Here is a 72,089-nt window from a genome sequence, read left to right on the forward strand (position 1 = left end):
ACTCAGCCATAAAAAGAAACAAAATTGAGTTATTTTTAGTGGGGTGGGTGGACCTAGAGTCTGTCATACAGAATGAAGTAAGTCAGAAAGAGAAAAACAAATACCATATGCTAACACATATATATGGAATCTAAAAAAAAAAAAATGGTCATGAAGAACCTAGGGGCAAGATGGGAAGAAAGACTCAGACCTACTAGAGAATGGACTTGAGGATACAGGTAGGGGGAAGGGTAAGCTGGGAGAAAGTGAGAGAGTGGCATGGACATATATACACTACCAAACGTAAAATAGATAGCTAGTGGGAAGCAGCGGCATAGCACAGGGAGATCAGCTCGGTGCTTTGTGTCCACCTAGATGGGTGGGGTAGGGAGGGTGGGAGGGAGACACAAAAGGGAGGAGATATGGGGATATATGTATATGTATAGCTGATTCACTTTGTTATAAAGTGGAAGCTAACACACCATTGTAAAGCAATTATACTCCAAAAAAGATGTTAAAAAAAAAAAATAGGCCATACCATTCTTATTCCTAATCCTTGGATGTGATCTGTTTTTTTTTTTTCTTCTGGAAGCTTTAAGACTTGCTCTCTCCTTGGTGTTTTGTGATTTTAAAATAATGTGCTTTTATATATGTTGTCCCCCCCCCCCACCATTCAGCAAGCTAGATGTTAGTTCTTTGATAACTTCCTTTTCTTTATTGTCTTGGTTCATTCTTGCTTGGGCATCTATTATATATAACCACCTTGAGCTGGTTAATATTCACCCAAGCATAAACCTCTACACTTCTTTTCTCTCCCTTTTCTCCATCTCATTGTCTTCTAGGTATACACTGAAAAGGAACTCCTCAAATTTATCCTCCACCACTCTATTAAATTTAATTTTTTTCTGCTATCACATTTAAAAGACACATCTCTAAAAACTCTTCTGTAAATTTCTTTATTTTTTCACATTTGTTAGCATGATCTTTTTATTTCATTGATACAATGCCTTCTATCTCTGATGACTCTCTCTCTCTCTCTCTCTCTCTCTCTCTCTCTCTCTCTCTCTATATATATATATATATATGTAGTTTTCTTCTCCCTCATCCTTTGTCTTTGTTTCTTTTAAGTTCCTTTCTCTGCATGTTTTGTTCTTTTTCACATTAGGGGTTTTTCTGAACGTGATGCATGTCTGTTTACTTATATTTAAGAGTAAAAAGAGCACACATACACAAACTTTAAAAGTTACCTTTTTTTGTAAAAATGCTTAAGATTTACTCTCTTAGCAAATTTCAAGTATACAATACAGTATTATTAGCTATAGTCACCATGCTGTACATTAGATCCTTAAATCTTACTTATTGTTAAATATTTGTTGAATTAAAAAAAGTAGATAGAAGAATTTTCTTCCAAGCATGCAAAAACAAGAGAATGATTGGCTGTCTGTGCATGTGTGTGTACATGCACGTATGAGAGTGCATACATATATGTGTATGTATACATGTGTGTGTGTGTGTGTGTGTGTGTGTGTGTGTTTGGGTAATAAAAGCCAAACCTAAAGTTTGAGAAGAATATTATTCAGCTGAATTGCCAAAACCAGAGATTGATGTTAATCTGCACTCTCGAGTCCCTTGGTTATTCTAATTTCCTCTAATGCTGAATCCCACTGAATTTCCAAGCCAGTCGTGACCATGGCATGAAGTAACTAGCTCACTCCTCAGAGGAGTCTAGAATTTGTCTTGCTGCCATAGAACCAGCAACACACATACTAACTGTGCTGACATTTCCTACTCCCTTCCTATCTCGCCTCTCTAGCTGAACTGTCTTGGTTTGCACAACTGAGTGTCTGCCTCTATTTCCATGCCATACATTTCATCCTCCTGAGAGTGAAATTCTGTAAACCTTAACTAGGTTGGCAAAGTTAAGGTTTTTTAGCATTCCTTTGCTTCGTCTATTAAAATACCAACTGCACAATATGAATTATGGAGCATTGCTCTGAACTGTGTTTATTGATAACAGTAATCTGTGTGTTGTATACTGGAGTCTCTACTGAGAACATTACTCCACATGAATTGATTATAAGAAAAGGGGCAGGAAAATGTTCTGAATTATGGCCATTCCTCCCATGTGTCCACTGCCCTCTGATCTCTGGAGTGGGATCTCCTGACCTCCCTAAAGTTCCTCTTTACGCATTACCTTAACACCAGCTCCATGCATCCACATAACAGCAACCTAAAACCTGTGACAGGAAACAGTGAACACCCACAGGTGTTTCTGGACCTCACTCCAGATCCTCTTTGCTTTTTCCTGACTTACTCCTACTTTGGTGAAGTTATTCAGATGGTTTCATATCCAGACTTCAACTATCCCTTCCATCACTCTAGTTTGTATGAAAGTAATTGGCTTTCTTCTCTTTAGAAGACCTCGGATTATCTACGAACATTAGCTGTTTTAGGACCCATTTGCAGTCATGATCTCACTCTACTTGCAGATCAGCTGGTGAGTAACCACTATAAGGTCTGCTGGCTGGTGGCATTTATTCGACATCTCAGGGCGTACGGTACTCCGGAAGGCATCCACTGTCCTTCACAGAAGTAACACCGTAGACCGGAAGGTTTATCAGGCCCCTCTTATTCCAGAGGTTCAGTGTTCTTCCAGAATTTGCAAGGTTTCGAAGCTGTCATGATATAAGCCCACTAGCCACTTGTGTTTACCTTTGACTAATGCAGAAAGCATGATGAGTAAGCATGAGGTTAATCAGTGAAGTTAAGTAGCTAATCATAGTCAAGAGGGCCACTAATATCACATTCCTTTCTACATAATCTGAGGAAGGATTCACATATTTGTAATGACCTTCTACTTCTGTCAAGCTCCAGGTGTGTCAGTCATTAACTGGGTGAATGTTTTAGGTGCTATTTAAACCAACAGCTATTTTATAGAAAACTCACCCCCTTCCAGGAGTTTCAGTCAAAAAGAGTAGAGATAGAGGGTTCTTCCAAGATCTCTTCTTGCCACTGCTACTCTGAGAACAGGAAGTAAGGGATAAGTGGCCAGATGGCTTACCTTACTTCTTGTATATTTGAGAGTCATTCAAGGGAATATAGTTTTCTAATGACCCTCATGTAAGTCTGCTGGATAACAGAGTCCTAATGTTGGAACTCTTTTCATCTACTGACATTTATAATAAAAAAATTTTAAGTGTAACTTTGCCATAATTTTTCATTTTGATTAAGATATTTACAGGAAATAAACCGTTTATTTTCTCTGACTAATGAAACTGAAAGCTAAGAACGTTGGTGGGAGGAGTCTCAATACTGTTTCCTAACTTCTCTCTCTCCCCGGGGAAAGCACCGTATGAGGAAGCCAGCACTAAGTCAAGTTTTTGTATAGCCAGTGCCCTTTTTCCTTGTTGTCTTTCAAAATACTTCTTTTTCCTCTGCCCTTCAGGAGATTATAAAATTCTGAAGTTCACTCTCTGAGAGCTTTACTGATTTATCGTCCTACTTAAGCAAAATAAGCAGTGATTCTTGCATATCTGAAGAAAACCTCAACATCTAGACTACTGTGGAGGACATTTTCACTGAGGTAAGACTGGTAGGGATTTCTTTAGAGAGCTGTGGGTACCTGGTTGGTAGCCTCAAGGTGAGAAGGGGAGCTTTAGTCATGAAGAATTTGGGGGGAAATGTTTTATATCAACTATACTCAGAAAAGTGAAAACAGCAGTAGCTTGATTCTAATCCTTTACTGCCTAGGCAAATAATAGACATTTTATTCCACTACAACTGAAGCCTGAACAAAGGGAGATGCATTTTGACTATAGAAGATATTATAATGTATTCCCCAGGCAACTAGCGGCATGAGCTATATTTAGAGCAAAGGTTTGGTTTCCTTCCCTGGAAGATGCACAGGAAACTTGGTGGCTGTGGTGGGGGCCTCGGTGAAAGTCAAGATAGGGGCATGATAAAAGTATCATAAAATAATATTGAGTAAAAAAATACATCTGGATATAAAAGTGTATTGTATGGCATTGTCCTAATTTTAGAAAACACACACACACAGAGAAGAGCAGACAAGTTTCAATTCCGCAAGTACAGTTATATAAAACATGGCTTCTTTACCTCTCTTAAGACAGTTTACTTTTCCTTTTAGACTCCATTTTACACCAGCTGCCAGTGTTGTTATTTCAGTTTCTTTTAGGATTCCTTTCTGCCTTCCTGAAAATTAATACTTTTTTTTTTTCTGGTGGCAAGGCATAGGAGAGAGGCAATTACAAATAGATTTCTATTGTCTACTTTTAGAATTGTTTAAAGACTTTCTGCATGGCCTGATACAGTAATATTTTATATGTGCTTGACTAGAATATAAGATTTTTAATATTCATTTCAGAATCTTATGTATGTTAGATAAATGCTGTTAATTACACTTATTATATTTACTTTTAATAGGCAAATACACAATTAAAACTGTTGTATTTCCCTAGGAGGTGGACGTTTTATCATTGTGTTGTGCTCTGATGATACTTTTTATCTTCAGATCTATTTAAAACCACAGTAATATAGATAAACTGGTTTTCTTTTACTTACTCTTTGCATGATAAATATTTTACTTTTCCACCTTTAAGTGATCTTTTGTTAACAATACATTGGCAGATTTCTTAAATCCAAGTTGACCAATTTGTCACTTAAGCTTAACCGGTTAGAACCTTTATGCTGATAATTAACATATATTGTCTTGTATCTGCTTTCTTCTTTTCAATTTATGATACTTCTATATTCTCCTTTTTTGATTTGTTTTTTACTTATACCCCCATCTGACTTACCATTTAAGACAAATACATTAGTGAACTGTCATATTCTTTGTCCTCCCTCTCTCCCTCCACCATGTTGATATACTTCCTGCTTCTCTTCTCTTCAGTCAGGGCTTTATTTATTTTTAAGGCATAGACACACCTAATCAAGTTAAGTTTTCACCCTTACTTACCTTTCAGCTTACAGTTTTTCTTGACTTTATATATTAATTTTTACTGACTATTATTTCCAATAAATGTTTCCATGTGGGTCTTTGTCTGCCAAAACTACCAATGCCTCGAATGCAATAGTGTTTGAGGCCCTCATATTTAAGTATCATTTAGACTAGATTAAAAATTCTACTCTAAAAATTATTTTCCCCTCAAGATAGATGGGGAGTACCTCTTCTCTTACCCCTGGGACTAGATATGTTGTGAAATTCACAATCTAGAAACTTCAGAGAGGCTATTTAATGAATCTAAATGATTATCTGGGGAAAGGGAGCTAAGGTCTGCATTTTATATTTTTTTCTTCCAGTTTTATTGAGACATAATTGACATATGGCGCTGTATGAATTTAAGGTGTGCAGCATAGTGTTTGATTTATATCCATTGTGAAACGATAAGCATAATAAGTTTAGGCAACATCCATCATCTCATATAGATACAAAATTAAAGAAGTACAAAAAAATTTTCTTTTTCTTATGAAGAGAACTCTTAGGATATACTCTCATAATAACTTTCATATATAACATGCAGCAGTGGTAATTATATTTATCATGTTGTACATTACATCCCTAGTACCTATTTATGTTATAAAAGGAAGTTCTCACCTTTTTCCTGACTTCATCCAATTCCCTTTCTCCTCACAGTTTACCACAAATCTAATTTCTTTTCTATGAGTTTGTTGTTTGTTTGTTTGTTTGTTTTTGCAGTATAACTGACCTACAACATTGTGGTAGTTCCTGTTATGCAACATAGTGATTATTTCTTTCTTTTTTTTTTTTTTTTTTACATCTTTATTGGAGTATAATTGCTTTACAATGGTGTGTTAGTTTCTGCTGTATAACAAAGTGAATCAGCTATACATATACATATGTTCCCATATCTCTTCCCTCTTGCGTCTCCCTCCCTCCCACCCTCCCTATCCCACCCCTCTATGTGGTCACAAACCAGTGAGCTGATCTCCCTGTGCTATGAGGCTGCTTCCCACTAGCTATCTATTTTACGTTTGGTAGTGTATATATGTCCATGCCAGTCTCTCACTTTGTCACAGCTTACCCTTCCCCCTCCCCATATCCTCATGTCCATTCTCTAGTAGGTCTGTGTCTTTATTCCCGTTTTACCCCTAGGTTCTTCATGACCTTTCTTTTTTTATTATTTGTAGATTTTTGATGATGGCCATTCATTTCTCTAATGATTAATGATGTTGAGCATTCTTTCATGTGTTTGTTGGCAATCTGTATATCTTCTTTGGAGAAAAGTCTTCTCCCCATTTTTGGATTAGGTTGTTTGTTTTTTTGATATTGAGCTGCATGCTTGTAACTTTTGGAGATTAATCCTTTGTCAGTTGCTTCATTTGCAAATATCTTCTCCCATTCTGAGGGTTGTCTTTTCTTCTTGTTTATGGTTTCCTTTGCTGTGCAAAATTTTAAGTTTCATTAGGTCCCATTTGTTTATTTTTGTTTTTATATCCATTTCTCTAGGAGGTGTGTCAAAAGGATCTTGCTGTGATCTATGTCATAGAGTGTTCTGCCTATGTTTTCCTCTAAGAGTTTTGTAGTGTCTGGCCTTACATTTAGGTCTTTAATCCATTTTGAGTTTATTTTTGTGTATGGTGTTAGGTAGTGTTCTAATTTCATTCTTTTACATGTAGCTGTCCACTTTTCCCACCACTACTTATTGAGGAAACTCTCTTTTCTCCATTGTATATTCTTGCACCTTTATCAAAAATAAGGTGACCATATGTGTATGGGTTTATCTCTGGGCTTTCTATCTAGTTCCATTTACCTATATTTCTGTTTTAATTCCAGTACCATAGTGTCTTTTTTTTTTTTTTTTTTTTTGCGGTACGCGGGCCTCTCACTGTTGTGGCCTCTCCCGTTGTGGAGCACAGGCTCTGGACGCGCCGGCTCAGCGGCCATGGCTCACGGGCCCAGCCGCTCCGCGACATGTGGGATCTTCCCGTACTGGGGCACGAGCCCGTGTCCCCTGCATCGGCAGGCGGACTGTCAACCACTGCACCACCAGGGAAGCCCCATAGTGTCTTGATTACTGTAGCTTTGTAGTATAGTCTGAAATCAGGGATCATGGTACCTCCAGCTTTGTTCTTCTTTCTCAAAATTGTTTTGGCTGTTTGAAGTCTTTTGTGTTTCCATACAAATTTTAGATTTTTTTGTTCTAGTTCTGTGAAAACTGCCATTGGTAGTTTGATAGGGATTGCATTGTATCTGTAGAGTGCTTTGGGTAGTTTAGTCATTTTAATAATATTAATTCGTTCAATCCATGAACATTATATCTTTCCATTTTTTTGTGTTGTCTTCAATTTCTTTCATCAGTGTCTTATAGTTTTCCAAATACAGTTCTTCTACCTCCTTAGTAGATTTATTCTTAAGCATTTTATTCTTTTTGATGTGATTGTAAATGGGATTTTTTTCTTAATTTCTGTTTTTGATAGTTCATTGCTAGTGTATAGAAATGCAACAGATTTCTATATATTAACTTCATATCCTGCAACTTAAGTGAATTCATTGGTGAGTTTCAGTAGGTTTTTTGTGGTGTCTTTAGGATTTTCTATGTATAATATAATTTCATCTGCAAACAGTAACAGTTTTAATTTTTCCTTTACAATTTGGATTCCTTTTATTTTTCTTTGTTTCTAGTTTGGTTGCTGTGACTAGGACTTCTAATACTATGTTAAATAAAAGTGGTGAGAGTGGCCACTCTTATTCAACATAGTTTTGGAAGTTTTAGCCACAGCAATCAGAGAAGAAAAGGAAATAAAAGGAATCCAAATAGGAAAAGAAGAAGTAAAGCTGTCACTGTTTGCAGATGACATGATCCTATACACAGAGAACCCTAAAGATGCTACCAGAAAACTACTAGAGCTAATCAATGAATTTGGTAAAGTGGCAGGATACAAAATTAATGCACAGAAATCTCTGGCATTCCTATACACTAATGATGAAAAATCTGAAAGTGAAATCAAGAAAACACTCCCATTTACCATTGCAACAAAAAGAATAAAATATCTAGGAATAAACCTACCTAAGGAGACAAAAGACCTGTATGCAGAAAATTATAAGACACTGATGAAAGAAATTAAAGATGATACAAATAGATGGAGAGATATACCATGTTCTTGGATTGGAAGAATCAACATTGTGAAAATGACTCTACTACCCAAAGCAATCTATAGATTCAATGCAATCCCTATCAAACTACCACTGGCATTTTTCACAGAACTAGAACAAAAAATTTTGCAATTTGTATGGAAACACAAAAGACCCCAAATAGCCAAAGCAATCTTGAGAACGAAAGAAGGAACTGGAGGAATCAGGCTCCCTGACTTCAGACTATACTACAAAGCTACAGTTATCAAGACGGTATGGTACTGGCACAAAAACAGAAAGATAGATCAATGGAACAGGATAGAAAGACCAGAGATAAACCCATGCACATATGGACACCTTATCTTTGATAAAGGTGGCAGGAATATACAGTGGAGAAAGGACAGCCTCTTCAATAAGTGGTGCTGGGAAAACTGGACAGCTACATGTAAAAGTATGAGATTAGATCACTCCCTAACACCATACAGAAAAATAAGCTCAAAATTGGTTAAAGACCTAAATGTAAGGCCAGAAACTATCAAACTCTTAGAGGAAAACATAGGCAGAACACTCTATGACATAAATCACAGCAAGATCCTTTCTGACCCACCTCCTAGAGTAATGGAAATAAAAACAAAAATAAACAAATGGGACCTAATGAAACTTCAAAGCTTTTGCACAGCAAAGGAAACCATAAACAAGACCAAAAGACAACCCTCAGAATTGGAGAAAATATTTGCAAATGAAGCAACCGACAAAGGATTAATCTCCAAAATTTACAAGCAGCTCATGCAGCTCAATAACAAGAAAACAAACAACCCAATTCAAAAATGGGCAGAAGACCTAAATAGACTTTTCTCCAAAGAAGATATACAGACTGCCAACAAACACATGAAAGAATGCTCAACATCATTAATCATTAGAGAATTGCAAATCAAAACTACAATGAGATATCATCTCACACCAGTCAGAATGGCCATCATCAAAAAATCTAGAAACAATAAATGCTGGAGAGGGTGTGGAGAAAAGGGAACACTCTTGCACTGCTGGTGGGAATGTGAATTGGTTCAGCCACTATGGAGAACAGTATGGAGGTTCCTTAAAAAACTACAAATAGAACTACCATATGACCCAGCAATCCCACTACTGGGCATATACCCTGAGAAAACCAAAATTCAAAAAGAGTCATGTACCAAAATGTTCATTGCAGCTCTATTTACAATAGCCCGGAGATGGAAACAACCTAAGTGCCCATCATCGGATGAATGGATAAGGAAGATGTGGCACATATATACAATGGAATATTACTCAGCCATAAAAAGAAACGAAATTGAGCTATTTGTAATGAGGTGGATAGACCTAGAGTCTGTCATACAGAGTGAAGTAAGTCAGAAAGAAAAAGACAAATACCGTATGCTAACACATATATATGGAATTTAAGAAAAAAATGTCATGAAGAACCTAGGGGTAAAGCAGGAATAAAGACGCAAACCTCCTAGAGAACGGACTTGAGGTTATGGGGAGGGGGAAGGGTTAGCTGTGACAGGGCGAGAGAGAGTCATGGGCATATACACACTAACAAACGTAGTAAGGTAGATAGCTAGTGGGAAGCAGCCGCATGGCACAGGGATATTGGCTCGGTGCTTTGTGACAGCCTGGAGGGGTGGGATAGGGAGGGTGGGAGGGAGGGAGATGCAAGAGGGAAGACATATGGGAACATATGTTTATGTATGACTGATTCACTTTGTTATAAAGCAGAAACTAACACACCATTGTAAAGCAATTATACCCCAATAAAGATGTAAAAAAAAAAAAAAGTGGTGAGAGTGGGCTTCCTTGTCTTGTTCATGTATATATGATTATTTTAACTTGCTGACCTCTTAAGTTTAAACACATTTTAACAACACTGCATTTCCTCCCCCCTTTCCACATTTATAATTTTGACATCATATTCACATCTTTTTGTTTCCCTTAACAACTTATTGCAGATGTAGATGATTTTACAACTTTTGTCTTTTAACCTTCCTACTAGCTTTATACATGGCTAATATATGACCTTTACTGTATATTTGCATTTACGAATGAGATTTTTTTCCTTTTATGTTTCATGTTTCTTTTCTTTTTACTTGGAAAAGTCCCTTTAACATTTCTTTTAAAGCCAGTTTGCTGGTGCTGAACTCTTTTAGCTTTTGCTTGCCTGTAAAACTTTTAATCTCTCCATAAAATCTGAATGAAAGACTTGCTGGCAAGAGTATTCTTGGTTGCAGATTATTCTTTTTCATCACTTTAACCATATCATGCCACTCCCTTCTGGTCTGCAGAGTTTCTGCCGAAAAGTCAGCTGATAGCCTTATGGGAATTCCCTTGTATGAAACTTGTTGCTTTTCCCTTGCTGATTTTAATATTTTCTCCTTATCTTTAATTTTTGCCATCTTAATTACAGTGTGTCTTGGTGTGGTCCTCTTTGGGTTGATCCTGTTTGGGACTCTCTAGGCTTCCTGTCTGTTTCCTTACACAGGTTAAGGAAGTTTTCAGCTATTAATGTCTTCAAATATGTTCTCTGCCCCTTTTTCTCTCTCTTCTCCTTCTGGGACCCTCCTATGATATGATGAATGATAACATGTTTGATGTTGTCCCAGAGTTCTCTTAAACTGTCCTCATTTCTTTCTTTCTTTTTTTTAATTTTTGTTCAGCTTCAGTGATTTCCATTATTCTGTCTTCCAGCTCACTGATCTGTTCTACTGTATCATTAGCTCTACTGTTGTTTCTTTCTGGTTTATTTTTCATTTCAGTTACTTTATTCTTCATCTGTGTTTGATTCTTCTTTATATTTTCTAATTTTTTGTTAAAAACGTCTAACTTTCCACTCTGTTCATCCAATCTGCTCCCGAGTTCTTTGAGCATCTTTATGGTCACCTCTGTGAACTACTTACTGGGTAGGTTGCCTATGTCCACTTCACTTAGTTGTTCTTCTGAGGTTTTATCTTGTTCCTTCATTTGGAACATATTCCTCTATAGCTTCATTTTACCTAATTTCTTCTTTTATTTCTGTGTATTTGGTACGTTGGTTATGTTTCCTGACCTTGGAGAAGTAGTCTTTTGTAGAAGATGTCCTATTTGTCCCAGCAGTGCACTCCCTTCTGGTCACCAGAGCTATATGCTCTAGGGCTGCAGTCCCCAACTTTTTGGCACCAGAGACCAGTTTCATGGAAGACAATTATTCCACAGACTGAGGTGGGGGGAATGGTTTTGGGATGATTCAAGCGCATTACATTTATTATGCTCTTTATTTCTATTATTATTACAATGTGATATATAATGAAATAATTATACAACTCACCGTAATGCAGAATCAATGGGAGCCCTCAGCGGTTTTCCTGCGACTAGATGGTCCCATCTGGGGATGATGGGAGACAGTTACAGCTGAAGTGTGTTGCTCATGCCCAGTCTACTCTGTAATCTTGTTTTGGTTGCTGACACTGCAGAAAACCCTGCTTCACAAAGATAGGATGTTGGAAATGGAAGCAGGCTTTCCAGTGCTTTTGTGGCAATTTAAGGATATTCCACCTTGACTTTAATCCAGACTGCATGGAGATTTGAAGTTGTCTCAAACATACTTTTAAGGCCACTGTCATTTGCAGTCTCAAGCAGTCGATCGTCTTCTAGCATGAACAAAATCGATTCACCTGGCTTACTCACAAATGAGTTGTAGATCCATTCCTTCCCAGTTTGGGGGTCTTTTGTGGTTGGGAAGTAATGCTCAAACTCTCTAGAAAGCTGAGATAGGTGATCATGCACCAGCTGGGAGAAAGAAGGCCCTGGCTCAGTCTCTCAAAATCTCTGCTAATGTTTGAAACATATCAAATATCCCAATGTTCACTCGTCACCCCCCTAATTCCAGTTTGGCTTTGAATGAAGTCACTTTATCTGCTGACTTGAACACAGTTGTAGCTCTCCCCTGAAGTGACAGATCGAGTTTGTTGAGCAGGTTGAAAACATCACACAAGTAAGCAAGTTTGAGACCCATTTTGTGTCACTGAAATTTGCCGCCAATGGTGACTGTTTTTCTAAAAGAAATCTCTGAGGCAGCTCTCATAACTCAAAAACTCTCACCAGTGATCTACTTTTAGAAAGCCATCTCACTTCTGTGTATAAGAGAAGATGTGTGTACTCTGTGTCCATCTCCTCACAGAGCTACGTGAACAAATGTGGGTTAAGGGCATGTACTTTAATGTGGCTGATAATTTTAATCGCATCCTGCAAAACGTTGTTACGTTCAGGTGACATTTTTCGGCTAACCAGCATTTCTCTATGGATGACACAGTGCGTAGACTCACATTCAGAAGCGACCCAGTTGACCTGAGTAGTGAAACCAGAAAGCTGTCCAGTCATGGCAGCCACTCTGTCTGTGCATATACCGACACAAAATGACCAGTTCAGTTTTCCTGATATGTAATCATTCAAAGACTTGAATAGTTCTGCAGCTGTGGTGTTGGTTGGCAACAAAAGTGCACATAACATATCCTCATGCAAATCCTCCTGAAAAATATATCACACAGAAACAAGCATTGTTGCTTTGTTGTCAACATCGGTAGACTCATCAACCTGGATTGTATACCACGGTGACTCGTTAATTCTCTCTAACAATTGTGCCTCAATATCCTCTGCTATTTCATCAATTCATCTAGTTATGGTGCAGCCGAAAGAGGAACACGTGCCACCTTTGAACTGCAGCCTCTCCTAAAAGTTCACAACAAATGTCCTTAGCAGCAGGCAGGATCAACTGTTCACCAATAGTAAAGGGCTTCTTAGCTTTAGCAATGCAATTAGCCATTAAGAATGATGCTCTCAGTGCAGACACATGTGATGAAGTGGTGGCCTTCGATAATTGCTTCTGTTCTTTATGTTCACGTTTTTTTGTTTTGAAAAAATCCAAAGGCTTGTCTTTTCATGCAGGGTGCTTTGTCTCCATGTGGTGAAACAGTTTTGAAGGTTTCGTGGCTTCGTTGGATAGCTGGTCACCGCATATTATGCAAAGTGGGCTTGGAGAATGTGAATCACCTGTTCCAATGAACCCGTAATTTAAGTAGGACTCTTGGTATTTTCTTTTAAATGCAGCTTTCATTTTGTTGGCAGTCTTAAGAGTCTTCTGCTGTCTCATCATTGGGTCTTTCCCCATTTTCAAAGAAGCTCTCCAGTGACTTTTGTTTTTTACTCATTTTGGCTAGGGTTAGCTTGCGGGCTTGCCAAAACTGTGACTGAGACAAGTGCGCAATGCGGGAAAGAGGCATGGACAGAAGTAGTAAATAAAATAATGGGCCAGCCATGTGCAGACTAAAATAAGTGTCGGATTCTGGCTTAAGCTCTGCCACCAGATGCAGCTGTACAATTGAAGTACATCAACTCACTTGCCACTATAAAGCCTACCACCAGATGCAGCTTGTCACTTGCCACTCACTGATAGGGTTTTGATATGAGTCTGCAAGCAATTGATTTATTATGGTCTCTGTGCAGTCAAACCTCTCTGCTAATGATAATCTATATTTGCAGCTACTCCCCAGTGCTAGCAACACTGCCTCAGCTCCACCTCAGATCATTAGGCATTAGATTCTCATAAGGAGTGCACAACCTAAATCCTTCACATGCGCAGTCACAGTAGGGTTCGCACTCCTATGAGACTCTAGCGCGGTCACTGATCTGACAGGAGGTGGAGCTCAGGCAGTAATGCGAGCAATGGGGAGCAGTTATAAATACAGATGAAGCTTTGCTTGCTTGCCCGCTGCTCATCTCCTGCTGTGAAGCCCTGTTCCTAATAGGCCATGGACTGGTACCTGTCTGTAGCCCAGGGTTCGGGGGCCCCTGCTCTAGGGGTTCACCCTATGAGGGCTATGCAAGTCTTCTTTTGTGGTCGGCTGACTATCGTGTATAGTCTGGTAGGTGTGGCTGACCCCAGTTGGTTGCCAGGCCCTGCCTTGTGCTAAGGACAATGGTTGGTGAGTCTGGGTCACAAGGTGACCGGCTGTGCAACCTTGGGGGTCCCAGGGACAGTGCTGGCCCATTGGTGGGCAGGCCAGCAGGCTACAGGTTCTGGCGTGTCCCAAAACTGGTGCTGGCCACTAGTGAGTGGGGTTTGGTCATGGGGCAGCTGGCTGAGGGGTCCAGTGTGTCTCAGAACTGGTGTTGGCCTGTTGGTGGTTGGGTCTGGGGCCCAGTGGCCCCAGGGCTGGAGTCAGCTTGCTAAAGGACAGGACCAGGGACCAGGGCTTACTGGGACTAGTGCCGGCTCACTGGTGGGTCGGCCACTGGCTACAGGACCCTGGAGGTCCTGAAGCTGGTATAAGCCTGTTGGTCATTGGGGCCAAAGCCTAGGGCCACTGGCTAAGGGGTCCATGGTGTCCCAGAATTGGTTTCGACCTACTGGCAGGCAGGTCAATGGCCCAGGAGATTCTTGGGCTGGTGGTGGATTGGCTGGTTTCTGATAAGGCAGTCTGCAGCACTGTGGTGGTCCTGGGCCAGTGTGGGCTCATCACTCTATGGGCCTGATCTCACTGAGGATGCTCCTGATCTCTCAAGAAGGAATAATTCACAACCCTGGGAATTTGAACATTCCAATTATAGAAGAGGTACACAAACACATGTTTCCTAACTAAAAGAATTCATGACTTGAAACAGAAAACTGGAATGCACACCATACATTGAGTGCCATCAAGGAGGTGCACAGGGCGGTGCTAAAGAGGCCCAGAGAGTGACACTCCCTCCCAAGTCAGGCCCCTGGCAGCTTTCAGAAGACAAAGCCTCAGTTGAGTCTTGAATGCTCTAAGGAGGTATTCAGAGGAAGAGAGATGGGAATGGCTTTCTAGGCCTTGGGAAAGGAATTAACAAAGTCATGAAATATGAAAAGGTAAGGTGTGGTGTGTATTTGTAGAGCAAAAATTACAATAAATAAATAATAAAAATTACAGAGGTAAAGAAAGGCAGATTATTCAAGGCATTTTAAGCCAGGCTATGGAGCAAGAACTTTTTCAAAGAGAAAATGGGAAACTGTTGAAGGATGTCAAGTGAGCTAGAACTGTGGCTTTATAGAGAGATATCTGGCTCTATGAAAAGAACTGATTAGAGAAATTAAGCCTGGAAGGAGAAAAATCAAGCAGCCATCGAAATAATTCCAGCCAATAAATGCTGTGATCCTGTCTAAGAGAGAAGGGAGAAGTCCAACAAAGGGACACTGATATGGGCACATAGGACACAGAGAACATGGTCCACGCCCCAGGGAGAGATGATGCTAATAAGAACTGACTAGGGAAGTGCCAAGTGGATGGACTAGGGTTGGTACCCAGCGTGGAGCTGTAGTGCTATGGCAGAAGGATATTTGTATAAGGTGAGAGGTTGCAGCCCGTTTTGTTCCTAGGCCACTTCAGACATGGTGGAAAGAGTCATGAACCAACAAGGCAGACATTCAAGAAGTAGGCTGCAGCTCCAATAAAGGATGGGAGGAGGAATCAGGGACTTTGACACTGCATAGTCCATACTTGACACACTGCAACCATTGCTTATTTCTGGACCTCCTTCCACCATACCCACCCTTAAACCAACTCAAGATCATCATTAAAATGGGAGAATTTCTTAAAAGTTTCTCATACAGCAGTTTTCAACCCATTTTCTGCAGTAACACATCTGGTAATAGTCTCTTTTTGTCACACACACCCACGGATAATACTTTGACATATGCCATTAACTCACATAGATATAACCAGTCTTTTAAATTGTCTGTATAAAGGTGTAACACTGTATGTTATTTTTCTCTTGCAGGCACATCCCTAACTTGAGAGATGGGGAGTGAATTCAAAAGAATTGTTCTGCTGAAAGGATTTCAGCACATCAGTGATTATCAGTTTAGCATGATTAAGAGTTTACTGGCCAAGGATTTAAGACTGACTAGTAAAATGCAAAATGACTATGACAGAATTAAGATTGCTGACTTGATGGAAGTAAAGTACCCTGGGGCTGCCTGTGTTGAAAAATTAATAGACTTGATCAAAGATATAGAAGAAATTAAAGACCTTGCTAAAACTCTTCGAAAGGAGAGGTTAAAAGGTACTTGGAAGAACCTTTTTCACACTCTCTCTGTACTGACCTCAACCTTAAATAGAACCCTGATTTGGTCAAAGTTTAGACCTCTGTTTCCCAACTTAGGACTCAGTAGCCATGACAATGGTAGTACTTCAGATGCCAACAAATTGACAACTTAGAGGATGCCTTTCCTACAAAGAGATCTGATATGTTTTAGAGGGTGTATTTTGGGGGTGTGGGCAAAGGAAATATTAGAAGGAGCTGATGAGAAAGGCTGAGGCTTCCATACATTAGAAAGGTTAGACAATGATGAAACAAAATTAGAACATGTAGATTCTTGAAATATTTAAATCAGTTGATATGCATGCTCTATTATCATATTTACTCTATCATTTTTATACTTTCTAGAAAAACTCTGAGGCAGTACTTAAATAAAAACCTACCTCTGAGAGATGTGAAGAACTTGCCTCTTATAAAACCACTGGATTAGGAAAACATATTTTAAAAAGTCAAAGTCTAGTATCACCACTTTGTCCCATCACAAATTAGATTATATTCATTTTCTCTGGTTTCAGTAATTCAAATAGATCTTCTGTAGAAATTGACCCACCACTAGCATCATGAAAACTTTAGATTCTTAAAAGGAAAATATAGAATAAGTGGATTGTAAAAGTGTTCGACTGAGCTAGATAGGAGTCCAGAGGACAGGAAGAATATGCTTGTGGTACAGGGGACAAGAAAGGAAACCACTGAGGAAGTCTGAGCCAGTACCTATACCTATGCTGCTACTGCTGGCCACCTATGGCCAAGCTAGGCTAATGCAGTAGAGGCAGATACAAGCTTACCCAGACCCACAAGCAGGAAGTGACAGGAAATAGTATTGAAGGTGCTTCAGGTATCTTAGACCATCTCCTCTGGATTTATCATGTTCTTTTTTACCACATCAGTTATTAGGAGAAGCAGAGCAAAAGAAGCAACTCCAGTGAAAAAAAGCAAGCTGAATAAACCCAGTCCTGACCAATCTACATCCACCACTGATAAAGCTTTGGGACCTGAATCAATCAAGGATACACCTGTGAAGGTAGGATGGCTAAGGTCCCACAAAAGGAGATTTTACTGTGGCTTTTCTACTTGTTACCTTCTTATGAACACTTAGTTCTTTATTCATTTCTCAACATGCAAATAAACGAATCAGAGAAAAAGGGATCCAGGGCCAGAGTGAAAATTAATCTTAGAGCCAGTGAATTAATAGGTACTGATCACCCATTATGTTTCTGAACTACTGTGCACTTTAAATTGTGTAATATAATTCCCTATGGTGGAAATATGAAATCATTACCCCTCTTTTAGATGTATATTAAAATAGCAAGCAGATTAGGAAAACAGCTTGCCAAAGCCTACTCAAAGAGACTAAATTCAAACTTAGATCTTCTAAATCCAAGTCCACTGCTCCTCTCATCAACACAGAAGTGAGTACAGGAATGACATGTATAAAATTTTCCTTACTATTTGTATGAAGCCAACATACATGTGCACTGCTTACCTTCTGGGCATCTCTTCAGACGATGGACTATATGTAGTTCCCTGGAGTTCCCAAGGACATAAATTTTAGTATAATTAGAATCTAATAATAAAAATTTGATTTTCTCAGTAGTAAAGATGTGTTTCTTTTATTATTGAAAAGTATTAACCGGGGGAAAAAACCCTACTTTCAGGGAAAGAAAACCACAAAAACTAATGAATCTAAGAGGATGAATCTAAAGAAGGATCAGAGTCAGCTTCCAGGATTGTTAGTAACCAGTACAGAGTCAACTGAGAGCCTTCCCCAGACTCCTCAAATGCTTCCACCAAACCCATCCAGCAGCTCTTCAACCAAGGTACCGTTTTCCTGTTCCTAATATGTTCACCACCCTACATCATATTATAAGGATCCTCATGACCTTGAAAGAGTTTCTCAGTAATCCCTTACTATATAAAATTTCCTTATATAATAAAATCACCCATTAATTTATCAAATGCAGATATTGAGACCTCAATGTATTCTAAGTCCTGTGGCTTTTGGCAAGGTATGCATTTATGAAATAATTCCTGACCTCAAGAATGTGACTGTCTTATGTTTGGTCCTGAAATAAGGAATGGTAGTGGCCAGACAATTAGACATGACTATAAGGGTATGTTTCTCCCCTACATTTCAGTCTCCTTTCACCCCTTTCCCCTTAACCACGGGCCTAGACTAGTTCTCAGCATTATATGCTCTTTCCCATGTCAGGTGTTTGCACATAGGCTCTTTCCTTGATTGGGAATTCATTATCCCTATCTCTTCTCTGGCTCAAATGCTTTCAACCTTCAGGTACCAACCCGAATTCCTTCCCCAGGCACGTCCTCACTGAAACAACCCCTTTCAAGAAAGGATCAGATACTCTCATTGTTTGGACACTTTACTATTCCTTTATAGTACTTATCACAACTGTGATAACTACATTTTTCTTTCCTTCTAGACAAGGAGCTCAGATTATAGGTAACCTGTCCCAGAGGAAGACAAGACAGGGGTGGGAAAGTGATTTCACACCTGTAGACATTGACTCCTATTCCAACCTGCTTTTTGTTTTGCCCTGTGGTTATATGCAACCCAGGACTATGGAGCCTGTATTTGAGATGAATGGGCGCTAAAAGATGGCCCCAAGGCAACATGAAGGGTAGGCAAGAGCAGGATTTAAACCACTATTCTCTAACATAGTTTCTCACCTATGAACCAAGCTGCCCTCTGACTCAGGCTGCATACCCACCACCCCCCCCCCCCACACACACACACATGCCCCTTGAAGACAGACCTCCCATATAAAGGGACTCTCTATTTGGGGTGTAGTTTCCTTGTTGTCATTTTTATTAGTTCCAAGAGTCCATATTTCGTCCAGTAATCTTTCCCAAAATATCAGTAGGTTTCTAGGAGCCTGAAGAGCAGATATCAGAAACCCACTTGTGTATTTTCTTGATCAGAAAGTCATAGTTAATAAACATCCTTAAATGCAGCCAATTCTGGACTGAGATTTGCTTCCCTTATAACCAGGGAAGTTTACCTTCCTGCTTTGGCCAGTTTTCATCAGATGTAGGACCTGGATTCCATCCCAAACCAATGAAATTTCATCTGAGCTTTTAATATTTGGAGAGTGAAATTTGTAATCCTAGTTGAGATAGGAGAAGGATAGGTAATACAGGTATCTGTATATGTGCTATTATTTCAGAAAAAAATTGAAAACTTAAGACTCTACATTAAAAAAGAGAAAAAAAAAGAGAGAAAAGAAATGATGTTGTGTTCTACGTGATTTTGAATATCATTATCAAAAACTAAGGAAAAAATCTTTTTTTCTCGAGAAAAAAAATGACATAGCCACCAAAATTAACGACTTAAAAAGGAAGACCGTATCTCAGAAACAGAGTCAACTTCCAGGAACTTCAGCAACCAGCAAATGCCCAACTGGGAGCAGTTGTCCAGTGAAATCTATACCTCCACCAACACCATCCAGCAGTTTCTCAGTCAAGGTACCTGCTCCCTATTCCCATTCCTTGTACCTCCTACAACATAAGTACAAGAATTATCATAATCTCATTTCCCACAATTTACCATTTATTTATTTAATATAATCACTCATTCATTTTTCCGTGTATGTTTTGTGATCCCACTCTATTCTAACTCCTTGGCTATTTACAAAGCATGTATTTATGAAATAATCTCTAATTTTGAGAGGGTTACACTCTTGTGTTGAATAGAAAGAGGAGGGGAAGGTGACCAGACAAGTCAAGATGAATGTGTGTTCACCCTTACATTCCACTTTCCCTGGCCCTACTCCCCTTTGTTCACCCACCACATGATAGGGTTTATTTTCAAAGTTCTGTGCTCCTTCCCATGTCAGATGTTTTGACATGGACTGCTTTCTTTGTTTGGAATCACTTGTCCTGATTCACCACTGGTTCAGGTGTCTACACCTTTCAGGTGCAAACCTGAATCTCTTCCTCATACAAGTCCTCACTGATACCCCCCTCCCAGAATACATTAGGTATTCCTCTTTTTTTCTTTTTTTTAATAAATTTATTTATTTATCTACATTTTATTTTTGGCTGCGTTGGGTCTTTGTTGTGGTGAGTAGGGACTACTCTTCATTGTGGTGTGTGGGCTTCTCATTGCGGTGGCTTCTCTTGTTGCAGAGCATGGGCTCTAGGCATGCAGACTTCAGTAGTTGTGACTCGCGGGCTCAGTAGTTGTGTTTCGCTGGCTCTAGAGCACAGGCTCAGTAGTTGTGGTGCATGGACTTAGTTGCTCCGTGGCATGTGAGATCTTCCCGGACCAGGGCTCGAACCCTTGTCCCCTGCATTGGCAGGCAGATTCTTAACGGCTGTGCCACCAGGGAAGTCCTAGGTATTCCTTTTGTTTGCTTTCAAAGATCTGTTTCCTTTTCCTTTTTAGCACTTATCGCAACTGTAATAAATGTACATTTTTCTTTGTTACTATACTATAACATCAGTTATAAGGTGCAGGTCAACTGAAGAAAAATGCACAACCTAAAAGTTGAGAGTTATGTTTTATTCAGCAGACAATATGAGGACTTAAGCGGGGGACACAGAATCTCAGATAGCTCTGAGATACTGCTCTGAAGAAGCAAGTGGGGAGCCAGGATGTATAGGAGGTTTTACAACAAAGACCAGGTAGTTGGAACATCAAAAGATTACTGTTAATAAAGACAGCCAGATATCTCAAGTTAAGGAATTTAGCACTTTTCTATGTATAGGAAGATGCAAGAGTCTGAACTCACTGAAATCATTCCTTTGCTATGAACCTCAGCTATCTGGGGCCAGTCTCCTGTGCTTTCTCATGCTGAGTTTCCTCAAGGTGCGCCGTCAGGGTTGGCTGCAGCAGTTGACTGCTAGATGGCGGGCATCCTGTTTCTATCTTGAGTTCCCTCAGGGCTTACCGTCGGGGCAGCTGTAATGTGATGGCTTGATGGCTGCAGCATCCTCAGTTTATGGATGTGGCAGGCCATAGTTTTCATTCACAGTGCTCTTTCCCAGCAAAGACCAGATGAGAATGGAAAAGTGAGTACACACACGTGTGTATCAGCTCCTATCCTAGCCTGCCTTTGTTCTGCCCTGATTTGACCCCTGTGCTTATCATCACACTGGGGTACAATGCCTATTTCTGTGGTAAATAAGCAAGTGACTGAGGCATAGGCAAAAGGAGTATTTAAATCACTATTCTCTAAAATAGTTTGTCACCCAAGTTCCAAGCTGCTGAGGCTGAAGCCCCCTACGCAAATCCATGTATACCAGTTGAAGACAGATTTCTTCTGACAAGATTTTTCAAGTTTTGTTATTGTTTTTATTACTGTTACCTCCAATGATTAATAATTCCTCACATAGTCTCTCTTTGTTTTATTTATGGGATGGAGCTAGTAATCTGTGCCTGTTTGCCTCTAGGTCCAGCTGGCCTTGGTCTAGTCATTGAAACCCCAGGCTCACTGTCTCTCTGCTACGACAATGACTTATGTGGACATCTCTAGACAACCCTATTTTTCTTCTTTATTTTTTTTAACATCTTTATTGGAGTATAATTGCTTTACAATGTGTGTTAGTTTCTGCTGTGTAACAAAGTGAGTCAGCTATACGTATACATATATCCCCATATCCGCCCCCCCTTGCAAGACAACCCTATTTTTCTATGCATACAGGCTTAGAATTGACACTTTCTAAGGTCCTATCTGCCTAAACTTGTGACATAGTCATTTCTACTTTCATAAGAATCATTCTGCTGTCCCTAAAACTCCTTGGAGCACAGGAATCCCAGGGAGGCTCATCTGTCCTTTTGGCCTCATACACCTAAACACACCATTCAGTCATTTCTTCTTTGGGGTCCAGCCACCTCTGTAGGAGACCTGGCACAAAGACGATCTGACCCATTCTGTCTTTGATTCATCAGTGGAAAGAGCAGGAAAGCCTTGCTCTTCTTCATCATGGGGTCTCCCAACTGTTTTCTTTGTAATATAGGCTCTGTTTGGGATTCAAAGACAGAAGCAGACCAATATTTTCTTTTATTCCTGCTGCTATGTCTCCCCAGTAGCAAACAGCACACATTGGCATGCTTCAAGAACAGGGTAGAGTGGTGAAGGAAATAAGCCAAGGGAAAAAATTCAATTACTATTTTTAAGTATTATCCAGCCATATAGTATGTTTTAGGGACCTAAATCCTACTGTTATGATGGGAGTTTTTGGTTTAACCGAATGTAAAAATGATCAAGATGCTCTTGTCAATGAGATTGAATTACTAAATGTAGCAGAAGTGACTAGAGAAGCTTCTTTAATAAAGTGCTTCCCATACCACCTCTATATTGGGTTTCCATCAAGAAAGCCAACATTAAGCATGAAACATCTGTGGATCAGAGCAAAAATAGAAAGCCCTGTGTCTACTGTAAAATAATAATGTAGTGATATTTCTAGGTAATGAGCATTTAATGATGCTAGACTCTAAAACCTGTGTTCTTTGTGTACGCTATCTCATTTGTTCTTTATAACGTCACACGAGGATGCTATTGTTAATCCCATTTTACATATGAGAAAACTGAAGTTCTTAGAGGTTAGAAATCTTCTCCAAGTTCATGCAGAAAGTGAATGTTAGAGCCAGGATTCAAATGTAGCCTAACTGAATTCTAAAACTTGAGCATTTAATTGCATATATTGTAGTATAGATGCTACAATATCTGAAATTTATTTGTAAAAATTTATGTCGGATAGCGTTATATCTCAGATTTGTTTCCATTGCCCAGACTCTTAAGCCTTCTAATGAGGAATGAAGTGACAAGGAAGGTCAGAGGGTGTTCTAATCAAGTAGCTGCATGCCAGAGACAGGCATTTTAAGCAGCTCCCTCAACTACAATTTTACCAACAACTGATACTTTATGGATTGGTTAAATGAATGCTAGAAGTGGTAAGAACTGTGGCAATTCTATACTGCAGAACGTTAGAAATGGTCTTTCATCAGTGAAACCAAAGGTAGTCAAAATAATTGATTTTACAGACACTTCCTGCCCTGGCTTAAACAATTATAAAAATCCATGTACTGAGAATGCCCTGGGTGAAACCGTGAATGGGTCTGTTTATTGCTGAGAACTACGAAAGATTTGGTTGCTTGATAGAGACTAGGTAGATAGCAGAATCCTGCCTCTGGAATTATGAATTTGAAACAGTGTCTCTGGTATGCTGATAAACAAAGCATTCAAATGAATGCAGACCTGGGTTTCCTGGATTTGAAGAGTAGATGATAGAACCGATTTGCTTATTTGGTAAATATATAAGGTAATGAAGACTTAGTTAATAAAATGTCCATAAGTACAGCCAACATTGTTCAGAGATGTGCTTCCATTATAACCTGGTAGAGTTTTCTACTAATAAATTACTCCAAGTGTTGTCTTGGTGAAGTTGATACAGGCCAGTTTGCAGCAGAGGTAGAGCCAGAATTCCAAAACAGATCGATGAAATTTTGATCACCTGAGTTTTTAACATTTTCAGAGAGAAGTTTGAAATCCTGGTTGGACTCCAAGCTGGGGAGGTGTTGAGGGTATCTGAAGATGTACTATTATTCCAGAGCAAATTGGCAGAGTGAAGATCCTGTGGTGTGTGTGTGTGAGAGAGAGACAGAGAGAGAGAGAGACAGAGAGAAAGAGAGAGAGAGAGAGAGAGAGAGAGAAATGTTATGGTTCATCTGATATTGAAAACCATTAACCAGGAAGAAGAAAATACATATTTTTGGATTCAAAGAATAGAAGACACAACCAATAAAATGCTTGACTCCAAGAAAAAGAAACTATGCCCGGAGCAGAGTCAGCTTCCACAATGTGCAAACTTCAGCATGATCCCAAATGAGGGCTGCCTTCAGACTCCTCAGATGCTGCCACCAACCTCATCCAGCAGTTCCTCAACCAAGGTATCAGATTCCTGTTTTCAGTACTTTCCCTCCCTACAACATAATGACAGCGTTCTCTAGAACCATAAAGGAACTTCACACTAATCCCCTACAACATACAATTCTTTATTAATTAGATCACACGTATTGTTATTGAGTGTGTATTTTGAGATCCTACCTACATTCAAATTCGGACTCTTATTATGCTGCCCTTTGTATTAGGATATTCTATGACCTAATGTGCACATAAATCATTCCTCTTCAGTCATGGGTATAACTAGTAATTTGTTTGTTTAATTTTATTTCTGTGTTTCTCTCAATACATCATGAGTGAGAGAGCTTAGGGTGCAATAAGGTGGAGAAATACAGAAACAAACAAAGCACTATCACCAATTCTTTCTCTTTTTTTTAATTATGGAAGTAATATCATCTAAGAAATTTAGGAAATGCAGATACATAGACAAAAATAATTAATTTTAACTATCTGAAATCTCCCTTCTATCAAATGCCATATTTTGGTAAACAGTCTTTCTGATTTTACCTTTTGTTATATATATACAAAGAATATCAATTTATCCCAGGTTGATCACATTACACATATTTTTCTATAATTCAGGTTTTTACTTTCACCTGCTATATCTTGAAGTGCTACTTAATTCAAGAAGTATAGATTTAAATTATTATTTTAATGTAAGAGAATAACTGCATCTTTAAATTTTTATAAATTTAAAAATAATCCTTTACTATTTGACTTTAGGCTATTTTCAGTATTCCCTATACACACAATGAACATAATAAGAACATGTGTCCATCAGGTCTTCTTTCATGACCCTGAGTATAGATACATAATTTCTTCCTTAGGTCCTGTGCACTTCTTGTCAAGGTGCTGCTGTTGTTACTACTATGAGATTTGTTTTTCCTGATTAACTTGGCCTGGGAATGAGCATCGGATGTAGGGAGAATTGGCCACAGTGATGAGAAATCAGAGTTAAGCCTCATGACCCCCAGGCTGTGGCCTGTATAACGGTACAAGTCAGACCACATGGAGCACTGCTGGTCTGTGGAGGCAGCTGGCCTGTCTCCATGAACTGGTCCCTAGAACTCCCATGGCCCCCCCTTGCCTTCACACTTCTTACAGATCAGTAACCTCCCCTCCAATTCAAACTGCTCTCCTGAAACTCAGAAATGGTGCAGGCACTGGGTAGACAGGGGGGCATAGAAAAGTCCCCTGACACCTGACTTCTCCTTTGGCATTCTTCTCCTAAGGGTTCTGCCATTATTCTAACAGGGGTGTGTAGAGGAGGAAAAGCAATTTCCCCTCTACCGTTCTGAGTTCTTGGTTGAGACCCCTGTATTAAAGCAAAGATTGTCAAGAAAAAGCTAGCAGAAGTTTATTAACAGGTATACCTCATCTATACATAGACGAGACCCAAGAAGAATGAGTAACTCCCTGAGGTGGCCTAAGCCCCCAGCTTAAATACCATCTTTAGTGAAGACAGAAGAAAGAAAAGTGTGGGGAGGCCCGTTTTGTGGAGGTTACCAGGAAAAGCAGGAAAAACAAGGGTGATGTTTGTTATGCAAATTTAAGTCAGTTTCTCCTCTGGTGATAGTATTCTCTTGAGATTTAGAGTCCTCCTTCTCTTCCTAGTACACAGGGGGAGGCACCCTTAGAAATGGAGATTTAATTTATAAATACACATTTCCCTTGCAAAAGGGCAACTTTCTTTCTGGTTTTAGAGCTTCCTCTATGTATGTTGTTTTTCAAAATAATCAGCTTAAGATAATCCTATGCCAAAGAAACATATTTTGGGGTGGCTGATTCTGCTACTCTTCAAAACATCCTTTATCCAGGACATTTCCAAATTCAGAAAGTTCATGGGATTTTTTTCCAGTGACTGTCTACTAACCCTTTTTCAATATAACACTGCTTTCCTGAAAAGAGACTTTCTAATTTGGGTCTTTAAATTGCCACATCTACTGGGATGAGATCAATGGATTCTGACTGGAGCCATTCCCTACTCTCAGTGCTATCAAGGGCAATTTATGTTCATCCAAATTTGTATCTTATCTTGCACACTGAAATGAGTTGATGGGATAATTTAAGTTGATTTTTTCATCCTCATCTCTACTAGAAATCACTACACAGCAGCATTGCTATTGCCCACTGCCTCTGTACTCTACATAGCTCTTCCTGGGAGAAATAGTTCTTCCCTTGAGTTAATACCTTTTAAAGAAAAGTATTCTTCCTACCACACTCATAAAACAATGAAAAAGAAGAAAATTCACTGTTTAAATCATCTCCATACATTCCATTAGATTATATATACCACGTCAGTGATCTTTGTCTAGGTTTTTTTTTTTCCAACTCCACCTAATTATGTTCTTAATATGTTAATTATGTTCTTAATTATGTTCTTTGTTGAGGTCAACATTTAGCCGTAGATGATTCTCATTAGAGAGTGAATCCTGTTCTTAATTGTGCCTGTTTTTGGTGTATACTTCTATGTAGAAACCAAAATTGAAGGCTGTACCTAAAGAAGCTTCCAGAGAGGAGGGCTTCCAGAGGGGGCCCAAAGAAGTGATGGTGCTGAAAGCAACGGAACCATTTACATATGATGTCAGAGAAGGCGAGAGGAAGATGTTTCATGCCACAGTGGCTACTGAGAGCCAGTTCTTCCAAGTGAAGGTTTATCATGTTGACCTGAAGGAGAAGTTCATCCCAAAGAAAATCATTGCCATATCAGATTATTTTGGCCGCAGTGGGTTCCTGGAGGTGTTCAATGCCTCATCTGTGTCTGATGTTAACCCTGACCGAAAGATGGAGATCTCTAAAAGCCTGATTCAAAAGGCAAATGCAACTCCTAAAATCAGTCATCTTTACTCGCAAGCTCTAGGAACATTTGTGAATGGGGTGTTTCTGGTGCATGAGGTAAGCCCACACCATTGTTCTGCAATATTTCTTCTGCAACCCTGGAACGTAAAAGTCTTAGCTGCCGAATGAATTTGGTTAACTTCATAAACACAGGAACTCAAAGCCCCCCTGACCAGGGATACCTGGGTGCCGTCTTCCCACTTCAGAATATAACATAGACAATCTCTTAACATTCTTCTTCCCAAGGTAACAGTATGCAAGTCCTCCAGAAATCATGGGATTTTAACAGCTGTGCTAATCCATTCATAGCCACCCTGAGCCAGTAAAGGGCAGAGTTTATATCTGTATATATATATAGATACATACAAATCTATATCCATCTATATATGTTTATATATATAGATATATAGAGAGAGGTGGGGGGGGCGAAGAGAGAGAGCTCTCCTTCTGGTTTTGTTTCTTTGAGTTCTGCCTCCTGTTTCAGTGACAGCTTAACTTAATTGTGAATAAAGAATTGCCCTTCCAAGCTAGGATTTCAACTATGACAACCAGAGTCAGAAATCAATAGACTACTTTGCCCTAGAATCAGCTCTTATCCACAGTTAGCTAAGATTCTGATCATCTGACCTCTAAAGTTCTCTCACTTCTTCACATTCATTCATCAAAAAATTGTTGAGCAAAAAACCTTGGCATTAACAAATAAGAGAAATATGGATGTTGAAAACGCTAGAAAAATCAAGTTGTTTCATTCCACAATATATTAATATGGGCAATAAAATGCAGAATTTTGCTGAATTCTTAGAATTAGGGTAGGTATTTCAGTCCCAACACATCATAGAAATACTAAGGTTAGCTGACCTAACCGTTATGTGAAGTATTGTTTCATAATCCATTATATATGTCTTCTAGGGTGGCTGTTTACCTATCCCCCTGTTGTTTTCCATACACTCTGTTTAAGTGACTGTGCACACATGTGCATTTGTAGAATTCATGAGTAAAGTAAGTGATATAGAAATTAGAACAATGGAAGTAGATGATCTAGATTCAAGATTGGGCAGATTAGGGAAGAATGAATAAATAGAGAAGATAGAGGAAAGAATTACATATTGAAATAATAATCTGCTTAAGGAGGACTTGCAACCATCTTTTTGAGACTCATAATAAGACATGAATGGCCTTTGTTCTCAGGGAGATCCAAAGAAACCTGTGAAGCTTATCAGACCACACTATATCAAATTTTCTTAAGAAATCTCAGCTATTCTGAGATGGGAGCAGGAAAAATTAGGAAAGTAATCCAGTTTTCTAGAAGAACCCAGCACACAAAGACTTAAAGGAAGGAAAGACAGAAAGATAATTTAAATGGGGGGATAAACTGAACAAGATATCTTACACTATTTGGTACCTGTAATTCTGGACCTCCAGCTCATATTAACTGGTCTGAGACAACAGTTTCCACTAACACCCTATATTTTTCAAAGTTGTGGAAATTCCTGATCCAGTTCTCAGAAGATGGATGCTAATTTTCTTTTGCAGAAATTGGTACGTAATGAATGCATATATTATGAAATACAAGATAATACAGGAGTGATGGAAGTCCTGGTTTATGGAGAACGACTGACCAGAATCAGCTGTGAGAAAGGCGATAGACTTACACTCATCTGCTTTGAATTGGCAGTAAGTGGGTATAAGAGGCAGCTGAGATCCATAATTCACAGTTTCATCAAGGTGAGATTTTCTGGGGGGTCATTATTGTTCCAAAGTAGAAGTCTTTAAGAAAACTAGACTGCTGTTACTACGGAGAGTCCAGCAGGTGGAACGAGAACCAATTTTTGCCATTTAGTGGGTGTAAAGTTTCTTTTCATTATTCTTTTTTTTAATGATATTTTTAAATTTATTTTTTTTGTATTGAAGTATAGTTTACAATGTTTTCTTAGTTTCAAGTGTACAGCAAATGGGATCAGTTACACACACACACACACACACACACACACACACACACACACACATATATATATTCATTTTCAGATTCTTTTCCCTTATAGGTTATTACAAGATACTGAGTATAGTTCTCTGTGCTATACAGTAGGTCCTCAGTTACCTATTTTATAGATAATAATGTGCATATGTTAATCCAAAACTCCTAATTTACTCCCGCTTCTCCCACTGCTATCCTCTTTGGTAACCATAAGTTTGCTTTCTATGTCTGTCAATCTATTCCTGTTTTGTAAATAAGTTCATTTGTATCATTTTTTTAGATTCCACATATAAATAACATATGATAATTGTCTTTCTCTGACTACTTCACTTAGTATGATAATCTCTAGGTCCGTCCATGTTGCTTCTAATGACATTATTTCATTCTTTTTATGGCTGAGTAGTATTCCATTGTATATATGTACCACATCTTCTTTATCCATTCATTTGTCGATGGACATTTAGGTTGGTTCCATGTACTGGTTATTGTAGTGCTGCAGTGAACATTGTGGTACATGTCTCTTTTTGAATTATGGTTTTCTCAGGGCATATGCCCAGTAGTGGGATTGCTGGGTCATGTGGTAACTCTATTTTTAGCTTTTTAAGGAACCTCCATACTGTTCTCCATAGTGGCTGCACCAATTTACATTCCCAACAACAGTGTAAGGAAGGTTTCTTTTTCTCCACACCCTCTCCAGCATTTGTTACTTGTAACTATTTTTTTCTTTACATTATCTCATTTAATCCACATAGTATCTTTTTCTTAATATAATTTTATTGGAGTATAATTGCTTTACAATACTGTGTTAGTTTCTATTGTATACCATAGTGAATCAGTCATATGCATATATGTCCTTCCCTCTTGAGCCTCCCTCCCATCCACCCTATCCCACCCCTCTAGGTCATCATCCTCTTTTCCATAGTGGTTGTAACAATTTACATTCTCACCAACAGTGCAGCAGGTTTCCTTTTCCCCACACCCTTTCCAGCATTTATTGTTTCTAGATTTTTTGATAACGGCCATTCTGACCGGCGTGAGGTGCTACCTCATTGTAGTTTTGATTTGCATTTCTCTAATAATTAGTGATGTTGAGCATCTTTTCATGTGCCTCTTGACCATCTGTATGTCTCACTTGGTGAAATGTCAATTTAGGTATTCCACCCAATTTTTAATTAGATTGTTGTTGTTTTTTTTGATATTGAGCTCCATGAACTGTTTGCATATTTTGGAGATTAATCCTTTGTCTGTTGTTTCACTTGCAAATATTTTCTCCCATTCTGAGGGTTGTCTTTTTGTCTTGTTTATGGTTTCCTTTGCTGTGCAAAAGCTTTTAAGTTTAATTAAGTCCCATTTGTTTATTTTTGTTTTTTTTCTATTACGCTAGGAGGTGGGACAAAAAAGATCTTGCTGTGGTTTATGTCAAAGAGTGTTTTTCCTATATTTTCCTCTAAGAGTTTTATAGTGTCTGGGCTTACATTTATGTCTTTAATCCATTTGGAGTTTATTTTTGTGTATGATGTTAGGTAGTTGCTCTAATTTCATTCTTTTACATGTAGTTGTCCAGTTTTCCCAGCACCACTTATTGAAGAAGTTGTCTTTTCTCCATTGTATGTTCTTGTTTCCTTTGTTGTAAATTAGGTGACCGTATGTGTGTGAGTTTATCTCTGGGCATTCTATCCTGTACCATTGATCTGTATTTCTGTTTTTGTGCCAGTACCATACTGTCTTGATTACTGTAGCTTTGTGGTATAGTTTGAATTTGGGGAGCCTGATTTCTCCAACCCCATTTTTCTTTCTCAAGATCGCTTTGGCAACTCAGGGTCTTTTGTGTTCCTTACAACTTGTAAAACGTTTTGTTCTAATTCTGTGAAGAATGCCATTGGTAGTTTGATAGGGATTGCATTGAATCTGTAGATTGCTTTTGATTCTTCCAGTCCAAGGACATGGTATATTTCTCCATCTGTTTATGTCATCTCTGATTTCTTTCATCAGTATTTTATAATTTTCTGAGTACAAGTCTTTCACCTCTTTAGGCAGGTTTATTCCTAGATACTTTATTCTTTCTGTTGCAATTGTAAATGGGAGTGTTTCCTTAATTTCTCTTTCTGATTTTTCATTATTGGTGTATAGGAACGCCAGAGGTTTCTGTGCATTAATTTTGTATCCTGCAACCTTACCAAATTCATTGATTAGTTCTATTAGTTTTCTGGTGGCATCTTTAGGATTTTCTATGTATAGTATCATGTCATCTGCAAACAGTGACAGTTTTACTTCTTCTTTTCCAATTTGTATTCTTTTTCTTTCTTTTTCTTCTCTGATTGCCATGGCTAGAACTTCCAAAAATATGTTGAATAAGAGTGGCAAGAGTGGACATCCTTGTCTTGTTCCTGATCTTAGTGGAAATGCTTTCAGTTTTTCGTCATTGAGTATGATGCTTGCTGTGGGTTTGTCATATATGGCCTTTATTATGTTGAGGTAGGTTCCCTCTATACCCATTTTCTGGAGGGTTTTTATCATAAATAGGTGCTGAGTTTTGTCAAAAGCTTTTTCTGCATCTATTGAGATGTTCATATGGTTTTTATTCCTTAATTTGTTAATGTGGTGTATCACATTGATTGATTTGCATATATTAAAGAATCCTTACATCCCTGGGATGAATCCCACTTTACTGTGGTGTATGATCCATTTAATGTGTTGTTGTATTCTGTTTTCTAGTATTTTGTTCAGGATTTTTGCATCTATGTTCATCAGAGATATTGATCTATAATTTTCTTTTTTTAGGATATCTTTTTCTGGTTTTGGTATCAGGGTGATGGTGGCTTTCTAGAATGAATTTGGGAGTGTTTCTCCCTCTGCAATTTTTAGAAGAGTATGAGAAGGGTCAGTGTTAGCTCTTCTCTAAATGTGTGATAGAATTCGCCTGTGAAACCATCTGGTCCTGGACTTTTCTTTTTTTGAAGATTTTTAATTACGGTTTCAATTTCATTACTTGTGATAGGTCTGTTTATATTTTCTAATTCTTCCTGGTTCAGTCTTGGAAAATTGTACCCTTCCAAGAATTTGTCCATTTCTTCGTGGCTGTCCATTATATTGGCATAAAGTTGTTGGTAGTAGTCTCTTATATTCCTTTGTATTTCTGCAGTGTCAGTTGTGATTTCTCCTTTTTCATTTCTAATTTTATTGATTTGCGTACTCTCCCTTTTTTTTCTTGATGAGTCTGGCTAAGGGTTTATCAATTTTGCCTATCTTCTCAGAGAACCAAGTTTTAGTTTTATTGATCCTTGCTATTGTTTTCTTCATTTCTATTTCATTTATTTCTGCTCTGATCTTTATGATTTCTTTCCCTCTACTGACTTTGAGTTTTCTTTGTTCTTTCTCTAGTTGTTTTAAGTGTACGGTTAGATTGTGTATTTGAGATTTTTCTTGTTTCTTGAGGTGATATTGAATTGCTATAAACTTTTCTCTTAGAACTGCTTTTGCTGCATCAAAAGCTTTTATCAAAAGCTTTTTCTGCATCTATTGAGATGTTCATATGGCTTTTATTCCTTTTATTCCTATAGGTTTTGGGTCGATGTGTTTTCATTGTCATTTGTTTCTATGTACTTTTTTATTGCTTCTTTGATTTCTTCAGTGGTCTCTTGGTTATTTAGTAGTGCACTGTTTAGCCTCCATGTATTCGTGTTTTTTCAGTATTTTTTCCTGTAATTGATTTCCAATCTCATAGTGTTGTGGTCAGAAAAGATGCTTGATATGATTTCAATTTTCTTAAATTTTCTGAGGCTTGATTTGTGTCCAAAGATGTGATGTATCCTGGAGAATGTTTCGTGTGCACTTGAGAAGAAAGTGTATTCTGCCACTTTTGGGTGGAATGGTCTATAAATATCAATTAAATCTATCTGGTCTATTGTGTCATTTAAAGCTTGTGTTTCCTTATATATTTTCTGTTTGGATGATATGTCCATTGGTGTAAGTGTGGTGTTAAAGTCCCCTACTATTATTGTGTTACTGTTGATTTCTTCTTTCATGGTTGTTAGCATTTGCCTTATATATTGAGGTGCTCCTATGTTGGGTGCATGAACATTTATAATTGTTATATCTTCTTCTTGGATTGATCCTTTGATCATTATGTAGTGTCCTTCCTTATCTCATGTAACAGTCTTTATTTTAAAGTCTATTTTATCTGATATGAGTATTGCTAATCCAGCTTTCTTTTGATTTCCATTTTCATGGAATATCTTTTTCCATCCCTTCACTTTCAGTCTGTATGTGTCCCTAGTCTTAAGTGGGTCTCTTGAAGACAGCATATATATGTGTCGTATTACTGTATCCATTCAGCCAGTCTGTGCCTTTTGGTTGGGGAATTTAATACATTTACATTGAAAGTTATTATTGATATGTATGCTCCTATTACCACTTTTTAAATTGTTTTGGCTTTGTTTTTGTGGATCTTTTTCTTCTCTTGTTTTTCCCACCTAGAGAAGTTTCTTTAGCATTTGTTGTAAGGCTGGTTTGGTGGTGCTGAATTCTCTTAGCTTTTGCTTGTCTGGAAAGCTTTTGATTTCTTGTTAAATCTGAATGAGATCCTTGCTGGGGAGAGTAATATTGGTTGTAGGTTTTTCTCTTTCATCACTTTAAGTATATCCTGCCACTCCCTTCAGGCCAGCAGAGTTTCTGCTGAAAAATCTGTGTATGGGGATTCCTTTGTATATTGTCTTTGCTTTTCCCTTGCTGCTTTTAATATTTTTTCTTTGAATTGAATTTTTGTTAGTTTGATTAATATGTGTCTTGGTGTGTTTTTCCTAGGGTTTATCCTGTATGGGACTCTCTGTGCTTCCTGGACTTGGGTGACTATTTCCTTTCCCATGTTAGGCAAGTTTTTGACTATAATCTCTTCAAATATTTTCTCAGACCCTTTCTTTTCTTCTTCTTCTTCTGGGACCCCTATAATGTGAATGTTTGTCCATTTAGTGTTGTCCCAGAGGTCTCTGAGATAGTCTTCAATTTTTTTCTTTTTTTTTTCCTTTATTATGCTCCTCAGCAGTTATTTCCACCATTTTGTCTTCCAGCTCACTTATTTGTTCTTCTGCCTCAGTTATTCTGTTATTGATTCCTTCTAGTGTATTTTTCATTTCAGTTATTGTGTTGTTCATCTCTTTGTTTGTTCTTTATTTCTTCTAGATCTTTGCTAAACATTTCTTGTATTTTCTCAATCCGTGCCTCCATTCTATTTCCACAATTCTGGATCATCTTTGCTATCATTACTCTGAATTCTTTTTCAGGTAAATTGTGTATTTCCTCTTCATTTATTTGGTGTTGTACGTTTTTTACCTTGCTTCTTCATCTGTGACATATTTTTTTGCCCTCTCATTTTTTTTTTTTTTAATTAGTGGGATGGTGTTCCTGTCTTACTTGCTATTTGGTGTGAGGCTTCCAAAACTGGAGTTTGTAGGCTGTTGGGTAGAGCTGGGTCTTGGTGCTGAGATGACGACCTCTGTGAGACCTCAGTTTGATGAATATTCCCTGGGGTCTGAGATTCTCTGTTAGTCCAGTGGTTTGGACTTGGAGGTTCCACTGCAGGAGCTTCTGCCCAACCTGGCTCATAAATGAAGATCCTGCAAACCGTGGGGGTGGCAAAAAAAAAAAAAGAGAGAGAGAGGGAACAATAACAATGTAGAAAATAAAATTGGACTAGGAAACTAACAGATACGTTAGAAAGAATATAAAAATATAAATGAATTATCAACTGGAAGATACCACAATAGTAAAAAAGAGGAGGAGGGAAAAGAAAAAAAAATGGTGGAAAAGGCCTTGATTGTGGAGGGTAGGGCCTAAGCAAGGTCAAGGTTTGGGCAGTGGACAGGGCCTATGCTTAGGACCCACAGTGCTGGAAAAGGCTCTGGGAGCAGTGGGGCGTGGGGCCTAGGCTCAACTGAACAGAGGTCCCAGAGGGTAGGAGACCTCAACTGGGAGCCCAGCGGGCTTCCTGGGCTTGAGTGGGTGAGGCAAACACCCTCCTCTCCTCTCCTGCTCCTCCCTCCTAAAGGGCCCTTCCTGCCTGCCTCTCCTGATCTCCCCGACCTCCCTCCTATGCTCCCAAGGACCCACGTGGCCTGGAGGGGCCTTTGGAAGGCAGGGCATTGGCCTGGGAGCTCAGCAGGCTCCCTGGGCCCGAGTGGGTGGGGCAGTCACCCTCCACTCCTCTCCAGCTCCTCCTCCCAGAGGGCCCCTCCTACCTGCGTCTCCTGATCTCCCTGTCCTCAGGGGTGCCAATCCTGTCTGACCTCCCCCTTCAGTCCCCCCACATCTTACCCATTCACTTCGGGGTTCCTCCATCTCCTTGGACATCAGGGTCCTCCACTGGCAGGCTGGGTCCTCCAACTAGGCAGGCTCCCTAGTTGTGGGGAGATGGTAACTCGGTGTCTTCCCATACCGCTATCTTTTTTTTTTTTTTGGCGGTACATGGGCCTCTCACCGTTGTGACCTCTCCCATTGCAGAGCACAGGCTCCAGATGCACAGGCTCAGCGGCCATGGCTCACGGGCCCAGCCGCTTCGTGGCATGTGGGATCCTCCCGGACCAGGGCACGAACCCGTGTTCCCTGCATCGGCAGGCAGACTGTCAACCACTGTGCCACTAGGGAAGCCCATACTGCCATCTTGACTCTGCCCCCTTGTAGTCTTTTTAATGATTGCCATTCTGACTGGTATGAGGTTACACTTCATTGTAGTTTTGATTTGCATTTCTCTAATAATTAGCAATATTGAGCATCTTTTTATGAGTTTGTTGGCCGTTATATGTCTTCTTTAGAGAAATGTATATTTAGGTCCTCTGCCCATTTTTTGATTGGGTTTGTTATTTTGATATTAAGCTGTATGAGCTGTTTGTATATTTTGGAAGTTAATCCCTTGTTGGTAGCATCATTTGCAAATATTTTCTCCCAGGCCATAGGTTGTCTTTTCGTTTTGTTTATGGTTTCCTTTGCTATGCAAAAGCTTTAAGTTTAATTAAGTCCCATTTGGTCATTTTTGTTTTCATTTCCATTACTCTAGGAGACTGATCCAAAAAAATATTGCTGCAACTTATTTCAAAGAGTGTTCTGCCTATGTTTGTGATAGGTGTTTTATAGTATCGGGTCTTACATTTAGGTCCTTAATCCATTCTGAGTTTATTTTTGTATATGGTGTTAGGGAATGTTCTAACTTGATTCTTTTAGATGTAGCTGTCCAGTTTTCCCAGCACCACTTATTGAACAGACTGTCTTTTCTCCATTGTATATTCTTGCCTCCTTTGTCATTGATTAATTGACCATAAGTGTGTGGGTTTATTTCTGGGCTTTCTATCCTGTTCCGTTGATCTATATGTTTGTTTTTATGGCAGTGCCATACTGTTTTGATTACTGTAGTTTTGTAGTAGTCTGAAGTCAGGGAGCGTGATTCCTCCAGCTCCATTCTTCTTTCTCAATATTGTTTTGGCTATTTGGAGTCTTTTGTGTTTCTATACAAAATAAAAAAAAAATTTTCCAGTCCTTTGAAAAATGCTATTGGTAATTTTATAGGGATTGCATTGAATCTGTTGATTGCCTTAGGTAGTATGGTCATTTTAACAATATTGATTCTTCCAATCCAAGAACATGATATACTTTTCCATCTGTTTGTGCCATCTTCAATTTCTTTCATCAGCATCTTATAGTTTTCATTTAAGGGTACTTTTAATCATATTGAAGAGAGAAACTTCAGAGAGGCTATTAAAGGATATGATATCTAAGCTAAATATTGTAGAATTGTTTGAATTTTCAGACCAGGTAGATTATTTAGTAAATTTGGACTTCCTTAAGGCAGATTTGTTTCAAATACTGGTTCTGTCATTTGCTAGGTGACTAATAACTTAAATACTAGGAACCTCTGATTCATCATGTATAGAATAGAAGAAATACCTTTTATCCCAGAGGATAGTTAACAGAGCTCATTTCAATCTAAATGATCAAGAATGCCCCTGAGCATTTCAGAACACAAAGTTACCTGCCTTTAGTGAGATACACATACTGGTCTACAACAGAGGTGTTTGGTCCTACAGGGAAAATTCCATGGTCTTTGTCAAACTCACATATACACATTCATGTGGGATGGATTCCTGGAACACTAACAAAAGTTAACACAGCCATACCTTGTTTTATTGCACTTCATTTTCTTGTGCTTTCCAGATATTGCTTTTTTTTTTCTTTTTTTTTTTTTTTTGACAAATTGAGAAATTGAGGGTTTGTAGCAATCCTGTGTAGAGCAAGTCTCCTGGTGCCATTTTTCCAAAACATTTGTCACTTTGAGTCTCTGTGTCATGTTTGGCAAGTTTCATAATATTTCAGCCTTTTTCATTATTCTTATATTTGTCATGGTGATCTGTGATCAGTGATGTTGCTATTGAAATCATTTGGAGTGCCATGAACTGCACACCCATATAAAATGGCAAATTTCTTTCATAAATGTTATGTGTGTTCTCACTGCTCCACTGATGGGCCATTCCCCCATCTCTCTCCCTCTCCTTGGGCCTCCCTATTCCCTGAGACAAAACAATATTGAAATTAGGCTAATTAATAACCCCACAGAGGCCTCTAAGTGTTCAAGTGAAAGGAAGACTCACATATCTCTCAGGTTAAATCAAAAACTAGACATATTTAAGCTTAGTGAGGAAGGCAAAAAAGAGGTCAAAAGCTAGATATCTTGCATTAAATAGACAAGTTGTGAATGTACAGAAAAACACTTTAAAGGAATTTTAAAATGTTATGCCAGTGAACCTATGAATAACAAATCAAAACAGCCTTATTTTTTATATGGAAAAAGTTTTAGTGGTCTGGATAGAAGGTCAAACCAGCTACAATAGTCCCAGAGTAAGGTCCTAACACTTTTCAATTCTGTGAAGGCTGAGAGATGTAAGAAATCTGCAGAAGAAAAGTTTGAAGTTAGCAGAAGTTGGTTCATGAGGTTTAAGAAGCCATCTCTATAACAAAAGTACAAGGTGAAGCAGCGCGTGCTGCTGATGTAGAAGCTGCAGCTAAGTTATACAGAAGATCTAGCAGAGATGACTGATAAAGGTTGCTACACTCAACAACAGATTTTCAATGAAGATGAAACAGCCTGATATTGGAAGAAGATGCCATCTAGGACTTCCATAGTTAGAGAGGAGAAGTCAGTGCATGGTTTTAAAGCTTTGAAGGATGGACTGACTCTCCTGTTATGGACTAACGCAGCTGGTGACTAAGTTGAAATCAGTGCTCACTGACCACTCTGAAATTCTGAGGGCCCTTAAGATTGCTAAGTCTACTCTGCCTCTGCTCTTGTAAATGGCACAATAAAGCCTGGATGACAGTGCATCTGTTTACAACATGGTTTACTGAATATTTTAAGCCCACTGTTGAGACCTACTGCTCAGAAAAAAAAAGATTCCTTTTAAAATATTACTGCTCATTGACAATGCACCTGATCACCTAAGAGCATTGATGGAGATGTACAACGAGATTAATGTTGTTATCATGCTAACACAACATCCATTCTGCAGCCCAAGGATTATTATTTAAGCAATACATTTCACAAGACTATATAGCTGCAGTAGATATGATTCTTCTGATGGATCAGGGCAAAGTCAAATAAAAATCTTCTGGAAAGGATTCACCATTCTAGATGTCATTAAGAACATTCCTATTTCATGGGAAGAGGTCAACATACCAACATGAATGAGAGTTTGAAGGAAATTTGAAGGAAGTTTGATTCCAACCCTCATGGATGATTTTGAAAGGTTCATGACTTCAGTGGAGGAAGTAACTGTAGATGTAGTAGATATAGCAAATGAACTAGAATTAGAAGTGGAGCCTGAAGATGTTACTGAATTGCTGCTATCTCATGATGAAACTTCAGCATATAATGAGTTGCTTCTTATGGGTGAATTAAAAAAATGGCTTCTTAAGATGGAATCTACTCCTGATGATGCTGCTGTGAATACTGTTGAAATGACAACAAAGGATTTAGAATATTACACAAACTTAGTTGATATAGCTTTGGCAGGGTTTGAGAAGTTTGGTTCCAATTTTGAAAGAAGTTCTACTGTGTGTAAAGTGCTATTCTCGGTGAGGAAAAAAATTTATTTTACCCTCCTGGATTCTTCGGCTGGTCTAAGAATTAAATTGACGTGAGACAGATAAACAGAAGTAGAGCAAACAAAAGTTTAATAGCATGTATACATGGGAGAGACCCAGAAAAAGTGAGTAACTCACCAAGATGACTGAAACCCTCACCTTAAATACCATCTTCAGTTAATGACAAAAGAGTATGTTGGGGGTAGTTGTTTGGGACTTCCACTGGGGAGAAAGACAATTCACATGAAGATGGAAAAACAAATGTTTTGGTAAACAAATGGTTTCTGGGCATGCAGAGAGGATGGGACACAGACTGGACTCTGATCTCTGGGCCCTGCCAAGTTTTCCTCCACTACACCTAGCCCATATTCTTTGCAGATACCTCTGATGAGGCCTTTATTCTGGGAACAGCCCCTTTATCTAAATTCTTTACACAGCTAAAGGGGAGGTGAAAAGAAAGACTTACAGACTCTTCTCTTTCTTAAAGATAATCAACATAAATTAATCCTCATGCCAGAAAGACATATTTTGGGGTGGTAAACGTGGCAAACTTTGTTCCCCTACACTATCAAACAGCAATGCATGCTATAGAGAGATTTTCCATGAAAAGGAAGAGTCAGTCAATCCAGCAGACTTCCTCATTGTCTTATTTAAGAAATTGCCACCACCACCCCAACCTTCAGCAACCATCACCTTCATCAGTCGGCAGCCATCCACATCCAGGCAAGATCCTCCTCCATAAAAAAAAGAGTATGACTCACTGAAGATTCAGATGATGGTTAATGTCTTTTTAGCAATAAAGTATTTTTGATTCAGGTATGTACATTAATACATTGATTAATACATTAATTAATGCTACTGCATTAATAGACTACAGTATGGTGTAAACATAAGTTTTCTATGCGCTGAGAAAGCAAATAAATTGTGTGTCATTTTATTGCAATATTCGCTTTATCACAGTGGTCTGGAACTGAGCCCATAATATCTTCAATGTATGCCTGCACTGGAATGCAAACAGATCAAATACAAAGGCTGACATATCAGGCACTCAGAAATGCGCATGCTCTTTTTTTTTTTTTTTTTACTTATTACAAACTTTAATTAAAGCCTATTCTCTAATCTGACATTTAAGTGAAATAGTAGATATAAAAAATGTCTTTACGATTAAGTGTTCTCCCCAAAATCTCTTTTGTGACTGAGGTTGTAAAAAACTCTCAAACTATAATTTTGCTCCCTGCCATTCATCATGATGGTGCTTTTAGTGCTCTCTGGATTTCTAGTCTGTGTATAGATGCCTATGTAGGAATAAAGGACATCAAACTTGGAGTACTTAATTGCAGTTAATCCCATAGGACCCAATCATTGCACAAAACATGTGGAATCAGCTAATGTCGAATTTGCTTATTACTGAAGATAGTCAATGTGGAACAGAGCTTGCTTGAGTGGATGATATTGATAATTTTGGACATGTGCTAAATATCGTACATAGATCTTCTCATTTAATTTTCAGAATAACCCTATGCAGTAGCTACTCTGATGATCCTTTTTTTTTTTTTTGCGGTACGCGGGCCTCTCACTGCCGTGGCCTCTCCCGCCGCGGAGCACAGGCTGCGGACGCGCACGCCCAGCAGCCATGACTCACGGGCCCAGCCGCTCCTCGGCATGTGGGATCCTCCTGGACCGGGGCACGAACCCGCGTCCCCTGCATCAGCAGGCGGACTCTCAACCACTGCGCCACCAGGGAAGACCCTCCCCCTTTTTTTTTTAACATCTTTATTGGAGTATAATTGCTTTACAACGGTGTGTTAGTTTCTGCTTTACAACAAAGTGAATCAGCTATACATGTGTATATATCCCCATATCCCCTCCCTCTTGCATCTCCCCCCCTCCCATCCTCCCTATCCCACCCCTCTAGGTGGTCACAAAGCAGCGGGTTGATCTCCCTGTGCTATGCGGCTGCTTCCCACTAGCTACCTATTTTACATTTGGTAGTATATATAAGTCCATGCCATTCTCGCACTTCTTCCCAGCTTACCCTTCCCCCTCCCCGTGTCCTCAAGTCCATTCTCTATGTCTGCGTCTTTATTCCTGTCCTGTCCCTAGGTTCTTCAGAACCATTTTTTTTTCAAGATTCCATATATATGTGTTAGCATACGGTATTTGTTTTTCTCTTTCTGACTTACTTCACTCTGTATGACAGTCTCTAGGTCCATCCACCTCACTACAAATGACTCAGTTTCATTTCTTTTTATGGCTGAGTAATATTCCATTGTATATATGTGTCACATCTTCTTTATCCATTCGTCTGTCGATGGACACTTAGGTTGCTTCCATGTCCTGGCTATTTTATTGTAAACAGAGCTGCAATGAGCATTGTGGTACATGACTCTTTTTGAATTATGGTTTTCTCAGGGTATATGCCCAGTAGTGGGATTGCTGGGTCATATGGTAGTTCTAGTTTTAGTTTTTTAAGTAACCTCCATACTGTTCTCCATAGTGCATCAATTTACATTCCCACCAACATGCACATGCTCTTTGATCTTGCCATTACTCAGACTCTCAATGATATATCCCAATCCTTCCTTCACAGCATGGTGCCAGGAATAACTTTTGCCCCTTTCTTCCACCTTTCTTTCCAGTAAGAACTTTCCCTTCAACTCTTGGCTTTGAGTACACCTGCTCCTTCCTCTCTCTTGTTCTCCAACAACTCCTGCCTGTCCACATGCACTCACGCTGGGTGTGAGTGCATATCTCATTTCAGGGTTCCAGCCAAGAATTGGGGGTGTTGACTCAAAAGACAGGAATTCACTAAAGAAGATAGGTGAGAGTGGGAGGAGAGCCCTTCAGACGGGAAGAGAAAAAGGGATGCAGCCCATAGCAAGGTGACACAGTGTGAGTGAAGGGGGAAATGTATAATCAGGGTCATCTCATTGTTTATCTTATCTCTTTCTTCTTCAAGGTCACCAAGGCCAGGAAAAGCAAGGAACAACCATTCAATCCTGAATCATATATGGAAACCTGATTATAGCTGTTCTTCTAAAAACCTGGATGTCATTAATATTGATGTTTATGGAGCTAAGATCTAAGTACAGAAAAAAAGTATATATGTATACATATGGTTGAAATACCACAATATGTATACTAGCCATTAATTCTTAGGGATGGGGTGCTTTGCATTTTTTTATACTTCTCTGTATCATCTCAATTCCTAATTTTGCATCTATAACTTTTATAATTTGGAAATAATAATAAACATGATTTTTCCTAAAGACATGCCTCCCTAGGAGTCTAGTTCATTGCTTAAAAGCAAATAGTCTGTGGGCTGCAAATCAGATAGGGGTACTTAAGACCCAAGCAATATTTGGATTTATACTTTGGTTGTGATCTTTACAGAATATAACTCTGGTAAAGAATGAACAGGTTGAACAAGCTGTGCCCTGCTCAAAGAAACCCAAGAAGAAGGCAGAGCAGCTGAAACTAGTCTGTGCTTCAATTGCCAACCCCTATCGTAGGGTGGAGTTGCTTTAGTCCAAAACAATGATATCTTTTCAGAATTGATCTCCTGGAGGGGCCATAATTGGGTAATTTGTGTACCAAATAAGGCAGCTTCTGATGATTTGCATGAAGTCACTAGTATATGTTGGAAGTAATTCTAGCCCTGTCTGATGTGAAATAACTGGTTCCACTTACTTATTCATGTACTAACTGGTAAGTAGCTCTGCAGCTATACTTCCTGGTTCTCACATGTGTGGATCCTATGAGGAAGTTGCTCCAGGCAAAGACTTGCATTAGGCAAACACTGACGAATAATTAATTTAGTTTAGAGTACAATGGTGGAAAGTAGATAGCTAACACTGAAATTTACAATGTAGTTTTTTACATGTATTTTACTGAAGTAGAGTTGATTTATAGTGTGTGTTAATTTCTGCTGTACAGCAAACTGATTCAGCTATACATATGAATATATTCTTTTTTGTATTCTTTTCCATTATGGTTTATTACAGGATATTGAATATAGTTTCCTTACAGTGTATTTCTTGATCACATATTTGGTACCTGGTGTTTTGCAATTATTTTGTGTCACTTAATCTTATATTAGCTCTAGAGGGTTGATAGCGTTCTTCTTTTCACTCCCCTAGTAAGAAAAATAAGGGACAGAAGGTAAGATCATGTTCCTAATGATTAGAACAGTCCATCATAACAAGAATTTCCCTCATGACACTTTATTGTCAAGGCTTCCTCCAATCCAAGCTCCTGGTAACCACTGACATAGTTTCTTAACTTAAACTTTTCCCTTTTCCAGAGTTTCCTAAAATGGAAGTTAAAATGTATATAGCATTTTGAGTCTGACTTCTTTCACTTAGTATAGTATGTTTAAGATTCATCCATGTAGTTGTGTATATCAGTTTATTCCTGTTTATTGCTGCGTAGAATTCAATGTGTGGACCCACCAAAGTTTGTTTATCCATGCCCCAAGTGAGGAGCAATTGGATTGTTGACACTTTGACATATTTACAAATAAAATTGCTGCAGATATTCGCACGCAGATTTTTGTGTGAACCTGTGTTATCATTTTCAATGAATAAAAATCTTGGGGTGAGACTGTTGGTTCATATGATAAATGTATTTCAAATATATAAGAAATTGCCGGGCTTCCCTGGTGGCGCAGTGGTTGAGAGTCCGCCTGCCGAGGCAGGGGACACGGGTTCGTGCCCCGGTCCGGGAAGATCCCACATGCCGCGGAGCGGCTGGGCCCGTGAGCCACGGCCGCGGAGCCTGTGCTCCGCCACGGGAGAGGCCACAACAGTAAGAGGCCCGCATAGCGCAAAAAAAAAAAAAGAAAAAGAAATTGCCAAACTGTTTTCTAAGGTGGCTGTAGCATTTTTCATTCCCCTGAGCAATGTGTGAGAATATCAGTTGCTCTGCATCCACCTCAGAGTTTAGCATTGTAAGTGCATGTTAATTTTAAAAAACAAAGAAACTATCCAACTTTTTTGCCAAGTTCTGTACCACTTAACATTCTTGCCACCATTGCATGACAGTTCTACTTCCTCCTCATCTTCATCAGCCCCTGGTATGGTCAATCTTTTTAAATTTTAGTCATTCTAATTGGTGCATAGTGGTATCTCACTGTAGTTTTATTCTGCATTTCCCTAAAGATAAATAAGGTTGAGCATCTTTTTATGTCCTTATTTGCCACCTATGTATTTCTTTTTGCCCATCTTAAAAATTCAGCTGTTTGTTTGCATAATACTGAGTTTTGAGAATCCTTTATAAATTCTGGGTACAGGGTCTTTAGTGGCTATGTGACTAGCAAATACTATGTCTCAATCTTTGGCTTGCCTTTTCATGATTTAAAGGTAACTTTTGAAAAGACATGTTCATTTTGGTGAAGTTTAAATTATCAAAAAATTTTCTTATGTATATTTTTTTAATGCTTGGGGAAAAAATCAAAAGAAGAATGTGGCACATGAAAATTATATCAAATTCAAATTTCAGTGTCCACCATACAGTTTTATTGGACACAAACATGCTCATTCATCTATGGATTGTCTATGGCTCCTTTGGTAGCCAGTGCAAGGTTAAGCATCCGTAACAGAGACTCTAGGGCCCACATAGTTTAAAATATATGCTATTTGCTGCTTTACAGAAAAATTTTGCCAAGCCCTTTTTTGGAACCTTAGTGGTCTTCTAGTACACTTAAACATAAGAAAAAAGTAAATTTTATATTAACTTCATTTTTCAGATTATCAGTGAGGTTGACAATCTTTTCATGCTATAAATCTTTGATATTTGATTTCCTGTGAATTTGGTTATTTTTACTCATCTGTATGGAATTGTTTATCCAGGAATTATCCCATTCTGACTAGCCTGGGTTTGGGAAGGAACCTGTGTACTGCTGCTCTCCAGTAACTCACAGTCTGATTGAAGAGGCTGTCTGTATTAGGTATTCTTCAATTAAATGCTGTTTAGACCAGTTGATCTGAATTGATCCATTTCATTTCAATTTTTGACCTTAATAACCTGGATGAAGAAAACATATACATAGTCTGAGATGAAGTTGATCAATTACCCCTTCAATGCTCCACTGTCCTCCTAAAGTGCATCTTTCTTTTCTTCTCATAAAATTATCTTCTTTCCTTCCTCCTAGTACATTGTTCACTCTTGAATCACTCTTCTGAAGTTAAATCTGGCTCGAGATATACACTCCTACTTAACAAGGTCACATATGCCAGTGTCTCAAGTCTCCACCCCACTCTTAAAAAGGGAGACAGCAGCCAGTGCAAACAAAGCTAAGAAATGGGGAAGAGGACCAAGTAGTGGCAGCAAGATGTACTGGTATGAGGGAGAGGCGAAAAGTCAGCAGTACGGGTTTATCCTGATTCAATTTCCCTGGACTATGATAGGTGCAAGGAATTGACTTTGAGAAATGTGTCCTCAAGGTATACCTGGTCTGTGTCTACTTTTATATACCTCTTTCAGAATAATTTGTCCAACTTTGGGCAAACCGCCTGCATTAGACTTAGTGTTGAACACTAAGTATTCAACAGTCTGTAGGGTTGTGTGGGTACCACAGCATGTGTCTCTGCTTTATGAAGTCCATGTCCTCTTAACTGTGTGCCTAGGATGTGTATTTCCTAAAAGGAAGCTCCTAAGTTCTGTGAGCTGTAAGTGTACTAAATATCAGGGTCTTCCACACCATATCCTCTTCAATAGCACCTGTCCAGTTTGCTGAAAGCGAACACAAAACATTATCCTTTTGGAGAGTTGCCTTTCCTCCGTGAAGTTCTCACCTTAATGAAACTATGAACTCCAGATTTTAGCTGTAGTTTTTCTCCAGCTTTTGACAGCTTGAAGAATGTAAGTTGAAGTTTATCCCCTTCTTTACACTGGATTTTGTTCTCTTTTCCAAACACCAAATACTTTCATCCTTCCTGTGTTGTCATTTAGGTCATATTTTATATATATATATATATGATTCCTCTGTTCTGCTTTCTGGAAAAATAAAATCAACACCCAACTTTTGGTAATCTGATTAAGGAATGCCATGTCAATCACACATCAGAAGTGCCAGCAACAGCCTCCAGAAAGAGATATAAGGGAAAAATTACAGGTTGAATCTGGCACGTATACAGCTAGTAGATGTTAGCAACTTCAAGTGGAGAAGATAGTTATGTTTTTCTTAGATCCTATTGCCTCTTACATCCATCTTTCCAGTCCCAAGCTCCCTTCCCTTAGGAGGCTAGGATGGCCATGTGAGCCAATAATTGGTAGGGCCAGTAGTCAGAATAGGCAGGGGAAAGAAATCCCAGAGTTGGAGGCCAATTGCTTAAAGCAACAAATCCAAGAGACACATGAGCAAATGATGCAAAACCTACTGAAGAGTCTAAATAAGAGTTAGGAATGAGGAGGAGTACAATGTCACCCCCAAATATCTCACTTTGACATGTGGATTTTGAGCTAAAGGCAATTAAGAACCAGCAGACTCAGGAAAACCTTTTTACATCTCCCTAAACCTACCTAAAAGAATTTAGATAGGGGGCCTCTACCAGAAAGAGAGGTATTACCAAAGGTAACTTTTTACATCAGAAAGACTTATCTGCATGGTAGGGCAAACATCTATTTACCAAACATCTGTTCTTCTTATCTTCCTGTGAATTTTCTTCCTCCCCTTTGAAGCCCCAGACCTCTACCCGCTTCTGCTTAGCTCAGGATGGTAATATAAGCCTCAGTTGCATGGCCTTCTTTGAGTCTCATATTTTTTTATGGGGCTCCCATAAGGTTTAAATCAGGGGTCCCCAAGCCCTGGGCTAGGGACCGGTGGCGGCCCCTGGCCTGTTAGGAACCTGGCTGCACAACAGGAAGTGAGTGGCGGGTGAGCAAGTGAAGCTTCATCTGTATTTACAGCCGCTCCCCATCGCTCTCATTACTGCCTGAGTTCCGCCTCCTGTCAGATCAGCCACGGAATAGTAAGTGTAATGTGCTTGAATCATCCTGAAACTATCTCCCACCCACGTCCGTGGAAAAATTGTCTTCTATCAAACCGGTCCCTGATGCTGAAAAGGCTGGGAACCCCTGGTTTAAATTACAGACACTTCCTGCCACATTGGATTGTTCCAGTTACTGATATATCCTGAGCCAATCTCTGTTTTGCCTTGTCTCTTTGGATGTAGTTCCACGGAATGCTGATGCCTCCAGCAGAATAAGCCCTCCTACTGAGTCAGCACCCCAGCTTCATCTCCACTCTTCTCACCTTGCTCTCCCCTCTACTTCAGTCTGCATTGCTCAAAATTTTAAGCCACTTTATTTCAGCCAAATTGTTATGAAGCTAAATCAGAACTAATGACATGATGAAGGAAACAGGAAAATTCATAACCAGGGATATAGGACAGGTAATCAAAATGAGAAGCACATTACATGAGTTGGGCCGTGAACCAGTTGGATACTCAAATATCTCGGCCCTAAAATTCTAAAGTCCTAAAGACGTATCAAAACTTCTCCCATGCATACCTTTCCGTCTATGGTAAATGAATTCCTCCTTTCTTATTTTTGTTTACCACCCAATTTTCCAAACTAGAAACTTGAGATAATTGCCTTTTTCTCTCTCTCTTTTACCTTTAATTGTTGGTGAGTGCCTGTGGATCAACCTCCCTAAGCTCCAATCCCTCCTCTTCTACACTGTTGTTTCTGTTTTGCACTTCCTTAAGGCCCTAGTATATATCCTGGAAACTCAAGATCTAAACATAAAAATATAAGCCATGTTGAGAGCGATTTAGATCCATCATGGGGAATACAATTCTTTGGCCAGAAGGGAATTTAAGAGGGCACAAAATCCACACATCTACATCTGTGTTGGACCGGACACCAACCATGAACCATTTTCTCCTTAAAGGCAGCATGGCACGGTAGAAAGAGCATGACTTTTGTAATCAAATAGATGGAGATTAATCCAGGCTCTGCCACTGACTGTCTGTGTATTCTTGGACAAATTATACAGTCTCTCTGATTTGCAATTTCCCTTTTTATAAGATGGAGATAATAAAATTATCTATATCAGGGTACTGTTCTGTAGATTAAATTAGTAAATTAATTTATACAAAAATAATCACTGAGCGCAGGCTCTGTGCCAGTCACCCTTCCATATGCTGGAAGTAAAACAGGAAACAAAATAGAAAAAGATCTTTACCATTATGGAGTGTACATTCTAGTGGGTAGAGACATGAATAAAATGAGTAAAATGAATAAAACATATAGAATAGAAAATGATAAGTACAAACCAAATACACTCAGAAAAATATCTTTTAGGCAGACAAAAACCCAACAGTTATAAATGTCTTTGAAATATGAGTGTTCCTGGAAGCTTGAGGAACTCTGAGGAGGCCAGTGTGCCTGGAGTGGAATGAGGGAGAAAATTGTGGAAGATAAGGTCAGTGAAGTGATAATTGTCTTGTATGACTATACTGGCCATTTACAGTGGACACTTGTTCTCGTTGGTCAATCCTTGCACCATGCAGTTTGTTAAATATTTCTTAGTATCTCCTGTGCTTATAGGTTGGTTAGGAGATAAAGTGTGGAAACTGTCTAGCCCGGGTCCAGAACATGGTGAAGTGAATGAACTGCCAGGAGAGAGCAAGTGGATATTTCTGGAAAATAAATTTTAATTGAAAATCAGGAGTAGAACATTATGGTGGTTAGGAAATAAGATAGATTAAGAATTCAGAAAACAAAAACCAAAATGCAGTGACAAGCAGTTATGTGCAAAATTTAGAGTGAAAGGTATATCTGAGGAGTGCTAGGGTTAGAAAGGTTAGGCATGAGAGGGAAGTTGGAACACTTGCACCAAGTGGGAATTTAGTTAAATTATAAGGTGGAATTCTTTTCTTTCCAACTCGAATGCTTCTCCCATATAGTCTCTCTTCTCTCTCATTCTGCAATCTGCATCTCAAATTTATTTTCTTTTATTTTTTCTTTTTCCCAAACTAATACCGTAAACCTTGGATAATTCTGGTGGCAGAAAAGGCATCAGTGGCTCTGTGATGATCTCCCCATTTTAAGTAGAATAAAGATGAGACTCAGTGCTGGAGCAGGAAAGGAGACTGAACCTCTATGAAAACATCGGGATGATGTAGCTCAGTTCTGTCCTACTGTACACACCTGGAACTGGCGCCATTAATCTCATCTGCATTGCACGGCACAGGGAAAGTATATGAATAGATGCAGTTCCTGGTTCGTCATAGCTATTGTTCTCTGACACTTAAAATAGTGGACAAGGCATACTTTCCCACCTCTCTGCCTTTTCTGCTATTTTCATCCCCTATTTGATCATTTTGTCTGAGACAGACCAACCTCCAGGAGGGCTTCTCTGATGATCCTTGCTAGAGCAAGAATTCCTTTACTCTGCTTTATTTCAGGATTTCCTCTTTTTACTCTCAAGATTTTCTCAGATATTACTTTACACTAAAATTGGTGATGAGATGTTTTACTGTTGAAAACACTGAGCTCTCCACCCTAATTTCTAATTTCGAGACTGTCCCATTACTAAAATATATAATTTACTAAGATTTACTCAGCAAAGGGGGCAAAATGAATTAGAACTTAAATTTCATAGTTTTGTTTTGTTTTGTTTTTTTGGGTTTTTTTGCGGTACGCGGGCCTCTCACTGTTGTGGCCTCTCCCGTTGCAGAGCACAGGCTCCGGACGCGCAGGCTCAGCGGCCATGGCTCACGGGCCCAGCCGCTCCGCGGCATGTGGGATCTTCCCGGACCGGGGCATGAACCCATGTCCCCTGCATCGGCAGGCGGACTCTCAACCACTGCGCCACCAAGGAAGCCCTCATAGTATTTTTTTTTTACTTGATATATATTGACTTACTGAGATGAGGGAAATAATTTAAAGGTACTGGAGTAGTGGTGTTTGGATTCAGAATTTTCTTTCCTTTTAGTTTCATATTGGGGCTTAAGAATTTTGGCCCAAGGAAAGAAGTTCTTATGCACCCAAATAAATGTTCCTGTATTCTTAAATTGGTTAAGCCATCACCTCATGAGTGTCAGAAGAAAAAAAAAAAAAAAGGAATTATTGACATGCAAGTGGTAGAAAGTTATTGGAGGAAATGCTTACTGACTTGGCCAGTCTTGTTCCCCGGCCATGACAAATGACAGACCGCTTCTCAGGCTTATAAAGCCAAATACTGATGTAAGCACTTCACTCTGGGACTCTAGTCTTGGGATGACCAATTAACAAAGTAAAGAACAGGATGACTTTGGGAACAGGGATATAACTCCTCCAGGGGTTTGAATTATGGCAAGTTATTGCTTCTTAGTGTTATGACAGTAATTTAGGGCTTGTGTAATTTTGTAATTTCAAAATATATTGATATATCCAGAATAAAAATATGACTGTGGTGTCAATTATTACTGTATTCACCAGTGAAAATATGGTTTAAAATAACTAATAGCAGAAATGCATTCAGATAAACTCCATGATTGATTTGGTATCAGCTTACAAGTTTACACAAACTGAATTACTTTAAATTTCCCTGTACTATACCATGGTTTACTTCTTTCTTAGAATCTAGGTTAGCTGGTATAATGGTACAATAGAAAGTTGGATTATTTTCTTTGGGATAGAAGTTTCCAAGTCACTTACCTTGAATATATTTTGACGTAAGACTTAGATTTTAACAAGCCTTCTTAATCATTCTTCCTTTTGAAATCATTCTACAAGGAGACATATGAGTTGACAACTGTGATTTATTCTGGCTTTCATCTACACTATTGGCTTAGAAAGCCCAGGTAGAGAATATACACTGAGGAGATAAATGTAAATGATGTAAATGATGAATGTAAATGATGATATAAGCACATGATGCTACACTGATATAAATTGTTATCTAGTTTCTAAGGCACTTTACAGAAGGGACTGATTGTGTCTTGCATTGTACTTTCCTCTGCTCAGCGAAGTTAGAAGGTGTAGGTTTTAGAGATGCCCTCAAGGTGGCAGTAACTACACGTAATTGCCCCAAGTAACCCAAAGCTCTGTGGTTTTCTGAGGGTGAGCCAGGAATCTAGAAGTGTTGGTGAACATAGGCTGAAGATATTTAGAATGTCTTTTGTTTTTTCTCTAAACTGAAGAATTCATTCCTCTCTGTCCAGGATAGCACCAAATTTCCCCTACTGCAATCTTTCCTCTTTTTGCTGTTGTAATGATCCTAGAATTTTATTATCCTGACTAGGTAAAAATGATCCAGTATGGGACAAGATTTCAGTAAAAGAATCTGGTTGGAAAGTTATGAATGACTGGTAGCTCAGTACTCCATATAAGAAGTCAGTTAGGTTCCTATTTTGTTTAAAAATTCCATCCTGGAGTATTCTTAGGTCTACTTTGTATGTAGCAAATTTATTTGTGCTCCACGCCACCCCTAACTATTCTGGTAGGAAACCAGTTTTTGTTTTGTTTCCTGTAGGGTTCATCTTCCATCCTTTGTTGAAGGTTCTTTCTGCATAACCAGGCATGTCTGCACACAGACTGCTGTATAAGTTTCTTCTCACAACTTCTCCTCATGTGCCACAGAGCAGAGCAGAGCAGAGGGAACTATACTCAATATCTTGTAATAACCTATAATGGAAAAAAAATCTGAAAAAAAATAAAACTGAATCACTTTGCTGTATGCTTGAAACTAACACAACATTGTAAATTATACTTAAATACAAAAAAAAAAACAGAGAATGCTGTTCCCTCTACCTCAACCCCTCCACCACCCCCCACCAAATAATTGGAAAAGGACATCTTGAGACATGGTATTTTAAAAATCAAGGCTAGAAGTTGGCTTTTCATTAAAGAAAAGCCAACTTCTAGGCCATAGACCTAGGGCACCCAAGGCAGATGATACAGCTGCACTGTGGTGCCACCGGTGAGCAGCCAGCATGTCATCCACCCATCCATCCACTTACGCATTCAGTAAATATCCCTTGAGTCATCTAATAGGTGACAGGAACTCTTAGGTTCTGGTGTTAAAACAGGGAGTTATAAACAAATCCAAGTTTTACAGAGCTTACATTTCTAATGAGAGAGGTAGATCTTTTTCTTGAGCACAAATTAATGAATTAATAAGCTAAGGTAAGAGTTCCAACTGAAAGGACATTGGTCGTTGCAGAGCATGTGTCAAAGAAACCTAATAACAGCCGGGAGTTAGAGTGGGAGTTGGTCAGCTGAGGCTTCGCTTGAGAAGTGACTTTTGTGCTAAACTCTGAAAATGAACAGGAATGAAAAGTATCTTCAGTCAGAGGAAACACAGTGTGAAAAAGGCCTGTGGCAGGAGTTTGACTTGCTTGAGGGCTTAAAAGAAAACCAGTGTGGCTGAAGTACAGAGAATCTCTGAAGGGTAGTATGATGCCCTTTGAGAGAAGACGGTGTAAGTCCTGTGGGACATGATTAGAATTCTTTGTTTTTATCAGATGTGATTGATCAAAAGTTTTGGGGCCATAGAGTGCTACTAGATTTCATTTTATAGTGAAAGTTCTGGATACTATTTGGAAAAAAATGAGTAGCCAGTTTGACTTTGGGGAGAACAACTATTACCATAGGTCTGGAAGAGATGTTAGTAACTTTGATTTGCTTATAAAATGGAAATGGAGGAAAATATACTGAATTTAGAGAGATTTGAGAAGTATTAAGATTTGGTGATAGGTTGGAAATGAAAGGTTAGTGAATAGGCATTGTCAAGGAGGATAATTTAGTTTTATTCAAATAATTTAAGTTACCAGGTGAAATATACATTTATATATAAATATCTATACACCTTATACATGTAAATATATATATATATACATTTCAGTATATATGTGTATATATATACTACTTTTTACTGTATTATATCACAAATATAGAAGATACACAGATCTTAAGAATACAGCTCAATAAATTATCAAAAAGTAAATGTAAGATGATATACCATCTTGGTCAGTAAATTTTATTAGCACCCCTGAAGTCCCTTTTGTATTCCCTCTAAGACTCACACTTAAAGATAGCCATTATCTTGAATTCTAACACCAGAGACTAGTTTTGCCTGTTTTTGAACATAAAAGGAATTTTACAGTGCAAATTATTTTGTGTCTTTCTTTTTTCAAATGATGTTAGTATAATTTCATTCATGATGTAGTTTGTAGCAGTAGTTTGTTCATTTTAATTTCTGTATAACATTTCATATTTTAGTTTTATACATATAAATATATATATATATATAGTTATATACATATACATGAGAGAGAGAGTCTACTGCTGATTGTTATTTGGGGCCATTATGAATAGTGCTGCTATGATCACTTAGGTTCATTATAAATATTATGAACATTAAGTATGTCTTTTCATTTATATATACACATATGTATGCAATTATATAAGTATATATATAATATTGTGTATGTGTGTGATTCTTTCTCTTGGCTGTACACCTGTGAATGCAATTACTGGATAGTAAGGCTAGTATATATTGAATTTTAGCAAACAGTGCCCAACTATTTTCTGAAGTGGTGTAGCAATTTGAGAATTCTACTTAGTTCACAGGTTTTTAAAGAAATCTTATTTACTTAAAAAATATTTGCCATTTTTTAAAGAGTATTTTAATATGCATTTCTCTGATAACTTTTGACGTTGAGCGCTGTTTATGTTTATGTGGTTATTGACCATTTGTGTATCTTATTTAGCAAAGCGACAATACTTTTTTTTTTGCCTACTTATCTGGTGGTGTGTCTACCTTTTAAACATGTGTGGATGAGAGTTATTTATATTCTGGATACCAGTACTTTGTTTTATATCTACACATAAAGTATCAAAAAGTGAACCCCCTGGGTACACTACTATCTCAGTCAATAAATGGAAATGTATTTGTTCTCTCACTTTGTGGCTTGGTTTTCACACTCTTAATGGTACCTTTTGGGGAATTGGATGAATTGATGCTGTGGTAAGCTATAAACACGCTATCACCCCTTGCATTGTGATCATGCAGATACTCATCAGGAGGTGAAGACTCCATATCGTTGTTTTTTTTGTTTGTTTTTTGTTTTTTTTTTTTGCGGTACGCGGGCCTCTCACTGCTGTGGCCTCTCCCGTTGCGGAGCACAGGCTCCGGACGCGCAGGCTCAGCGGCCATGGCTCACGGGCCCAGCCTCTCCGCGGCATGTGGGATCTTCCCAGGCCGAGACACGACCCCGTGTCCCCTGCATCTGTTGGCGCACTCTCAACCACCGTGCCACCAGGGAAGCCCAAGGCTCCATATCTTAACCTCTGAATCTGGGTGTAGGCATGTGACTTGCTTTAGCCAACGGGGCATTAGGAAACATGCAGAACAGATGTGAAAACCGTATGTACATTGGAGCTTGCCTTCTCTTGTTTCTGGGAACCCTTCTGCCTTACTGTGAACAAACCTTGCTTAGCATTTAGGTGATGAGACACCACAAGGGATGAAGCCCCAGTTATCACAGTCTTCCCAGCGTCTCAGCTAAAGTCCCAGACGTGTGTGTATGAGAAGTCATCTGCCAGCCAAGATTGGAAGAACTGCTCAGACAATCTACAGAATTATAAGAGATAGTAATGTTTGTTTTTTTTTAAGCCACTAAGCTTTGGGGTGGTTTATTATGCAGTAAAAGTTAACTTATGTGCCCCCCATCTTTTGTGCTAATATTATGATTATTATTATTGCATATTTTACCTCTACATGTTATAATCACATACAGTGTCATCATTATTATCATCATCACTGTCACTGTCCTCATCACTGCTGTGGTATTAAACTGTCAGTACTCTTCATATTTACCCATGTATTTGCCTTTTAAAGTGTTCTTCATTATTTCAATAAGTTCTTCTTTCTGTGTGACATTTCTTGCTTCTAGCCTGAAAAATTTCCATTGTTATTTCTTACAGTAGATTTCTGGTCAATATATTCTCCTGGATTTGGTCTGACAACATCTATGTCAGAGGCAGAATGTTTTTGTGTATCATTATATTCCTGTACCTATATCTCTGAAGGTATTTACCTACTGCTACAATATGCTGAAGCAGCTGCAGGTGTGTGTGATCCCAGCGCAAGTTTTGACTCAAGATAATTTTCTTGTATTCCCGAGAGGAAATATTTACAATTTCTCAGCTACCTATGTTTATCTCTTCTGGGTTAATATGTATTTATTTACTTTTAACCCATTGATAAGAAATACAAATGGAAAAAAGGAGCAAAGCTAATGAAAGAGAGAAGTCAAGTTGAAGTGATTCCTGATGTTTCTGCAGCTCCCAGAAATGATGTCATGAACATGCCCCACTGGAAGTCTCTCATATTAGTTGTGATGAGCAAGTGGAGGGGCCTCAGTCCTTGTAAGAGCATCCTCCAGTCACTGTCCTTGTCATGTCCCACATTGGAGCCCTCTGTTCTTTATCGCACAGCATGCAAGTAAAGAGAACAAGGCTATAATATGAAAGGTATGTCTGGGTAACAAAAAGAGAAATTTCTTCAGATTCATCAGATTAAACACCTACTGAGCTCCTAATCTCTGCCAGGCTCTGGGCATCTTAACACATTGTTACAGGGTGGATTCTATAAGAAGAAAACTCTGGAATAGACAGTTGTTTTCAGGCGGTATATGTGAGAGTGTTCTCAGGATTAATACCTGCAAGGGAATGACATAGAAGAAGAGGCAAAATTTCATCTCCAATGCATTGCAGCAAATACCCCAGCAAATCCCACAGGGAGCTCAGGAGATGGGAATACCTTTCAGAGTTGTCATAATTTGGATACAGGAAGGAAGACCTTTATGCACCTGCACTAAGATGAGGTAGCTCTCTTCAGGCAAGAGTGATACCTGGAGAGAGTCTTGGCTTCTGTAAGAATGATTACCTTTCCTAAAGAGGAGCAGCAGACAACATATGGGAGACTCACCACAGAATTCACAAGCATGCAATGTCATTCCCTGTGAGGCAGGTATCATATCATTTTACAGATGCATGAACTCTGGAAACTGATTATACATACTCTCTTCCTTTTGTCTAGAACAACCACTTTCTCTGGACAGGGAGACTAGATTCAGGTGTAAGTGGTGCCTTCCAGTCATCAGTAATGGAAATATACATTGTCCAGCTATAGGTAAGTGGTACAAACAGAAGAAATCTTGGAGTGACCTAAGTGAAGCTGACACTTTCCTGAATTGGTTCAAATAGAGTCTGTTTCATGGTCCATCAGTGTCCTCTAATGGATAGACATTTCCTGCACTCCAGGTCCTACTGGAGATTCCACTCAGGAGGTCCTACACTTGGCCTTATATGCCTCTGTTTTTCTCTATTCCCCTTTGAGTTTGGACAGCAACTTGCTTTTCAAAAGTAGCATTTGCCTCTAAAACAACACCCCGATCTCCTATCTCTGTCAATTTGGAAAAGCACAAAGAAAATAATTACCTATAATCTTATCACCTAGAGAAAACCATATTTGATATTGGTAAATATCTCTCTAGTGTGATTGTGTGTGTGACTTAATGTTTATTTATCTAATAAGAAACACATTGTATATTTTCTTTGGAGCCTTTACCCTTTTTGAATCAATTTATCATACTATTCCTCTAAAGCAGTTTTAATATTTATATAGTATTATCTCGTCTGACTATCACATATTTAATTTAATCAAATCCCTGTTTTTTTATATTTAAATTATTTCAATTTTTTAGAATTACAGATAACAAGATATAATTCTTTTATATAAACCTTAGCGGTAGTTCATTATTTCTAAGGGTAAATTCATAAAAGTAGAGTTGATTCTTCTTTTAAATTCTCTCTTTAACTCATTTGTAGGATCTCAGATCTAGGTCATTCCCTTTACTCACATCTAACTTAATCTGTCATTTTATCAAGCACAGGAGCATCTCTAAAAATTTGGGAAGGTTTGTACAGATAATTGAACTCCCTTGCTTTTTTTTTTTTAACCAAGAATTTCATTTTTATTTTGATCTCATTTCCTGGAAAAGGCGCATAATTTGGGAAGACTAGTTAGGCAAGGGAGTGAACAATTCATTGCAGCTAGTCTGTTTCTAAAGTCTCCTCTGAAGCTCAGGTTTTGAAACCTTTGCAATTATGAACTGGAAACCCATGTGTTACATAATGCATTTCTGGAAAGATGCCCATGACACATATGTGCTCTACAAAGCTCTAATACTAACATTAATCTAATGAATGGTATGTTACAAAAGTGATTTGTGTACATCCTAATGGAAAGCATATTTTCTGAGCAAAGCTTGTGGACTGAAATGGCCAAAAAGAATCCATCCCCTAAACAGAGCTTCCAGCTATCACATCAACCAATAAGATAAGTTGGTGCACCTTCACAGAATGCTGAATGATCGCGCTGCTTTCTGTTGTCCAGGGGAAAGCATTTTCTAAATCTTGTGCAGGTGTCTGAGAGAGACTACCTAAAAGGAAAGAAACTGAATTCTCCTTTTTGAGCCTCTGGATGACTCTTTTCATATAGAAGCTTGTTTTTTTTTTTAATATCAGTTCAGTTTTCAAATGCAGCAAACTCCAAACCCCTGTTTATCCCAGGGGGTTAATTGAGTTAAACTTGATCCATCACATTGTGACTGCCCTCATATTTTACTCCAAAAGGCATAGCATCTTTTATTTATAGCGATCTTCATATTCATTTATCAACTGAGGCACGCATTTCAGGGTGAGCTTGCATTGATCGCTAATCTTTTTTTCTCTCTCTCTTTGTAACGTATACTTTTTGGGTCTTAAGAAACAGCTCTGATAGAAGTCTGTTTTTTTGTTTTTTAAGGAAAAGCAAGAGTTTGAGATTGCTGATTTGTTTTTAACCTCCTGATGAACTCCCTTACTTTTATACCAGAGTAAAATGAATATTCAGGACAGTATTGGGTGGAGGAATGTGGACATCTTGTGTCCTAATGGAGTCAATAGAAGGACCAGCTTCACCCCTTTGCCTTGTAAGCAATGTCTCAGAGATCTGATGGGCTCTTCACATACAGTAGAAAAGCAAGGATGCAGTTCAGGGAGTCTGCCTCCAAAGCTGGTAATATGGCCTCATCTGAAAGTAGGACATGAATTCTTGCCTATGCACTCTCTTGTCTATCTAGATAATTCTAGACCTCATATCTCTTCCTAACCCCTCTATATCTCTTCTTTGACTCCATCTACCTTGGCTGGCTTTCAGAGGTTTAATATCATGAATGAAGTGATGTTTCCTCAATAGTACCTTCTTTACTCAAGCTGAAGTCTTTCTTCTGTTGCCTTCAGCGTGAGTGGAAAAAGACAGTGGCCCAGCAGGAATCCATCAGGCAAGAGTATTGCAGAAAAGCCTGTGACAGTCATGGTGCTGAAAGAAATGAAGCCATTTGAATTTGAGACCCAAGAAGGAAAACAATAGATGTTTCACACTGCAGTGGCTATGGAGAGTGCGCTCTTTTATGTAAAAGTTTTCAATAAATAGCTGAAGGATAAATTCACTCCAAAAAAATTATGATATCAAAATATTATTGGCATAGTTGTTTCCTGGAAGCAAATAGTGCCTCCATTGTGTGTGATGTTGAATCTGACCAACAGATCAGTGTCCCACAGCACATTATCAGAAAACCTGGTGAAACCCCCAAAGATCGTAAGCTTCAAACTCAACCACATAAAACAATTGTGAATAGGCTGTTTGTAGTCCAGAAGGTAATTATATATAATTTTATGTTGATTAATAGGAATTGTTTATTCTCCTCTATAAGCTTGGAGAGACTTTAGAAATTATTCATTTCAAAATATTTTTATAGGGCTTCCCTGATGGCACAGTGGTTGGGAGTCCACCTGCCGATGCAGGGGACGCGGGTTTGTGCCCCGGTCTGGGAAGATCCCACATGCCGCGGAGCGGCTGGGCCCGTGAGCCATGGCCGCTGAGCCTGCGCGTCCAGAGCCTGCATGTCCGGAGCCTATGCTCCGCAAGGGGAGAGGCCACAGCAGTGAGAGGTCCGCGTACCGCAAAAAAATATATATATACATTTTTATAGAGTGGACTTTCAAGATGGCGGAGGAGTAAGACATGGAGATCACCTTCCTCCCCACAAATACATCAAAAATACATGTACATGTGGAACAACTCCTACAGAACACCTACTGAATGCTGGCATAAGACCTCAGACCTCCCAAAAGACAAGAAAATCCCCACATACCTGGGTAGGGCAAAAGAAAAAACAGAGACAAAAGAATAGGGATGGGACCCACACCTCTGAGAGGGAGATGTGAAGGAAGAAAAGTTTCCACACACTAGGAAGCCCTTTCACTGGCGGATACGGGGAGTGGGTTCCGGGGGAGAAGCTTCAGAGCCACTGAGGAGAACGCAGCAACAGGGGTGCAAAGGGCAAAGTGGAGAGATTCCCACACAGAGGATCGGTGCCGACCAGCACTCACCAGCCTGAGAAGCTTGTCTGCTCACCCGCCAGGGAGGCTGGGGGCTGGGAGCTGAGGCTTGGACTTCGGAGGTCAGACCCCAGGGAGAGGACTGGGGTTGGCTGCGTGAACACAGCCTGAAGGGGGCTACTGTGCCACAGCTATCAGGGAGGGAGTCCGGGAAAAAGTCTGGAGCTGCCTAAGAGGCAAGAGACCATTGTTTTGTGGTGTGTGAGGTGAGAGGATTCCTTCCCTGTCTTCCCACAGAAGGCAGAGCACCACCTAAACAAGCTTCAGAGATGGGCGTGAGCTGCAACTGTCAGCACAGACAGCAGAGACAGGCATGAAACGCTAATGCTGCTGCTGCAGTCACCAAGAATCCTGTGTGCAAGCACAGGTCACTATCCACACACACACACACACACACACACACACACACACACACCCCAGGAGCCTGTGCAGCCTGCCACTGCCAGGGTCCCATGATCCAGGGACAACTTCCCAAGGAGAACACACAGTGTGCCTCAGGCTGTTGCAGCGTCACACTGGCCTGTGCCACTGCAGGCTCACCCCTCATTCCAATTATAACTACTCCCCCGTGCATGAGTGAGCCAGAGCCCCCTAATCAGCTGCTGCTTTAACCCCATCCTGTCTGGGTGGGAACAGAGCCTGAGGGCAACCTACATGCAGAGGTGGGGCCCAAACCAAAGCTGAATCCCAGGAGCTGTGCGAACAAAGAAGAGAAAGGGAAATCTCTCTGGGCAGCCTCAGGAGCAGCAGCTTAAATCCCCAAAATCAACTTGAGGTACCCTTAATCTGTGGAATACCTGAATAGACAACGAACCAACCCAAAATTGAGGTGGTGGATTTTTGGGAGCAACTGTAGACTTGGGGTTTGCTGTCTGCGACTGACTTGTTTCTGATTTTTATGTTTATCTTAGTATAGTTTTTAGCACTTGTTATCATTGGTGGATTTGTTTATTGGTTTGGTTGCTCTCTTCTTTTTTTATTACATTTATATTTTTTATTTTAATAATTTTCTTTTACTACATTTTCTTTTATTTTTTAATTTACTTTTCTTAAATTATTATTTTTTCTTTCTTTTTTTCTCCCTTTTCTTCTGAGCCATGTGGCTGACAGGGTCTTGCTGCTCTGGCCTGGTGTCAGGCCTGAGCCTCTGAGGTGGGAGAGACGAGTTCAGGACATTGGACCACCAGAGACCTTCTGGCCACACGTAATATCAATTGGCAAGAGCTCTCCCAGGGATCACCGCCTCAACTCTAAGACCCAGCTCCACCCAATGGCCAGCAAGCTCCAGTGGTGGACACCCCATGCCAAACAACTAGCAAGATAGGAACACAAACCCACCCATTAGCAGAGAGGCTGCCTAAAATTATAATAAGGTCATAGACACCCCAAAACACACCAGTGGACGTGGTCCTGCCCACCAGAAAGACAAGATCCAGCCTCATCTACCAGAACACAGTCACCAATTCCCTCCACCAGGAAGCCTACACAAGTCACCGAAACAAACTTACACAATGGGGGCAGACACGAAAAACAACGGGAACTATGAACCTGCAGCCTGAAAAAAGGAGACCCCAAACACAGTAAGTTAAGCAAAATGAGAAGACAGAGAAATATGCAGCAGATGAAGGAGCGAGGTAAACACCCACCAGACCAAACAAATGAAGAAGAAATAGGCAGTCTACCTGAAAAAGAATTCAGAGTAATGATAGTAAAGATGATCCAAAATCTTGGAAATAGAATGGAGAAAATACAAGAAACATTTAAAAAGAACCTAGAAGAACTAAGGAGCAAACAAACAATGATGAACAGCACAATAAATGAAATTTAAAATTCTTGGGGCTCCTTTAAGATGGTGGAGAAGTAAGATGTGGAGATCACCTTCCTCCCCACTGATACACCACAACTACATCTACATGTGGAACAACTCCTCCAGAACACCTACTGAATGATGGCAGAAGACCTCAGACCTCCCAAAAGACAAGAAACTCCCCACGTACCTGGGTAGGGCAAAGGAGAAAAGGAAAAACAGAGAAAAAAGAATAGGGACAGGACCTGCACCTCTGGGAGGGAGCTGTGAAGGAGGAAAAGTTTCCACAAACTAGGAAGCCCCTTCGTGGGCAGAGACTGCGGGCGGTGGAGGGGGAAGGCTTCGGAGCCGCGGAGGAGAGCACAGCAACAGGGGTGTGGAGGGCAAAGTGGGAGAGATTCCCACACAGAGGATCGGCGCCGACCAGCACTCACCAGCCTGAGAGGTCTGTGATCTTTGATGTTACTACTGAAATTGTTTTGCAGTGCCATGAACCACACACCCATACAAGATGGTGAATTTCTTTGATAAATGTCATGTGTGTTCTGACTGCTCCACTGATGGACCATTCCCCCATCTCTCTCCTCGTTGGGCCTCCCTATTCCCTGAGACAAAACAATATTGAAATTAGGCCAATTAATAACCCTACAGAGGCCTCTAAATGTTCAAGTGAAAGGAAGAGTCACATATCCCTCATGTTAAATCAAAAACTAGACATTATTAAGCTTAGTGAGGAAGGCAAAAAAAAAAAAAGAAGACAAAAGCTAGGCCTCTTGAACCAAATAGACAAGTTGTGAATGCACAAGAAAAGTTTTTAAAGGAAATTAAAAATGTTATCCCAGTGAACACATGAATGATAAGAAAGCAAAATAGCCTTATTGTTGATATGGAAAAAGTTTTAGTGGTCTGGATAGAAGGTCAAACCAGCCACAACATTCCCAGGGTAAGGTCCTAACACTCTTCAATTCTATGAAGGCTGAGAGATACATGATGGTCAGCTGTTTTTAGCAAAATGTACTTTTTGATTAAGGTATATACATTAATGCTCTTGCACACTTAATAGGCTACAGTATAGTGTAAACATAACTTTTATATGCACTGGGAAAGCAAAAAAGTTGTGTGTCATTTTATTGCAATATTCACTTTATCACAGTGGTCTGGAAGTGAACCCATAATATCTCCAAGGTATGCCTGCACTGGAATGCAAACAGATCAAATACAAAGGCTGACATATCAGGCACTCAGAAATGCACATGCTCTTCGATCTTGCCAGTGCTCAGGCTCTCAATGATATATCCCAATCCTTCCTTCACAGCATGGAGCCAGGAATAACTTTTGCCCCTTCCTTCCACCTTTTCTCCCAGTAAGAACTTTCCCTTCAACACTTGGCATTGAGTACACCTGCTCCTTCCTCTCTCTTGTTCTCCAACAACTCCTGCCTGTCCACATGCACTCACGCTGGGTGTGAGTGCATATCTCATTTCAGGGTTCCAGCCAAGAATTGGGGGTGTTGACTCAAAAGACAGGAATTCACTAAAGAAGATAGGTGAGAGTGGGAGGAGAGCCCCTCAGACGGGAAGAGAAAAAGGGATGCAGCCCATAGCAAGTTGACACAGTGTGAGTGAAGGGGGAAATGTATAATCAGGGTCGTCTCATTGTTTATCTTTACCTCTTTCTTCTTCAAGGTCATCAAGGCCAGGAAAAGCAAGGAACAACCATTCAATCCTGAATCATATATGGAAACCTGGCTCGAGCTGTTCTTCTAAAAACCTGGATGTCATTAATATTGATATTTATGGAGCTAAGATCTAAGTACAGAAAAAATATATATATATTTTAAGTATATATATATATATAAATATATATATATGTTTGAAATACAGCAATATATATACTAGCTATTAATTCTTAGGAATGGGGTGTTAGGGGTGCTTTTCACCTTCTTTTTTATACTTTACTATCTCAATGCCATATTTTGCATCTATAACTTTTATAATTTAGAAAAAATAATAAGCATCATGTTTTTTCCTATAGGCTTGCCTCCCTAGCAGTCTAATTCATTGGTTTGTTGCTTAAAAGCAAATAATCTGTGGCCTGCAGATCAGATAGGGACACCTAAGCCCCAAGCGATATTTGAATTTATACTTTGGGTGTGATCTTTACAGGATATAACTCTGGTCAAGAATGAACAGGTTGATGCTCCACCAGAATTGGTGCTTTATAGGTCTAACGCCCAAGCTGAGGCCTTCCAAAGCAGATGGCAGTGCTCGCACTCACTGCAAGTTTATCTCATGATGTAACAGGACAGAGTCCGGAGCCTGTATCCAGGTTTCCTTCTATTTTGACTGAGTCAAAATTAGCCAGACCTTGACTGGAACTGAGCTGCTGTCTATCTTCATGGTGAAGGAAGGGCATTGGCTAGGTGAGCTTATGTAAACAAAAAGGCAGCAGAAAGTTTAGTTTCCTTGAGATTCCAAGTTTTACATAATGTATACTGCTGATATCAAATGAGTCTTATTTAGACCATGGTACCCACTTTTTCTATGGAGTTGTGTTAAAGAAAATAAAATTGTCTTTTATTTTAAAAAAAAGAATGACAGGTTGAACAAGCTGTGCCCTGCTCAAAGAAACCCAAGAGGAAGCCAGACCAGCTGAAATCCAGTCTATGCTTCAATTGCCAACCCTTATCCTAGGGTGGAGTTGCTTTAGTCCAAAACAATGATATCTTTTCAGAATTGATCTCCTGGAGGGGCCATAATTGGGTAATTTGTGTACCATATAAGGTAGCTTCTGGTGATTTGCATGAAGTCTCTAGTATATGTGGGAAGTAATTCTAGCCCTGTCTGACGTGAAATAGCTGGTTCCACTTATTTACTCAGGTACCAACAGGTTAGTAGCTCTCCAGATATATTTCCTGGTCCTCATATATGTGGATCCTATGAGAAAGTTGCTCCAGGCAAAGACTTGCATTAGGCAAACACTGAAGAATAATTCATTTACTTTAGGGTACAATGACAGAAAGTAGATATCTAACACTGATTTTACAGTGTATTTTTTTTATTTTATAGAAATATAGTTGATTTACAACCTTGTAACATTATAATGTATTGTTTCCGCTGTACAGAAAAGTGATTCAGTTATACATATAAATATATTCTTTTTCATATTCTTTTCCATTTTGTTTTATTACAGGATATTGAATATAATTCCCTTACAGTGTATTTCCTGATTGCATATTTGGTATCTGGTGTTTTGCAATTATTTTGTGTCACTTAATCTTATAATAGCTCTAGAGGCTTGATGGTGTACTTTTTACCCTCCTGATGAGAACAATAAGGGACAGAAAGGCAAGATCACGTTCTGAATAATTAGAACAATTCCATCATAACAAGAATTTCCTTCATGACACTTTATTGTTAATTCTTCCTCCAATCCAAGCTCCCTGCAGCCACTAATATAGTTTCTTAACTTAAACTTTTCACTTTTCCAGAGTTTCCTAAAATGGAAATTTAAATATATATAGCAATTTGAGTCTGACTTTTGGCACTTAGCATTGTGGTTTAGGATTCATTCATATAGTTGTGTGTATCAGTTTATTCTTTATATTGCTGTGTAGAATTCAATGTGTGGACCTACCAGAGTTTGTTTATTCATTCCCTAAGTGAGGAACAATTGGATTGTTTACAATTCTAGTTAACTGATCAGTTACCTAGACAATTGATAATATTTTAGGCTTAATTTAATGGTCTCAATGAATATATATATATATACATATTGAAAGCTCAAAACTAGGGTAAAGACCATGGCCTTCTTATCCAAGGTTAATTTTGGCTTGAATTATTCAGAAGGACAGATTCTCCCTATCAGTTCCTCTACACTAAAGCCAGGACAGAATAGTTTAGCCTTAAGCTCCTGGAGGCAGAGTCAGCAGGTTCCCTCTCCAGGGCTCTTGGTGCTAGCCTAGACCAGAAGCAGTCACACAGGGCTAGTTCCCAGAGGCTCAGAGTCAAAATATATTATTATTTCTCCCTTCTAATAAGTCACCTCATACTAACTCTGTCTTCTATTTTCTTCTTTTAAGCACAGCTCTTTCACCTCACCTTACTTATTGGACTCCCAAGTCAAATAATGTAGTTTATTGGACTCCCACCTTACTTATTGGACTCCCAAGTCAAATAATCTAGTTTATCACTCAACTGTAGTAATTTTGTATTTATAACAAGAGGCACTTAGAATAAAGATCATGAGTATAAATATAAAAATAACCTAGAAGGCAAACATGTTTATATGAAGTAATCCATTTTTCAGAAGCTACAAGGTTAAAGGGAACTTGAAACAGGATTGTGACAGCATCTTGAAAATAAAAACACTTTAAATTTATTTGTTTTAAAACATCCGCTCTACAGCTCTTGAGGTTGAGGAGGTTAATTTATTTTAGTTTTTTCTATATAAAAATATTCTTTAACATCTTTATTGGAGTATAATTGCTTTACAATCTTGTATTAGTTTCTGCAGCATAACAAACTGAATCAGCTGTATGTATACATATATCCCCTTATCCCCTCCCTCTTGCACTTCCCTCCCACCCTCCCCATCCCACTGCTCTATGTGTTCCCAAAGCACCAAACTGATCTCACTGTGCAATGCAGCTGCTTGCCACTAGCTATTTCTTTTACATTTCGTAGTATATATATGTCAGTGCTACTCTCTCACTTCCTCCCAGCTTACCCTTCCCCTCCCATTGTCCTCAAGTCCATTCTCTATGTCTGCATCTTTATTCCTGTCCTGCCCCTAGGTTGATCAGAACTATATATTATTCTTAACATCTTTATTGGAGTATAATTGCTTTACAGTGGTGTGTTAGTTTTTTTTTTTTTTAAGATTCCATATATATGTGCTAGCATATGGTATTTGTTTTTCTTTTTCTGACTTACTTCACTCTGTATGACAGACTCTAGGCCCATCCACCTCAGTACAAATAACTCAATTTTGTTTCTTTTTATGGCGGAGTAATATTCCATTGTATATATGTGCCACATCTTCTTTATCCATTCATCTGTTGATGGACACTTAGGTTGCTTCCAGGTTCTAGCTATTGTAAATAGTGCTGCAATGACCATTGTGGTACATGTCTCTTTTTGAATTATGGTTTTCTCATGGTATATGCCCAGTAGTGGGATTTCTGGGTCATATGGTAGTTCTATTTTTAGTTTTTTAAGGAACCTCCATACTGTTCTCCATAGTGGCTGTATCAATTTACATTCCCACCAACAGTGCAAGAGGGTTCCCTTTTCTCCACATCCTCTCCAGCATTTATTGTTTGTAGATTTTTTGTTGATGGCCCTTCTGACTGGTGTGAGGTGATACATCATTGCAGTTTTGATTTAAAATTCTCTAATGATTAGTGATGTTGACCATCCTTTCATGTGTTTATTGGCAATCTGCATATCTTCTTTGGAGAAATGTCTATTTAGATCATTTAGAACATTTTGGTACATGACTCTTTTTGAATTTTGGTTTTCTCAGGGTATATGCCCAGTAGTGGGATTGCTGGGTCATATGGTAGTCCTATTTGTAGTTTTTTAAGGAACCTCCATACTGTTCTCCATAGTGGCTGAACCAATTCACATTCCCACCAGCAGTGCAAGAGTGTTCCCTTTTCTCCACATCCTCTCCAGCATTTATTGTTTCTAGATTTTTTGATGATGGCCATTCTGACTGGTGTGAGATGATATCTCATTGTAGTTTTGATTTGCATTTCTCTAATGATTAATGATGTTGAGCATTCTTTCATGTGTTTGTTGGCAGTCTGTATAGTGGCAGATCTTGGTTAGAAGCATCTATCACTACCAATACTTGACTGTACTTCCTGGATGGAGAAAAATTCCCTGTAATGTTGCCTCTAGTTTCAATACTATGTGAAATATTTACATAGTTATTAATAGTTGACATACCAGAGGCATAAAATTATTATTTACATGTAATTTCTTCCTAGAGTATTTGGAAATAAATTTTGCCCTTGTTATCCTCTTGCCTATGACAAGGATCCACTACTTCTATGATACACTTTCATGATTACACTTGCCTTTCAGAATTATTCACAGAATTACAAGTGAGTAATGGGCTGATATCATCACTGCAACGAATCCTTCAAATTCTGGAAGAGCAATGAGCTTCTAGAAGGGTTGAGGACTTAATAAATATTTTTTCCACATTTTTCCCATATAGTACAATGGAAACAATTTGAAAAATAATCCTGAGATGTCAAATAAATGAAATCAATCAGTAGATAATATTGTGTTAGCCCACTATCTGATCTGTAAATAGGATGAGACCATGAAATGAAAAATGATCCCAAATACCTGGTACATTTAGTAGATGATTTGAGGTCACCTGAAGGGAGAATAAAACTGATTGAGTTAATTCAAACTAGGTTTGTGGAGTAGACAGTTGAAGTCTAGATTAAAAATTAAAAAAAATCTGAATATGCAGGAGTAAGTCAGGGAAAATCAAGGAGGATTTGGCAAGAGCACCACAATAACCAGTAGGTTTTCATGCATTTCCATTACAGACTTTAGTGCTGCTTATGTGGACGTGTTGTATGATCTAAATGTAAAGGGGAGAGAGGGACTTTAGGTACTTCAGAGGGTCCCAATCCACAGACCAGGAGATAGAGGACACATGACAGGAACGACCATGAGTCAGGACATTTCCTTCTCCTGTTACTAGAAACTCTTCGGCTGTTTCTGCAGCAGAAATTAAACCATATGCAAGCCCCAATGTCCTCGCTTTTTGAAGTAAAAGGCTGACTCAAGAGTTAATGATCATTCACCTCCTAGAGTAATGGAACTAAAAACAAAAATAAAAAAAACAAATGGGACCTAATAAAACTTAAAAGCTTTTGCACAACAAAAGAAACCATAAACAGGATGAAAAACAACCCTCAGAATGGGAGAAAATATTTGCAAACAAAGCAACTGACAAAGGATCAATCTCCAAAATATACAAGCAGCTCATGCAACTCAATATCAAAACAACAAACAACCCAATCCAAAAATGGGCTGAAGTCCTAAATAGACATTTCTCCAAAGAAGACATACAGATTGTCAACAAACACATGAAAAGATGCTCAACATCTCTAATCATTAGAGAAATGCAAATCAAAACCACAATGAGGTATCACCACACACCAGTCAGAATGGCCATCATTGAAAAAACTAGAAACATAAATGCTGGTGAGAGTTTGGAGAAAAGGTAACCCTCCTACACTGTTGGTGGGAATGTAAATTGATACAGCCACTATGGAGAACATTATGGAAGTTCCTTAAAATATGAAAAATAGAACTACTATATGACCCAGCAATCCCACTACTGGGCATATACCCTGAGATAACCATAATTCAAAAAGAGTCGTGTACCACAATATTCATTGCAGCTCTATTTACAATAACCAGGACATAGAAGCAACCTAAGTGTTCATCAACAGAGGAATGAACAAAGAAGATGTGGTACATATATACAATGGAATATTACTCAGCCATAAAAAGGAACAAAATTGAGTTACTTGTAGTGAGGTGGATGGACCTAGAGTCTGTCATACAGAGTGAAGTAAGTAAGAAAGAGAAAAACAAATGCTGTATGTTAATGCATATATATGGAATCTAGAAAAATGGTACTGATGGACCTAGTGGCAGGGCAGGAATAAAGACACAGACATACAGAACAGACTTGAGGATGCAGTGGGGGAAGGGGAGGCTGGGACGAACTGAGAGAGGAACATTGACATATATATATACTACCAAATGTAAAGTGGATGGCTAGTGGGAAACTGCTGCATAGCACAGGGAGATCAGCTCGGTGCCTTGTGACGACCTAGGGGGGTGGGATAGGGAGGGTGGGAGGGAGGCGCAAGAGAGAGAGGATATGGGGATATATGTATACATATAGCTGGTTCACTTTGTTGAACAACAGAAACTAACACAACATTGTAAAGCAATTATACTCCAATAAAGATGTAAAAACAAAATAAATAAAAAATCTCTCTACCATAAAAGAAAAAAAGAGTTAATGATCAGGAAATGTGAAGATGTAGAAATAAAGAATAGCTATTGGGCTGAACAACTGGTAGCTATTTAGACTATAAATCCACCACACAGCAGAATCACCAAACTCCCAGTTCCCTGAAAGATATAGATAAAGGCCTGACACACATTCCTAAGTTGTTTTTACAGGGAGCAGACGCCTTCCAGATGAAAACTGCTGACCATAATAACATAGACCCTAGACAGGTTGAAACCAGAAGGTTGATGATGCTTGAAACTTCACCTTGATGTCAACCAGTCTGAGAATTTTCCAAGAGCTGATCATACCCTGCTCCTTAAACACTATAAAACTCCTTACTACTCAAAAATTCTTTTGTTTAAGTAGGAAGATAAATCAGTGGGTCACACAGTCTTGAGAGCATTAGCCCACTGTAGTCCCCTTTGCCTGACAAAGCAATAAAAGCTACTCTTTTCTACTTCAACCAAAACTCTGTCTCTGTGTTTCTATTTGGCACCAGTGAACAGAAGCTGAGTTTCAGCAGCAGAAAGCACACACATTATTGGCCCAAATAAGAGGAAGTCAGAACAATGCTCTTAAATCCATACTGTGCAGTTGAAATTTTAAAAGATGAATGAAAGAAATGGAAAAAAAAAATTGTGACCTTTTTGTGATTCTTAGCGGCCAAGTGGTTGATGGTTAGGGCCATCATAGAGATACAAAGTGATTTGTCAGGCTCTCAACACTTCCAGAGGATCAGTGTTTTTCTAGAATGTGCAACGCTTCATTGTTATAATGAGATGAGCTAAACGGGAAATGAGATAAGTGGGAAGTGAGAGAACTCTTAATATGGGAAAAAATGCCTGGAAAAACCTGTGTGACCTCCCATCATCTCAAGTATTATTACAGAATATCACTCAAATTCCTCAGTGTAGAGTCCCCACCAGGTCAATGCCGTATGTCTAGCAGATACCAGAAGCCTCCTAAGAAGACATGTCAGGAGGGGAAGATGGCAGAAGAATAAGAAGCGGAGATCACCTTCCTCCCCACAGATACACCAGAAATACATCTACACGTGGAAAAACTCCTACAGAACACCTACTGAACGCTGCCAGAAGACCTTAGACCTCCCCAAAGGCAAGAAACTCCCCACGTACCTGGGTAGGGCAGAAGAAAAAAGAAAAAACAGAGACAAAAGGATAGGGATGGGACCTGCACCAGTGGGAGGGAGCTGTGAAGGAGGAAAGGTTTCCACACACTAGAAGCCCCTTCGCGGGTGGAGACTGCGGGTGGCGGAGGGGGGAACTTCGGGACCGCGGAGGAGAGTGCAGCAACAGGGGTGCGGAGGGAAAAGCGGAGAGATTCCCACACAGAAGATTGGTGCCAACCAGCACTCACCAGCCCCAGAGGCTTGTCTGCTCACCTGCCGGGGTGGGTGGGTCTGGGAGCTGAGGCTCGGGCTTCGGTCAGAGCGCAGGGAGAGAACTGGGGTTGGTGGCGTGAACACAGCCTGCAGGGGGTTAGTGCACCACGGATAGCCGGGAGGGAGTCCAGGGAAAAGTCTGGACCTGCCAAAGAGGCAAGAGACTTTTTCTTTCCTTTTTGTTTCCTAGTGCGCGAGGAGAGGGGATTAAGAGCGCCGCTTAAAGGAGCTCCAGAGACTGGTCCAAGCCTTGGCTAAAAGTGCGGAACCCAGAGATGGGCATGAGACGCTAACGCTGCTGCTGCCGCCACCAAGAACCCTGTGTGCGAGCACAGGTCACTCTCCGCACCTCCCTTCTGGGGAGGCTGTGCGGCCCGCCACTGCCAGGGTCCCGGGATCCAGGGACAACTTCCCCGGGAGAACGCATGGCGCACCTCAGGCTGCTGCAATGTCATGCCGGCTTCTGCCGCCGCAGGCTTGCCCCGCACTCCGTGCCCCTCCCTCCCCGCGGCCTGAGTGAGCCAGAGCCCCCGAAGCAGCTGCTCCTTTAACACCGACCTATCTGAGCGAAGAACAGACGCCCTCCGGCGACCTACACGCAGAGGCGGGGCCAAATCCAAAGCTGAGCCGCTGGGAGCTGTGGGAACAAAGAAGAGAAAGGGAAATCTCTCCCAGCAGCCTCAGAAGCAGCGGATTAAAGCTCCACAATCAACTTGATGTACCCTGCATCTGTGGAATACATGAATAGACAACGAATCATCTCAAATTGAGGAGGTGAACTTTGAGAGCAAAATTTATTATTTTTTCCCCTTTTCCTCTTTTTGTGAGTGTGTATGTGTATGCTTCTGTGTGAGATTTTGTCTGTATAGCTTTGCTTCCACCATTTGTCCTAAGGTTCTATCCGTTCGTTTTTTTTTTTTTTTTTCTTCTTTTAAAAAAAGAAAAAATTTTTTCTTAATATTTTTTTATTTTAATAACCTTATTATATTTTCCTTTATCTTCTTTCTTTCTTTTTTCCTTCCTTCCCTCCTTCCTTCCTTCCTTCCGCCCTGCCTCCCTCCCTCCCTCCCTCCTATCTTTCTTTCTTTCTTTCTTTCATTCTTTCCTTCTTTCTACTTCTACTAACTCTTTCTTTCTACTTTTTCTCCCTTTTATTCTGAGCCGTGTGGATGAAAGGCTCTTGGTGCTGCAGACAGGAGTCAGTGCTGTGCCTCTGAGGTGGGAGAGCCAACTTCAGGACACTGGTCCACAAGAGACCTCCCAGCTACACATAATATCAAACGGCAAAAATCTCCCAG

The 72,089-nt window shown here is 39.3% G+C and overlaps 1 protein-coding gene across 1 annotated transcript; it reads left to right on the forward strand.

The window, feature by feature from the left end:
* The first annotated feature begins 3,330 nt into the window (after positions 1-3,330).
* On the forward strand, positions 3,331-43,607 carry LOC309828092 (interferon-activable protein 203-like). The gene is made up of 9 exons (XM_082663174.1): positions 3,331-3,562; positions 15,902-16,186; positions 17,110-17,243; positions 17,878-18,039; positions 19,535-19,702; positions 23,934-24,131; positions 26,620-27,039; positions 28,516-28,707; positions 42,039-43,607. The coding sequence occupies exons 2-9, from the start codon at positions 15,922-15,924 to the stop codon at positions 42,099-42,101; spliced, it is 1,602 nt and encodes a 533-aa protein (XP_082519300.1). The 5' UTR covers positions 3,331-3,562; positions 15,902-15,921; the 3' UTR covers positions 42,102-43,607.
* The last annotated feature ends 28,482 nt before the right edge of the window (positions 43,608-72,089 follow it).

The sequence above is a fragment of the Grampus griseus genome (genome assembly GCF_964374135.1).
Source record: "Grampus griseus genome assembly, chromosome: 1".
NCBI lineage: Eukaryota > Metazoa > Chordata > Mammalia > Artiodactyla > Delphinidae > Grampus > Grampus griseus.

What these genes read in the sequence shown, in the direction of transcription:
- LOC309828092 (XM_082663174.1), top strand. Translation starts at nt 15,922, where the DNA reads ATGGGGAGTGAATTCAAAAGAATTGTTCTGCTGAAAGGATTTCAGCAC. An exon ending in TCGAAAGGAGAGGTTAAAAG is followed by an intron (nt 16,187 to 17,109) that starts GTACTTGGAAGA and finishes TTACCACATCAG; the next exon opens with TTATTAGGAGAAGCAGAGCA. An exon ending in CCAGCAGTTTCTCAGTCAAG is followed by an intron (nt 19,703 to 23,933) that starts GTACCTGCTCCC and finishes ACCATTAACCAG; the next exon opens with GAAGAAGAAAATACATATTT.